This window comes from Arachis hypogaea, chromosome 1 (genome assembly GCF_003086295.3).
Source record: "Arachis hypogaea cultivar Tifrunner chromosome 1, arahy.Tifrunner.gnm2.J5K5, whole genome shotgun sequence".
Taxonomy (NCBI): Eukaryota; Viridiplantae; Streptophyta; class Magnoliopsida; order Fabales; family Fabaceae; genus Arachis; species Arachis hypogaea.
The window spans coordinates 98,117,466-98,178,909 of NC_092036.1; the positions used below are offsets into that span (position 1 = coordinate 98,117,466).

General features: G+C 30.5%; 3 protein-coding genes, 1 long non-coding RNA gene and 1 other non-coding gene across 5 annotated transcripts; 3 read left to right on the plus strand and 2 right to left on the minus strand.

The window, feature by feature from the left end:
* Nucleotides 1-4,410: 4,410 nt before the first annotated feature.
* LOC112754188 (uncharacterized) lies at nt 4,411-4,836 on the minus strand. Its single transcript, XM_025801782.1, has one exon. It carries the CDS (start codon nt 4,834-4,836, stop codon nt 4,411-4,413), a length of 426 nt encoding a protein of 141 aa, XP_025657567.1.
* A 3,298-nt stretch (nt 4,837-8,134) lies between these two features.
* LOC112701162 (beta-amyrin 28-monooxygenase-like) lies at nt 8,135-16,150 on the plus strand. Its single transcript, XM_025751961.3, has 4 exons — nt 8,135-8,688; nt 10,109-10,533; nt 10,610-10,797; nt 15,770-16,150. Exons 1-4 carry the CDS (start codon nt 8,147-8,149, stop codon nt 16,067-16,069), a joined length of 1,455 nt encoding a protein of 484 aa, XP_025607746.1. The 5' UTR covers nt 8,135-8,146; the 3' UTR covers nt 16,070-16,150.
* Nucleotides 16,151-16,844: 694 nt separating this feature from the next.
* On the plus strand, nt 16,845-18,659 carry LOC112754275 (increased DNA methylation 1-like). The gene has a single exon (XM_025801890.1). It carries the CDS (start codon nt 16,845-16,847, stop codon nt 18,657-18,659), a length of 1,815 nt encoding a protein of 604 aa, XP_025657675.1.
* A 653-nt stretch (nt 18,660-19,312) lies between these two features.
* Nucleotides 19,313-20,296, plus strand: LOC112701172 (uncharacterized). The gene is made up of 2 exons (XR_003153833.3): nt 19,313-19,675; nt 19,762-20,296. It is a non-coding gene; the product is annotated as an uncharacterized lncRNA (long non-coding RNA).
* A 21,435-nt stretch (nt 20,297-41,731) lies between these two features.
* Nucleotides 41,732-41,835, minus strand: LOC112712141 (small nucleolar RNA R71). Its single transcript, XR_003157693.1, has one exon. It is a non-coding gene; the product is annotated as a small nucleolar RNA R71 (small nucleolar RNA).
* Nucleotides 41,836-61,444: the final 19,609 nt, after the last annotated feature.

Consider the following 61,444-nt stretch of genomic DNA (forward strand, 5'->3'; position numbering starts at 1 on the left):
GATCGGGGCGAAGGAGAACGAAGAGAAAAAGTAGAAGAAGAAGATACTATAATAGGACGGGAGGAGGTCCCCAAGTTATGAGGAGGAGGAGGCAGAGTGCCAGCGGCCCTGGCAGCGTCAACTCGGGCCCGAGACCTCTTCTTGGCGTCTTGTACTTTCTGGTAGGAGGAGCTGGAATTTTTCTTCCCCATCTCTTAAAAGAAAACAGATAAGTCATCAAGTCGGAAAGAAGCAAAAATCTTCAAATAACTAAAATCTCAAAGTCAGAATCAACAAAATAAAGTCAGAAAGCAACAGTAAAACTACCTATTTGGGTCCGAACAAAATTCGGAGACCCTTGGAGAAATTTCTTTGTATCCAAATAAGGGGCCCTCCCCCAAACTTCTCAGAGGAACTCCACAACAGCCTCTTCGACCTTATCTAAGTCGTCCAAACCATACTTCTCCACAGGAGAAGCCTCCAACCAGTGTAAAGGAAAGCGAAGAGCAGAATTTTCATCCAGAAAAAAGGGGTGGTGACCCTCTACGGCTTGAACTTTAAAAAAGAAGTTTTTAAAGTCATGAAAAGATTCATAAAAAAGGGTAATGACTCTCTGACCTTGGATGGCCCGAAAAGATACCCACTGTTGTTTATTATTTTTTCCACTGAATAGCTTGGTTATATGAAAAAGAAAGAAGAAAATATTTAAAGAAGTCGGAAAATCTAATTTGCGGCTAATAAGTTAATAAATTTTCATAAAACCCCAAGAATTGTGGTGAAGTTGGGTGGAAGCATCTTGACAATGCGACAACACGGAGATTTCAAAATCAAAAAATGGCAAAAGAACCCCAAACAGGTAAACAGACAATCGTACATAAAAAAAGAAAGGAGGGTCAGTATCAGTGGCTTTCCCAAAACAAACCCGTATTCGGGATCCGGGACAATCAATTCATACTTGGGTTCGTCCTCATCAAGAACACAAATTTTATGGTGAGTACGAAGATCAGTGATATAATCGGTGTCTACAAGGGGTTCCTCCCAAGGACTGTGACATCCACCCATTAGGAAAGAGACTCTAAGAAAGACATCTTTTTTCTAAAAAAGGTGACAAAACCTACAAAGAAAAAAGGAAACGGATCAAAAATAGGGTCTCTAAAAAGTCTAAAGCAGGTATTACAATAAACAGAAGCACTAGGCTTACAGTCAGACGCATCATAAACACTCCTCTAAAACAAAATATGCAAAACAAAAGCATTTCATAAAAGAGATGGAAAAGAACTAACCTTTACTTCTGGAGAGAATCAAGCGCGACAGCAAACACTCGAAAAAGGAAGAAGCTTTCTTTCGAACGAAGAGTGTAAGTGCAAAAATTTTCAGAAACAAAACAAAAAAAGAGAGAAAAAGTATTTATAAACACGACAGGGGCATAATGGTAAAGTCAAAACGGTCATTAAAGAGATGCGCCATTACCAATGTAACTGCTCCCCGCGTGTGAATACGCAAACTCCTAACGGATGCGACATTTGATTAGACGCAACTGTTGATAAACTTTAAATCACGTCGGTTTCGAAAAATCACGTCGGTTCCTCATCATGTCGGCTACAAGCTCGAGTTAAAATACTCGAACCCAACTCTTGAAGAAAAGAGATTGTACTCGAGTAGGTGCATTGTTCATACCCTTTCCCAACATTAAGGCCTAGGTCCAAATGAAAGACCCAATCCAAAGATTGGCCCTCATTTGACACCAACCTTCTCTCAAGAAGTTGGATCTAACCACGACTTGCCTAAGGAAGTCGGGGGTAAAGATTAGCTGACAGATAACACTTATTCAAATAAGTAACTACTCCTAAAATCTCTCAACCCACTTCCAGGAGCCATATCCCAACTTTTATCCTCCTTAAAAGGTGGAACTACTTCAACGGTAGTTATTGGTTCACCACTATAAATACACTGACACCCCTCAAGTATCACTAAGTTCCAATACTCTTTAAACTTGCTTAGACCATTGCTGACTTAGGCATTGGAGTGTCTTTGCGGGTACCCTCCCATTCTCTCTCATACACAAGTCGGAAGGAGGCTCCCAAGAATGAACTTGTTCGAAGGCTTCCTCCACTAAACGATTGGACCAACCTAACGAGTCCAGCCCATTAATTTTCGGTTACCTACCGTAACAATTATTATAATTTTTGTTTATTATTTCCGGTTACCTACTCATGTGTTCATTTTTTATTAAATCATTCTTTAACTATTCTCTCTTTCTTTCCATTTGTGTGTCGGGTGGTAGGAAAAAGTTTATGTATTTTAAGTGGATTGGATTTTCCCCTATCAGCCTATGTGGCTGTGGCTGTGGCTGTTATATTCACCTTTATAATATTCGAAGTTAGCAATGGTTCACTTTATACTTTAATGAAAAGCTATTGACTAAAGGACAAGCTGTCCATGCCTTTTTGCCTGATTGATTTGAACTTTGAATGGTTAGAGTTATTTCAAGGGTACCTATATATAATAAAAAGCTACTTTTATGGTGTTTTTTGTTTATTGTTTAATTTTTGTTTAAATTATATTTTATAATAATTTTTAAATATTTAAATTTTTTTAATTTTTTAATTTTTAAATTTTAAATTAATTATTTAATTTATTTTAGTAATTAGACGATATCTTTTAAGCATCATAATAAATATTATAATAGAAAGATTTTAGTATATTTTTTCTAAAATAAACTTTCGACATTTTTATTGTTAAAGATTCCATCAATTCAATTCAACCTAATTAAAATTGTAATAAAAAATAGAAGTCTTCCAATAATATATTCTTTTGCACTCCTATAACTCAAACTAAAAACAATTAATTAACAGATAAAAGTACTACTACTTTAGGATAATTTTATGATATCTGAGTTGATATTTTTTTATAATAAATTTTAAACAATTAAAAAATATTTATTTATATATTTTTAAATTAAATATTAATTTTAATATTTTTTTTATAAATTTTTTATCAAATAAATTGAATAACTTCAATTTTTAATCTTAGACATTACATCATAAACTCACACACACTATTTATATTATTCACACATCTAATATTACATGCTAATGTGTCTTTTCAACTAAACTTCAGCTACATATTTTTTTTAACAAGTTAAATACCATTTTTTTTAAATACTATAACAATCATTACTATTTTGTGTATTTAAATAGGAATGACAATGGGTAGGATGGAGTAGAATTTGAGGCAAATTCTAATTTTACTTACAAATTAAGAATATTCCAAAATCTGCGAATAAGACTCTACAGATTACAAAAAAATACAATATTATTATATATTTTGATGATAATTTAAAATAAAACTAATTTTTATATAAAAAAAAATAAATTATCAATTAATAATCTTATTTTAATAGTTAAGAATTTTTTATATTTAGTAAAGTTTTTTATTTAATATCTACTGAAAATATATTTTTATATAACTATATATATATATATATATATATATATATATATATTACAAGTTGGTTGGATAGAGTCGAGATTTAATCTGCACCTTACCCAACTCACACGAAAACTCTACCTAAATCCTATCCTATTCACTGTGAATCAGGTTAATAAATAATAATCCTATCCGACTAGGTTGAGCGTTATAATATTCGCGGATAAAGTGCATATTGTCACCTATGTACCCAAACCATCCCTATAAAATTAGGGTGCTCAATCAATTCTTATTTTTCTGTTATAACGGGCCGAAGCCCAGGTCCTCAAACAAATATATATTGTTTAATCCACTGATTACACCCTTAAATTTATAAATGCCTAAAGACCGAAAAATTTAATTTTATAAACGTCTAAATAAAGTAAACAGTTAAATAAATGAAATGAACAACTTATAATAAACAACCATTTTTATATTTTGTGCAAATAACATTACTAAGTTTGAGTGAAAATGTAATACTATTAAAGTATCCTTCTAATCATTGCTACAAGAGAATGACGATACAAGAATAGCGTCGTCATTTACCAGAGTTTCAGCTATCTGTCCGGTATTGTCTCCATTTCAATATTTGCATTTACATACAAAGTTCTACGCATCATCCAATAGTAACAAAACAAAGCAGTTGAGGGAAAAAAAAAATGGTACCAACACATAGCATCATCAACTTCGCACTTTCAGCCTTTTATCCTTTCACTTTTATGCTTTTTATCTAATCCCTGTTTACGTTTTTCATTCCGCTGGTGGATCTCACAATGACGTTATATACAACATTTATGGAATCTAATAATAAAAACGGAAGAAAAGAAAATAAAACCTACTTTAAAAAGCTTCTTGCGGCGGCGATTTGGTTTTGAACCGGTACTACTGCGGCTGCTTCAGCTGCACTGAACTGCAACCAGAAATTATCTTCGGCGTTTTCAGATCTGGATACTACATTATAGATCAACTAAGAGCGGCGATTTCCACGGTTGCGGATGCGGTCTTGGCCGGGACCGGAGATTCTTTCGGAGGCGGAGACTGCGGTAGCCTCGCTGAGAAACTCCTGAGATCATCGACGGACCTGTCATCGCTTGCTTCATCCTCGAAATTCAAGGCGTAACTGAAAGCGTCGTAGTGAAAATCGGCGGAGTGGCGGCGATGATGGTGATGGTGGCGGCCGATGCGTGCGATGAAGTTGCAGCACTTTTCCTTGATTTGCGGGAAATCGTTGGAGCGGGACTTGCTGTGAAGCGAGGCACTCCGAACAATCCTTGGCTGCACGCGGTGGTGGTGGAGGATTTGAGGGAAGCAACATGATAAACAAAGGGAGGATCTGAGCTTGTGTTTGAGAGAGTGAGGCGATCCTGGACTGGAATCTTCTGCCGCCATGAACGAGAGAGAAATAGAGAGAGAAAGAGAGAATGAATTGTAGTAAATAAGTGAGAGGGAAACTGAAATGACGAGAAAGGGCACGGAGGTTGCGGTGGGTGGTCACGAAAAGGAACGGCCGAAAATGAAACGGGCCTCTGTTAGAAAAGGAGGAGACTAGTTTCGGGGGTATCGCATTATAAGGAAGGGTGTTTGCGTCAATTCAGGGTGGTAAATATCATAGCAGTTTGTTGCCACTAGTGTGAGTCAGTGCGTACATTGAAAGAGTTGGTGGGAGGTGCATTTGCATAACTGTACTGCTAATGCTAATCAAAAACCAATTATTACTTGGTCCATCTAGCTTTGGTTTTACTTTCCATTTTCATATTTACCCTTTATACTTACCGGCATGTTATATTAGTTAAAATTTAGGGTAAATCACATGTATAAACCAAATGCAAACAGATATTACATAATTTTACCAAAAAAAATATTATAAGATTCTGCTAGAAAGACATTTTTTAATTCGAATTACAAAATTCGAACTACAAAATCCATAATAATTTGAATTACATAAATTCAAATTAGTTAATATCAACCTAATTTAAATTAACTTGGTTTGAACTACAAAAGAATATCTTTTTGATAGAATTTTGTAATTTTTTTTGGATAGAATTGTGTAATATCTGCTTACATTTGATTTATACACGTGATTTAACCTAAAATTTATTATTTTTAATTTTTTTAAATTTAATAGTTTTATATAATTTTATTCTTTGCATATATACTTAATTCCAGCATTACTATGATAATAAAGTCACACAAATAATATTTAATATTGTTATATGCGGTTACATTAATAAAAAGGTAGAAACTCACGCCATTTAATTCTTATATTGTTACATACGAATTTTGTTTTGTTTTGTTTTTTTTTAATATATATAATAGTAACATACGATTTGTTATTATTATAAAAATAATAGTTTAAATATTTTAAATATATATATATATATATGAGGCCTGCTACACATATAACTCTTTTTAGCTTACAAGTTTTACAAATTGGTACAAGCCCAACAAAACACACCCACATTCAAGAGTAAATAAAACGCACGTTATTCAACCACTTCATGTTTCAAAGCGCGCTACTCACCATGCATTATAAACGACTCTTCTTCTTCCATGAAAACGAGTTTCTTGCCAAATTTAAAGATAATGGAATTTCAAAAATACACCTAAACGATTACAGAAATACACAAAAAAGATTACAGAAATACACCCAAACGGTTACAGGAATTCACTCAAACGATTATAGAAATACACCCACATGATTACAAAAATACACCCAAAGGATTACAAAATTACACCCATAGAAATACACCCACATGATTACAAAAATACACCCAAAGGATTACAAAATTACACCCAGAGGATTTAAGAAATACACTAAAAATTCGTTGAAGTATACCTTATGCATAATTCAGAACTCTTTCTCTTTCTCCTCCTCAGAAATCGAAAATAACGAAGAAAGAAAATAGAGAGAAAACACGTAAACGAAGAAGGAGAAAGAGAAGACAAGAAACGAAAGAAAAGAAGAAGAAGAGGAGGAAGAAGAAGAAAAAGAACGTGCAGCAAGAAAAAAATGTGCAATCTGCAGTAATTTTTTGAAATTCGTTAATATAAATTAAATAACTTGTAAAGAATCGTATAAAAAAATATTTATATATATATATAGGGGCACATTACATTTTATATTTGTTGAATAAACGTATAAAATAGCAAGGTTGACCGCCGATAAGAATTATCTTTCCATACTTGCATCTACGTATGTATGTTCGAGTGTTTATCTTTCCATGTATGGTTAATCTTCAATGTTCATCGTCATATATAAGCGATGCTGACTAAATTATTCCAGGTCAACCAATAGTCATCATGTGCTAGTAATTTAAACTTTAAAGTGAAGCAGTATCACGTACATTTGAATAAAAATTAAATTGAGTAACAACATTCCCCTAAAATCATGGTACGAGGAGCAGCCGCGTAAGATAAAGAGTTAGGTTGCCAGATGCTTGAGTTGCAGACTTGCATATGCATGGATCGGTTTTGCTTTTATTATGACCGTGACTCAGTATTAATCTTCATCGCATTTAATTAGAAATGATATCGGTTCACGCGCCAGAATAATGATGATTTCTCACAAGGTACCTGCAGATCATGACTCCTGCTAATTCTTCTGTTTGAGGGACTCGAAAAAGTATCCTTTCTTATGTGAAAAATAAAATTAAAAGAAATTTTATAATAGCTTGATTTTCCAGTAAATATGAAAGCAATTTATAATGGTTTGTCCAATTTTCCAGTAAATTGTATACACGTACGTGCATACAATGATGATGATTGCTTATATCAACCCTGGCCTATAGCAGGTGGAGGTTTCAGGGAAGCCATCCATGACTTTACATTCCAAAAGGATGGAAGGTAGTGATGATTTGAATTGGTGGTTATTGTTACTGGTTGTTTTGGAACGCACATTCAACACATAAGAGAAAAGTAGTTCCCAGAGCCAGAGAAATTCGAAGGAAATGGACTAGCTCCTTACACATTTGGCCAGGAAACGAGTATGCGAGGCTAGTAATAATGGTGTTCCTGCACAATTTGGTGAAACGCTTCAAATGGCAAGCTTTGATTATTCCTCATGAGAAGATCGTTGTTGATCCTTTCCCTGTGCCTCAAATCATCCACCACTTCGTCTTTTTCCTCACAGATCAGACCACCTACTTCTTATAAACAACAAAACATCATGCAATAAATAATGGCCTTAATTTCTTTTGGTGTTTAATTTCTCTACCTAGAATTGAAGTCGCGTGTGTTTTTGTTTTCTTTTAGTTTTATGAAGGTGGTGGTTGTAATGATACACAACATTTTGTCATGCATTTACGTGGTGGTTCCACAATGCCTTATTATTATCGCTTAAAAATTCATATGCAGTTATCTTGGAATAAAATTGATAGTTTATAATTGTTAGATAATAATTTAGTCAAATTCATTAAATTATATTGTTTTTGTGAGTAATATTATTATTGTCTTTTTACAAATTCTAATTTATTTTCTTCCCTTGCATCCATCTCTTGCATATATTGTTCTCTTGTTTGGTTTTGGAAATTTGCCCAAAGAGGACCACAAAGTTTGATATATGGTGCTTAATTTGCCGGAATCAACAAGCTGTGGTGGTTGCAGGTGGCCCCGCACAAGAGCCATAGCAACACTGCAAGTATATAAAAAGCCATGGTGACCAAAATACATTGCAACAACATACCTCCGATCCTCTTAAAATATGTACTTGATCATAATGAACATCCTTCTCTGGGTTTGTTTACTTTCCCTATTCCTCTTCCTATTCCTCGTGTTCCGTCACGTGTTTCCATTTATCGCTCCGAAATTACCACCAGGGACAATGGGGTACCCCATTATGGGGGAGACCTTGGAGTTCTTGTCGACCGGGTGGAAAGGACAGCCGGAGAAGTTTGTGTTCGACCGGACGGCAAAGTATTCATCAGAATTGTTCAAGACATCGCTGTTAGGGGAACCAACGGTTGTGATGGGCGGAGCCGAGGGTAACAAGTTGTTATTCTCCAATGAGAACAAGCTGGTGAGGCTGTGGATGCCCGACAATGTGCACAAGTTGTTTCCCTCTTCGTTTCATGACACCAGCTCCAATGGAGATGCTGCCAAGAAGGTCAGAAGCATGCTCCCTCAGTTCATAAAGCCTCAAGCACTCCAACGTTACGTTTCCGTCGTCGACTCCATGGCACACACCCACTTTGCTTCCCTATGGGAACACAACTTTCAAGTCTCTGTATACCCTTTAGTCAAGAGGTGAAACCCTAATCAACATACTTCAATTTTTAGAAATTTCACTTTCGTTTATAGTCACTACTACTCACGTGAATTTGTCTTTATATAAAGATAATATTTGGTTGGAAAAATGGATACAAATACATATAAATTTTTACACAGGGAATAGATGTATTCTTTAATTTTTGAATGAGTCATTGATATACATTAATATTAAGTTTTATTGTCATTTTTATCTTTTCATCATCTGAATAACTTTTGTAGAGGTAGTGACAAATAAGGGTGGAAACAGGTCAGACCAGACCAGACTTTATTCTTAACAAACCTGTCATGTAGTTATTTAGTCTGAGTCTGGTCTACCAGTCTGCTATAGGCTCTTTATAAAGTATTAGGCTTGACTTATTATTTAGTCTGGTCTGGCCTAAAACTTGTTAAAAGGCTTGATAATTTCTTTTTTTTTTAAATAAAAATATTATTTAAAAAATTATTTTTTAATAAAAATATTTATATGTAATGTGTCATATTTAATATTTGCAAGAATTTTTAATTTTTTAAAGTATTTAAAATATCTCATAATTTTGTTAATAATAAAAAATTATTTATATATTTAATTATGTTTTAACCGGTTCAGAAAGGTATGACAGACCAATAAAGCTAATTAGTAAGCTTGAACTTAACCTATTAACATATTAAGACTTTTAATAGAATCTGAGTCTGTGTCTCTTTTATAACAGGCCAGGTCAGACTAGGCCAAATAGAGGCCATGCCACAGGTTCCTGACAGGCCGTCTGACCTTTTTCCATTCTTATTAGTGCCAGATGATAACTTTGTGTGCATTGTGTAATGTGACCCTTTTGATGACATAGGACGTGAAAACTAAATGATAATTATTGAATTTGTTAAATTTGAATAAAAAAATTTATAAGCTACATTTTTATTTCTGAGTTGGGAGTCTTTGATCCACATTCACTTTTTGGAAAAAAAAAAAGAAAATAAAAATTCTAAGTCATTTGTAATTTTTTTAATTTAAATTTAACAAATTCAATAATTTATCATTTAGTTTTCGGTGTGTGTTACAAAAAAGAGCCACGTTATACAATGCACAAAGTCATCAAATAGTTACTACTACTGATAAAGTTACTTAAGCAAAAAGGTAGAAATGACAATAAAATTTAATATATTAATATGTACAGATAACTCATTAAAAAATTAAAATATATATCTGTCTATCATATAAAAATTCATGTATACTTTTGTCTAATATTTTTATTTTGTCAAGTTAGATGATAATTTTGTCTATCGTCTTTATACGAAAATAAGTTAGTATGAGTAGTTACTTTTATTTATTCAATATTTAATAAGGAAAAGTGAAATTTGTACTAATAGAAACGAGTTAATTGAATTTGAAAATGGGGTATGCATATTGAGGAGTGTAATATAGGTACACGTTGTTGTTGTCATATCGTTTGTTGGTAAGCATTGAGGACGAGAAGCACGTAACAAAGCTGGCAAAGCATTTTAAGCATGTGGGTGCAGGGTTGATATCGTTGCCTATTGACTTTCCCGGAACTAACTTCAACAAAGCAATCAAAGCAAGCAAATCGATAAGGAAGGATCTTATAGGAATCATAAGGCAAAGGAAGGTGGATCTAAGTGAAGGGAATGCGTCCCCAACACAAGACATATTGTCTCACATGTTGTTCATGTGCGGTAATAAAAATGGAGACTATATGATTGATGAATGGTTAATTGCTGATCAGATGCTTGGACTTTTGTTTGGAAGCTATGACACTGTTAGTTCTACCTGCACTTTAATTGTCAAATACCTTGCTGAGTTCCCTCACATATATGATAGAGTCTATCAAGGTAGTGGTTTCCCTTGTATATATGGCAATTATTCTTATTTGTATATAAGATTGTGATGTATGTGGAATTTGTTCAGAGCAAATGGAAATAGGAAAATCAAAATTAGAAGGAGATTTGTTGAATTGGAATGACATCAACAAGATGAGATACTCATGGAACGTAGCTTGTGAAGCTATGAGAATGACTCCTATAGCTCCTGGAGGTTTCAGGGAAGCCCTTCATGACTTTACCTTCAATGGTTTCTCAATTCCAAAAGGATGGAAGGTAACTAGCTAATATCTATCTATATACTTTCCATTTTCCTATATTATAAGGTTGATGTGATTTATGTATGTAGTTGTTTTTGTGAAAATTAGTAAAGCTAATTTTAGAAAATAAATAAATAAATAAATAATAACTAAATAAAATGAAAGGTAATAAACAATCCTAGTTTATAACCTTAGGATTTTAATGGTTGAAAAAGAAAAGAATTATATACCTCTAATTGATGGATGGTTCATATTGAAGAGACTCACCTATAAATTGAGTTTTTCTTTAATTCATTTCAATCAAGTCGTCCAAAGAGAATAACATAATATTTCTTTGAGTAGTTTTCTTCTATATATATAGAGAGAAGTGTGTTCTCCTTTTGTCAAGAGAGAGTGTTATTGTAGTCTCCTTGTGAGAGAGAGAAGTAGTAATTCTCAAAGAAAGTTATTCAATTGTTTCCATATTTTATACAAATTTCTAATTTTTCATCTCTATATTTTGCTGTGTCATTTGTCTGGTACCTAACAGTGGTATCAGAGCCAAAGGTTGCTGATTAAGATTTTTTTTTCCGCTGCGAGTTACCGTCTAAAAAAAAAAATGGCAGCAAAATATGAAATTCCAAAATTCAGTGGGAGTAATTTTTCCATATGGAAATTGAAGATAAAAGCCATTATGAGAAAAGACAATTGCGTGACAGCAATTGAAGGTAGACCCACTGGAATTACAGATGAAAAATGGAAGGAGATGGACAACAATGCTGTTGCAAACTTACACTTGGCACTAGCTGACTCAGTTTTATCAAGTGTAGCAGAGAAAAAGACAGCAAAGGAAATTTGGGATGCTCTCACAAAATTATATGAAGTCAAGTCACTTCACAACAAGATATTCTTGAAGAGAAGACTTTATACTCTTCGAATGAGTGAGTCCACATCGGCAACGGATCACATCAACAATCTAAATACGCTATTTTCCCAACTCTCATCGTTGGAATATACCATAGTGGAAAATGAACGTGCAGAGCTCTTACTTCAAAGTCTACCAGATTCATATGATCAGCTAATCATTAACTTAACTAATAATGTTTTGACTGATTATCTTTCTTTTGATGACATGGCTGCTACGGTTCTTGAAGAAGAATCTAGGCGCAAGAATAAGGAAGATAGATTAGAGAGCTCAAAACAAGCAGAGGCTTTGTTGATGACAAGAGGAAGATCAATGGAGCGTGGTTCCAGTGGGAGTCAAAGTAGACCAAAGTCACAAAGTAAGAAGCAGATCAAATGCTACAATTGTGGTAAGAGAGGGCACTTCAAGAAAGATTGTTGGAATAAGAAGAGTATAGAGAAGGTTACAGAAGGATCAAGTTCTCAAGGATGTGTTGCAAGTACCTCTGATGATGGAGAAATCCTGTATGGCGAAGCAACAATTGGTTCTAAAGGCAGCAAACAGCTCACTGATGTTTGGATTGTTGATTCAGGAGCAACATGGCACATGACTCCTCATCGTGATTGGTTTTGTACATATGAACCTGTCTTAGAAGGATCTGTGTTTATGGGAAACGATCATGCCTTAGAAATTGTTGGAATAGGTACTGTCAAAATAAAAATGTTTGATGGTTCTATTCGTTCACTTCAAGGGGTAAGACATGTGAAGGGCTTGAAGAAGAACTTGTTGTCGATTGGGCAACTGGATGAACTTGGCTGCAAGACCCATATTGAAGGTGGGATCTTGAAAGTTGTTAAAGGAGCTCTTGTGGTAATAAAAGCAGAAAAGATTGCAGCAAATCTATATATGCTTGTGGGAGATACTTTGCAAGAAGCAGAGGCATCAGTTGCTTCAACAAGCCAAGAAGAAATGACGATGATATGGCATTGCAAACTAGGCCACATGTCAGAACGAGGTTTGAAGATTCTTGTAGAACGTAATCTCATTCCCGGGCTCAAATCGGTAAACTTACCGTTTTGTAAGCACTGCGTTACAAGCAAACAACATAGATTGACGTTTGGTAGATCAACTGCTCGGAGCAAGCACATATTGGAGTTGATTCATTCTGATGTGTGGGAATCGCCGGAGATGTCCCTAGGAGGAGCAAAATATCTTGTATCATTTATTGATGATTACTCTAGGAGGCTATGGGTGTTCCCGATCAAGAAGAAGTCAGACGTGTTTGCGATGTTCAAAGAGTTTAAAGCAAAGTTAGAACTTGAATCTGGAAAGAAGATCAAGTGTTTAAGGACAGATAATGGAGGAGAATATGTCGATGGCGATTTTCTAACATTTTGCAAGCAAGCAGGTATTCAACGACAATTCACAGTTGCATATACGCCTCAGCAAAATGGTGTAGCAGAGCGAATGAATAGGACTCTCCTAGAAAGAGCACGAGCTATGTTGCAAACTGCAGGTTTAGCCAAGTCTTTTTGGGCAGAAGCTGTTAAAACTGCCTGTTATGTGATAAATCGGTCACCATCAACTGCAATTGGGTTAAAGACACCAATGGAGATGTGGCAAGGTAAGCCACCTAATTATTCTTCTTTACATATATTTGGTTGTCCTGTGTACGTGATGTACAATTCCCAAGAAAGAACAAAGCTAGACCCAAAGTCTAGAAAATGTATATTCTTGGGTTATGCTGACGGTGTTAAGGGGTATCGCCTGTGGGATCCCACTGCCCGCAAGGTAGTTGTCAGTAGAGATGTGATATTTGCAGAAGATGAATTGCAAAAAGAACAAGAAAATGACAGCACTATTAAAGAGATAACCACTGTTCAAATAGATGAAAAATGCAGAGAAGGTGATCTTTCTGAAGCAGAACCACAGCACGAAGAACAAGAAGCAGAGGCTAATGACATAGAAGTTCGTCGATCCACTCGACAAAGAAGAACACCATCATGGCACTCAAATTATGTTTTGACAAACCATGATGCATATTGTCTTTTGACAGAAGATGGAGAGCCAACAACTTTTATGGAGGCTATGCGCAATCCAGACGCTTCTATGTGGATGACAGCAATGCAAGAAGAAATTGAGGCATTATATAGGAACCATACCTGGAAACTTGTTGAACTTCCAGCAGGTCGGAAAGCCATTGGTAACAAATGGGTTTACAAGATCAAACGAGATAGTAATGATCAGGTGGAACGATATCGTGCGAGATTGGTTGTCAAGGGATATGCTCAGAAAGAAGGTATTGACTTCAATGAAATATTTTCTCCGGTGGTGAGACTAACTACTATTAGAGTAGTTTTGGCTATGTGTGCTGCATTTGATTTACATCTAGAGCAATTAGATGTAAAGACTGCTTTTCTTCATGGAGAACTTGAAGAAGAGATATATATGCTCCAACCAGAAGGTTTTGAAGAACAAGGAAAAGAAAACTTGGTTTGCAGGTTAACTAAATCTCTGTACGGTCTAAAGCAGGCGCCAAGGTGTTGGTACAAGAGATTTGATTCTTTCATTATTAGCCTTGGATACAACAGACTTAGTTCAGATCATTGTACTTATTACAAGAGGTCTGGTGATAATGATTTCATCATTCTGCTGTTGTATGTGGATGACATGTTGGTGGTAGGTCCCAACAAAGATCAAATCCAAGAATTGAAGGCACAGTTGGCTAGGGAGTTTGATATGAAAGACTTGGGACCAGCAAACAAGATTTTAGGGATGCAAATTCACCGAGACAAAAAAGATAGGAAGATTTGGCTATCGCAAAAGAATTATTTGAAGAAAATATTGCAACGCTTCAATATGCAAGAATGTAAGCCAATTTCAACCCCACTTCCTATGAATTTCAAATTATCCTCAAGTATGTGCCCTAGTAGTGAAGCAGAGAGGATGGAAATGTCTCGAGTACCGTATGCATCAGCGGTGGGAAGCCTTATGTATGCCATGATCTGTACAAGACCAGATATTGCTCAAGCAGTTGCGGTAGTAAGTCAATTTATGGCAGATCCAGGTAAAGAGCATTGGAATGTTGTTAAGAGGATCTTGAGATACATCAAAGGAACCTCGAATGTTGCATTATGTTTTGGAGGATCAGAATTCATTGTCAATGGATATGTCGATTCAGACTTTGCAGGTGATCTTGATAAACGAAAATCTACTACAGGCTATGTGTTTACACTTGCAGGAGGAGCTGTAAGCTGGCTATCTAAATTACAGACTGTTGTGGCTTTATCTACTACAGAAGCTGAATATATGGCAGCTACACAAGCATGCAAGGAAGCTATTTGGATCCAAAGGTTGATAGACGAACTCGGGCACAAACAACAGAAGATTTCTGTGTATTGTGACAGTCAGAGTGCCTTGCACATTGCAAGGAATCCTGCCTTTCATTCAAGAACAAAACACATTGGAGTACAATATCACTTTGTTCGGGAAGTAGTAGAAGAAGGAAGTATTGATATGCAGAAGATTCACACTAAAGACAACCTAGCAGATGCCATGACAAAACCAATCAACACAGAAAAGTTTGAATGGTGTAGATCCTCATACGGCCTATGGAATACATAAGCAACATGAATTTTGAAAATTTATCAAAATTAGCTTTAAGTGGGAGATTGTGAAAATTAGTAAAGCTAATTTTAGAAAATAAATAAATAAATAAATAATAACTAAATAAAATGAAAGGTAATAAACAATCCTAGTTTATAACCTTAGGATTTTAATGGTTGAAAAAGAAAAGAATTATATACCTCTAATTGATGGATGGTTCATATTGAAGAGACTCACCTATAAATTGAGTTTTTCTTTAATTCATTTCAATCAAGTCATCCAAAGAGAATAACATAATATTTCTTTGAGTAGTTTTCTTCTATATATATAGAGAGAAGTGTGTTCTCCTTTTGTCAAGAGAGAGTGTTATTGTAGTCTCCTTGTGAGAGAGAGAAGTAGTAATTCTCAAAGAAAGTTATTCAATTGTTTCCATATTTTATACAAATTTCTAATTTTTCATCTCTATATTTTGCTGTGTCATTTGTCTGGTACCTAATAGTTTTGGAGTGCAAATTCAACACATAAGAGTGTAAAGTATTTTCCGGAGCCAGAGAAATTTGATCCAAGTAGATTCGAAGGAAATGGACCAGCTCCCTACACATTTGTGCCATTCGGTGGAGGACCAAGAATGTGCCCAGGAAACGAGTATGCACGCCTAGTCATAATGGTTTTCCTCCACAATTTGGTGAAACGCTTCAAATGGCAAATGTTGATTCCTCATGAGAAAATTGTCATGGATCCATTCCCCATGCCTACAAACAACCTCCCAGTTCGCCTTTATCCTCACAATCCCTACTAAATTAATTATTAGATATAAGTAAACCTTTTGTTTTTTCATATTTAGTACAATAAAACAAGAACCTGCTACTGTTATTGGTCATCCTCATACTCTGTAATAATGCAGTTCGGGCCAATGTGAACAAATACCATTGGGCTATAAAGTTAGACCGATTCAAACATTTGGGCTTAAATACAATAAAGCAATTCATGGAGTCCGAATGAATAAACTGAAAACGAGAAAAAAAAAGCATGACAACATGACCAAAACAAAAAATCACGGTGTAAACAAAAGAGAGAATTTCGAGTGTCTCGTCTGGGTCCACGGACAGGAATCAATTGTTTTTAAAAAAACTTAATATTAACTAATTTCTTTATTGAAAAAAAAACAACTGATTTTACTGATTTACTTTTTGTTTATTAATTTTATCAGTTTCTTTAACTAACTTTTTGTTTGAATTGATCCAAAAATTGGCGACTTTAATTTTGTAAAAACTGAATTGAACTCGATTTAAGAAACGATCCAAATAGAATAAGCTAGAAGAAAATATAAAAATATATTTTATAATTCACAAATTTAATCTAATAGAATATACAAATTTAATTATAATTTTTATTTTTATTTTATCTTATTTTTATCTTTATCTTATTTTTATTTATTTTTATTTTTCATAAACCAATACTCTATATATACTTAATTTTAACTTTATAATTTACAATTTTCAATCGACCAATAATCAATAAAATTTCTTCGATCTTACTCTTTATATACTCTTTCCCTTTTATTACTTGGAACAATGTCACTGACTGGTAAACCCCCTCCTGAGATCAGAATTGAAGGAGAGAATTGCCCTCGTGCGGTGGTGGAATGGTACCAATGTTCTGCGCCAAAGGATCGAAGACACGATTTTGACCTGAGCTTGAAGGCGAAGAAACACCTCGTTTCGTTGGGTTGGACCTTTTCTTATTGCGACAAGAAAACTCGCTGGGAACTTCGTTACAAATCCCCTTCTGGTAAGACCTATACTTCTCTCAGAACTGCATGCAAAGCCTGCATTGGAGAGAAAAAGAAAGATTCTTCATCTAGTTCCAATTCATTGCAAGGATCACAGCAATCTCAATCCCAATCTCTACCTGCTCAACAACCAACGAGTTCCAAGGTAACCGGTGGTAGGCCTCGGAAACGCAAGAAACCGAGTGACGATGAAGATTGGACTCTTCCGGAGACGCAAGTATCCAATTTAGTAAGTCCTCGTTCTGGTTCTCGTGCACGTGGCGGTGGCAGTGGCCGTCGTCGTCGTGATTCTGGTGAAAGTCCTAATGCCGCAAGAAAAGTAAGGAGGGCACGGAGTTCTTCTGATGATCCAAGAACGATTCTTTCTTGGCTGATTGACAACAATGTGGTGGCGCAGGAGGCGTGGGTTTTCTGCCGTGGAGGGAAAGATAATGAATTGGTGAAGAGAGGGAAGCTGTTTCGTTCTGGTATTTTCTGCCATTGTTGTGATTCTTTATGCACACTCTCTCAATTCCAGGGTCATGCCGGTTGCAAAGGTCAACCTCCCTCTGCTAGTATCTTCTTGGAACAAGATAAAAGGTCTTTGTTGGATTGCCAGAAACAAGCATTGATGATGATCAAGGCTAACAACAATGGGGATAATGATCATCATCATGAAAATGATTCCATTTGTTCAATTTGTCTCCAGGGGGGTTTCATTCTTCTCTGTGATCGCTGTCCGGCGTCATTCCACGCCGAATGTATTGGCCTTGATCATGTTCCCCCTGGTGATTGGTTCTGCCCTTCATGCTCTTGCAGAATTTGCAACCGTCCCAAATGCATAGAAGATTCTTGTAGAGAGGAAAGTCATTTGGCTAACAATTTTATAGCTTGTTATCAGTGTCAACGCAGATTCCACATTGGATGTTTAGCTTCTAGAGGCTTTGCTTTTCTGAACATGGAAACCGATTGGTTTTGCAATGAAGATTGTCAGAAGATATTTTTGACACTGAATAACATGTTGGGAAAACCAATTCCTGTGGGTGATGGTAATCTAACTTGGACATTGTTGACGAGCCTCAAGAAAAGCACTAATGACAATGATGACGATGGAACCATTACTGAAATGGAGAGCAAGCTAAATGTCGCACTTGGAATAATTCATGAGTGTTTTGAGCCCATCATAGATCCTGTATTTGGAAGAGACATTGCTGCAGATATTATGTTCAGCAGATATTCATGGCTGCCACGTATGAACTTTACAGGGTTCTACACTGTGATTCTAGAGAGGAATGATGAGGTGATCTCTGTTGCAAACACAAGGATTTATGGCCAAAAGGTTGCAGAAGTGCCGCTTGTCGCGACGAGTGAGCAGTATCGAAAGCAGGGAATGTGTCGAATTCTGATGGATCAGCTTGAGAAGCTGTTGGATAAGTTGGGTGTTGAGAGGTTGCTATTGCCTGCTGCTCCTTATTTAGTAGAAACTTGGACAAACTCATTTGGATTTGCAAAAATGACACACTCAGATCAGTATTACTGTGTAGGTTATCCTCTTGCAAATTTTCCAGACACAACATTGTGCCACAAATCATTGAAGCAACCTTTGATGCTGTATTGAGGTCTAAAACGATACCATGGTGTATGTTTAGTATTGAGATTTGTATGTTATGCAATGTAAGTTAAAACAGTTTGTTTATGACAAAAAAAAGTGTAAACAAAAGACCAACTGATTTTACCGATTTACTTTTTGTTTATTAATTTTATCAGTTTCTTTTACCTATATTTCATAACTAACTTTTTGTTTGAATTCATCGGCCGACTTTAATTTTGTAAAAACTGAATTGAACTCCATTTAAGAAACAACCCAAATAAAATAAGATAGAAGAAAATACAAGAAAGAAAAGATCTAGATATCTTAATGTAATCTAATACAAATGGCTGACAATAATGAAAAGTTGTTAAATATTTTAATAAATTTAATTAAAATATTATTAATTAAGGTAAAAAAAAAAGTTAATATCTTATTTATTATTTTTTACATAAAATATTTTAAAAAATTTACGTACCTTTCTTTCGTTTTCCATGATGTCCTGGAATTAGTTTGTTAATTGATGTTTGCTAGGATATCTAAAAACATTAAATAATTAATTTTAAATTAAAAAAATTAGATATTTAAAAATTATTAAAAAAATAAATTAAAAAAAATTAAACACAATAAATTTGACTGGCCCCATGTTTAACAGAATTTGAATCCGAAATTTCGAGGATGGTTCTTAATTGGTAGCCTTCGGCGAATCTTCACCAGTTTTCGTGTATTTTAATTAAAAAAAAAAAAAAGAAGAATCCTTTTCTGTGGGCTATGCTGTATTTTGACAATACAACAGTCAAAGTAAGGGATTAAATACACACAGATTCTTGTTAGCTTGGCTTCATTCTCAGGTTCTGTATCAATCTCCTGTAATGGCTGGAATGCTTCCTGGAGTTGAATGTGCTCGAAGGAGACGCTTGCATAGTAACCCAACCTCAAGCAGCGCTATTGAAGATAATTATTCAACAAGGCACTCTTTCTCTTTGTATTACACAACCAATTTCAAATCTCTCATGTTACCTTCATCACTCCCCTCAATTTCACCGGTACTTGCTCTTTCTTTAATTGATTATACTTTTTGATAATGGAAATCGATGCATTCTAATATATATATATATATTTTTTCCTATAGACAGAAAATAAAAGAAAAGCGTTAAAGCATGAGGATCTAGATGAGGATATGGGAGGAGCTGCTAGAGAAGCTAAACAAAAATTGGATGACAAGTTCAGACAACAACGAAAACTAGAAACACCAAAGAATAAGAGGAAGAGACCCTTTTGGTGGTTCCTTATAGCTTATGTCTCCTGCAAACTCCAACACACTTCTTCCATCTTGCAACCCAATCACTGATCACACCACATGCTCAGACTGCACCTCCCGTCACTTTTATATTTTTGAAATCTCTATATACAACTATTTTAAATTTTTGTATATATAGATCTTGTACAATTTATTTTTTAGTATTAACTTTTTTTTTAATTTTATTTTCTTTCAAATGATAAATTAGATAAATATTCTAGTATCCATTCCTTGATGTACTTGTCTTCTCAGTTGTGTATATAGAGTTTTTGTCAATTAGAAGAGTTGATCATGGAAGTTCACAACAATGCTATAACTTTTATTGAATTTTTAGTATTCAATGGTAGGATTACCAGTTTTAGATTGAGGTTGGGATGTTTGAATTTGCTATTGATGACTCTGTCAAAATACAACTCGCAAAATTAAATTACTAATGAAATTAATTTAAAGATTAACTCCTTTTTTCATATATATATATATTATATTTAATATTATAAAAAATTTAAATGGTAAATATTCTATTAGAGATCTTTATTTTTGTACTACTAGACTACTAGTAACATTATAGGGATTAATTTTTTGTTAAGCAAAAATAATGCATGTGCTTATGGTATGCATGCTTAAGTGGAACAGTGGAAGACTGAATCAAAACCCCAATAGTACAAGGAAGTTGTTCCCTTTCTCCCTGTTTCTGTTATTACAGAAATTATTTTAAATATGAAAAGAGAAATGGTGTTTTGGTTGAATATTGATATTTGAAATGTATTATAGTATTTTGGAAATTATTCAACACGTTTCCCACGTAATGCAATACTGCCATGTGTCCAACACACCCCACGTGTTGACTTCTCTTCTACAAAATCTATCAATCTGTAATTACACCAAATAATCTCATTTTCCAAAAAAACACCAAAATTTTTTTCACACCAAAAAAAATCAGCCCTGTTATTATTCCTATCATCATGCAAATTAAAATTCCACCTCTATTTTATTTTTTTGCAGGTTGTTACAACTACTTACAACATACAATAATTTTCCTTAATTCTCAACTAAACTGCCAAAGAAAATAAAAGTTGATTCTATCATAATTACTATTTTATTATCTTTAAGATATTTTACTACACAGATTGAAATAATATAAAAAGAATATAAATATTTTTTATAATTATTTTTTATTATTTTATTAATGTTCTTTTATTTCATAAAAAAAATCTATAAACTTACGTTTTTATGGTATAATTCACCTACTACCTTACCTTGTTTAGAGACATTTGCATAATAATAATAATGAGACGTCTTCAACTAGTATGTATGCATTCCCATAATTAGGAAAGAAATATGTTAAAAGCATGCATACCTAGATTATGAGGATATGGGAGTAGCAGCTATAGAAGCCAAAGCCAAGCAGAGATTGAATCAAAGTTCAAAACACAGGACCACACATTAGAAAATCCAAAACGAAAATGCTTTTTTTTTTGTGTTTATATCGCATCACTCTTAGATCTCAAGTTTAATTGTATTATATACTTTGGCGTTGTATATACCATACTACCATAGGGCAGATACATTATTGATCCTTACCATTACAAGGATAAATACTAATAAACTATTTATAGATAATTTCTTTAATTCTAACTATTATTTAAAAAAAATGACTGTAATTTTAGCAGTCTATTGAGTTATGTTTAGTCTAAGTTCATCTATCTGTGGTCAAATTACAGAAGCAGACCAATTCATTGACGCCTCAATATATTAACGGAACCTACTCTTCATTGTTAAGCTTCAAAAATTATATATATATATATATTATTGGTAAGAAGTGTAATTTTTTTGGTCTCATTTATATTTTTTTAATTAAAAAAAAATCTTAAACGGCTGGTGATAATTATTTTAAAAAATAAATTTACATAACATAACTATTGATTTATCTGTAAGAGTTAATTAGAATAATTATTAATTTTTATTTTTATTTTTAGTTATTCTTTTAAATATATTAATTAAATTGATTGTGTAAAACTATGAAATATTAGTGAATTTTAAATTATTTTTATTTATAAAAATTAAATGAAGGATGCAGTAGTGATTAACGAGTCAAACACAACAATGCTAGAACCAAAAGGGTATTAGTCAAAAATAAGACAAATACCTCTGGGTGAATTCAAAATCTCTACGAGTTAATATATATGGATGTTTCTTTTGCTAAGTATCATAATGTTTCTTTTTCATATTAAACGGATGTTCTTTTATATATTTTTCGAATTTTTTTTGTATTGCAAATGTAAATGTCTCTATTTCTTTAAGAATTTTATATTTTTTTAAATTTTATAGATATTTAATTATTTTTGCTAAAATATAACTGGATATTTCTTTTGTTAAGGATTACGATATTTTTTTTTTCATATTAAATGAATATTTTTTTCATATTAAATGAATGTTTTTTTATATTTCTGTAATTGTTTAGTTTACAATTTCTTTAATCATCAAAATGGCACCTAATATCCCAAAACGCAAACAGCAATATCGTGATGATTTCATATAAATTTGGAATGATTAGCTTAGTGTATCCAATTTTTAACCAAAAAAATTTAAAAATAAAAAAGATATAGGCATAGAGAGTATGGTGGAACATAGACCACAGGCCACAACCTGACCTCATTGACCTCGAACTTGAACTCGAACCCTCTCTTCGTCTCACCGCCCCAAACAAGACCCAACCCATTCGATTCATTCTTGCCTATCGCACCCTTCTCTATTCTCTTCTTATTCTGTTATTCATCAAAGCAACACCAACACCACACAAATCTCTCATATTTTTCAGCTATTTTTCACTGCGCAATCATCACAACAACATCAATATGGCTCTGGTAACACATTTGGTTCACGAAAGGAAAGCAGTTCTTGTCGACGGTGGCGAATTCAACGAGTCAAATGTCGATGATATAAGAGGAGTGGATCACGGTTGGAAGGCGGAGAGGGCCTGACGGTGAGAGAGAGGGGTTTGTGTGTATGATTGTTGGAGGTGGGTAGGTTAATGTTAGAGAGAAGAGGAAGGTTTTTATAAGTTTCAATTAGGTTTACTTAATCAATTTTAAATTTTGAATTTAAAAATTTTAAAAATAATTATTAATATAAATTAATGTGATTTTGTTCAGTTTTTGGCTGATAACCTCTTGGTTCCATAAACTTTTTCAGTCAAATAAACATGTTTTAGAAAGAGATCAGTTTCATAAAGTTAATTATAGAGAGCCGAAATTAAAATTTTTTGGAGGCCTCCTCAATAAGAACCGAAATGGGTATTCACTTGAAGTTTTAATATTTAATTTTATTTAATTTTATTTTTAATATTTTTATTTCGGTTAAAATTATTCTTGAACATTAATTTCATCTAAAATACTAAAACAAAATTTAAAATATATAAGAATAATTTGTATACAAATACAAATATTAAGGACAAAGTTAAAATATTACGGATAAAATTGAATAAAATTATAAATATTTTGTATAATAAATTATAAGTATTAAAAACAAAAATATATTTTATCCAAAATTTTAAAAATAATTTATCATTATCTCCAAAACTTCAATCTATAATATGTAAATTAAGGTTACTAGCTTGGAAACGTTAAAGATCCAAATATTTGATATATCTCATATAACTATATTGGAATATGATACAGATTTGACCATTAAAATACCTAAGTATTTATCAAAGAGTAAGATTTTAACTATTTGAAAATAATGCATTTAAAAAGTGTTTTATGAATTAAAGTTTTTTTTAGTCATTAAATAGAAAAGAAAGAAAAAAAAAGAGACAAAATCAAATTAATTGGCTAGGGTCATATCTAAATATATTAAATGTTGAAGCTTACTCCATGGTTGGCTTCAGAAATAGTTGCTTTAGCCATACAATCTGCAACACTATTTGCAGTTCTCTGAATTAAAAGAATAGAGACTCTCCAATTCCAATTCATAACCTCCTGTATATACTTTGTCAAATCCCATTTCGAAATATCCTTACCAAGCATTCTTTGGTTTACCAAAAAAAGAGCTTCTAAACAGTCTGTTTCGCAAATAACCTCACGAAATCCACTCTCCCAAGCAAGAAGTAAACCTCTCCAAATTGCATACAATTCAACAAAAAGAACACTGCACACTTCGACTTTTCCAGTGCAACCTTTCAACCAACATCCATCAGGATTGCGAATGATACAACCAAAATTAGCATATCCAGAAAGAGCAAACCAACTAGCATCACAATTCAATTTAACAGAATGAACTGGAGATGGAACTCAATGCAAACAAAGTGAAGGAGGAGATAGAGATTGATGCATAGCAAAAATAGTGTGAAACTCCCTTACTGAACTACGAATCAAACTCACCACTTTACTAGCACTCCATGAATCATCTATATTAAATAAGTCATACTTTCTGCTTCTCCAAATCCACCAGATGGTCGAAAAGAAAAGAAAAACATCTCCACTCCTTGCACCTCTGTAGAGCCAATCATGTAAATTCGAGTTATCTGAATACAGGCCTAAAAGGTTCCAGACCTCCTTGGCACTAGGGCACTCCCGAAGACAATGAAGAATGGATTCAGAACCATTCTGACACCGATGACAGGTGCTAGATAAAGCTAAACCACGACTCAAACGAAACACTGCCGTAGGAATAGCATTATAAAGACTGAGCCAAATCAAGAACTTGTACTTCTCAAGAATATGTCGTCGCCGTACCCACAACCAATTATCATGCTCATTCCAGTCAAACTTTCTTTTGGCTAGCCAACTGTACCTACTCCTAGCTGAGTAGAGTCTAGAAGATGACACACCCCACAACCAACCCGAACTGTCTCCAGCATTCAAATCCGGATTATAAGCATTCAAACGCTGTTTGACATCTTCTGAAATGATAGAGAAAATATCATGGAGATTCCATTGACCATCTTTCCAAACGTCTCTAATAATTAAATCAGAGTAAGATATATGTACAAAAGAGACATCTTGAGCAATTGGACCCTCAAAACTCCAATTGTTAAACCAAAAAGATTAATCAAGTGACCCAACGCACCAAGAGAAGGCATCCTTAAGGTAGCGTTTGTTTTTGGGGGCAGGACACGGAGACATGGACAATATTTGTTTAAAAAGTGTTTGGAAGCAGAGACATGGACAGTGGACATATTGTCTCCGAGACAGTTTTTTATATTTTTATGTCCACTCTTTCACGAAGGACAATGATGGACACGGGATTTAGAAGAGTGGACACGGACAATTTTATAAATTTTGTTTTCCTTTTTTTCCACTATTACCCCTTCTTATTTTTTCTATTGCGTTGTTCAGAGATACTTTATATGCAAAAACTAATTGTTTTTCATGTAAAAATGGATTTTTTTAAATTAATTTTTTATTTAAAATTAATTTGACTTATTAACTTAAACAAAATTTTTTATTAATCAAACTCAAATTTATTTTTTTTGTTAATCTTAACCATATGTATTCCTACATATTAATAATAAATTTTAAAATAAAATAATTATATTTATAAATTTTATTTTAATATAAATACTAATATATTTTTTTATTAAAATTTTTTGTCTCTTCAAATATTTTTTCAAGTTTCGTCTGTACTCCTACGTACTCTATTTTTTATTAAATTAATTTATATTGATGTAGAAAATTTGGAATCACAGGGTTATTTTAGTCATTTCATATAATATTTTAGTCTTATCCATGTGTATCCAAATATAATACTAGACATTACATTAGTGTCTTGTCCATCGTATCCAAACACAATACACAAAAGATAATTTTTAGTGTCTCCATCTTATTGTCTCCATTTTAATGTCATGTTCTGTCCTGTCTCTAAAAACAAACGCAGCCTAAGAGCACCAAAAGCCTTTGCAATACTCTTCCAAACATAAGAAGCATTGCAAGGGACAGGACCATCTAACACTCCCTCATTCCTCAGGACCATCTAACACTCCCTCGTTCCTCAGATATTTCGTCCTCAATAGAGCAACCCAAGGCTTGTCCTGACAATGAAAAAGTTGTCATACCAATTTACCAAGTAAATATATATTAACACACGTAAGATTTCTAACACCCAGACTACCAAATTTTTTTGAGGTGATCACGGTTCTCTAATAAATTAAACTTTTGATTAGTCATAAAGTTTTTGAATAATTTTTTTAAATTCTTGTCTAAATAAATTTGTTAACTGTATTTTTTTTTAAATGTATAAATAATCTTAAATTATTTGTTTTGCGTATGGTTAAAGTTCTTGTATTTTGTAAAATGAATTAATCTTGTATTCTTATAATATCTCTTTTTTGTTTTTTTTAACCAAAGATGGATTAATTTCCTTTCTTTAGAAAAACAACAGTATCTAAAGAGGGACAAAAAATAACAATTGGGAATTTCCTACTAGGTATGACTCAAATGAAAAAAAAGTCAAAAAGTAAAAACACGTGACTAAAGAGATGAAGGAAACATGAAGATATATGCATAATCCATAGCTTTATCTCAACGGTATTGCACACTGTTTCAGCTCTCTTCTTTACTGTTGAATTTTTTCCTTCAAAAACTTCTCTATTTGGAGCTTTTCAGAATTTCAAGCAAACGACCACAAATTCGAGCAAGCTCGCGACGCCGTCCTGGTTACTGGTGGTGACCCGCAGCCACCACCGCGCAAAATCAAAAGACCCATTTCGAGCAACAGTTCCAACAGTAAAGAAGGAGTTTCAGACCGCTACAGCAAGGCCAGGACAATGGAGATAGTGAATGATTATTTCATTTTTCAGTTTGCATCTTGAGAATGGGGGCGAGGTATAAATCTGCAGTGGATAAGATTTAACAAAGGTAACCTTTCTTAAATAGCTCTCCATATAAATAATTCTAGCTTGATTTGAATTTTTAATCTCCAAATCTGCGTCTAAATTTCCTGATTTTGTAACAAAGGGAGAAGTTGCTTTGTTAGAACATGATAGAGACCAGGGACGGTCTTATATTGGTCTGGGGACAAAAAGGTTACATGTATAATAAAATTCAGTTTTTAATATTATTTAATTAAAATATATTCTTATTTTTTAGGATATATATTTATAATTAAAATTAATTTGAATTTTAAAAACTAAAATTTCTCTAACTTTTTATTTACATCATAGTTAGTTATTATTTTTTTTACGTTTTTTTTTAAGTTGGTTTTCTTCTTTCTTCTATTTTGCTATAATATTTCAATTTATATATGTAGAAGAAAAAGAATTCAAAGTTAGTGCATTTAGAAAAAAATTAATTTCTTACTTATTGTAGCTTTAATAAAATGCAGGTTCGTTTTACGATTTGATAGTAATGAATGGTCGAATATAATTATATACACAAATTAAAATTGTAATTTATTTTTCAATTGTAACACATCTAAAATTATTAAGTTATACAAAAAATATTTTTAAAACACATCTAAAATCATAAATCTAAAATTTAAATTTAAATATTAAAAAATAATTGTAACACGTCTAAAATTATGAAGTTATATAGAAAATATTTTTGAAATACTTCCAAAATCCAAAAATTGTACATACAAAAATAATTTAACATTGCAATATATATTAAAATCTCTTCAAGCCATTTTATTCGATTTTTTATTTTTTTAAAATAAAAAATCTATACAGAATAATAAAAAAAATAATGGTGTCAGAGACCCATCCAAACCTTAAGTAAGTTTTCGGCGTGGACGAACGGTGACGTTGATGCAGACGAACGGCGTCGAAGAGGAGGAAGGTGGCGAGAAGATGAGTGTTAACGAAGGGGAATGTGGCATTGTGAATAAGCACCGAAAAGGAGGAAAGGAGCGTCGAAGATGAGCGCGGAAGAGAAAGGTGGCGCGGATGAACTACGGCGGATGATGACTTCTCGATGTGCGCTTCTGAGTTTTCGATGAACGTGACTTTTCTGCTTCATTGAGTGTTTTGTACGGATTTAGTTAATAATTAGATAGTTTAAAATTTATTTTATAATTTTAAAATTAAAATTTTGAATTTGAATAATTTTATTTTTAGATATTAATTTAAATTATAATATATTAATAATTAAATATATTAAATCTGAAACAGAAATTTAAAATTTAAATTTTAAATTTCAGTTTTATTTAGTTTATATTTTAAATGCGTATTTAATTTTAAAAAGACATTAAATCTATTGATAATTTTTAGATGTGTTTGTTTTATTTTTTTTAAAATTATTGTAATAAAAGGCTAAATATTGTACCATTGTTAAAGGATATCTAGTTAAATTGTAATAATATTTATTTGCTCCTATTAGATTATTAAATTGATCCCATAATAATTTTTTACTCAACTTTTGGTACTTAATCGTCAATTTAAAAATTTTATATTAGATATTCGTTAGAATGATCAATTCTCAGATTTAAACGAAATTAGGGTTCTTTTTTAAAAATCTAACTCAAAAAAATATTATTTATCTTCTTTTCAAATTAGCTTTAATTTTTGCATAACAACTATATTAATTGAAAGAACTTTTTTAACTATGAATATCAATAAGAATCGGCTTCTAATTGTGTTGGGAAGTAAATTTTTAAATAATTATTTTAGTAATATATATTGAAAGAGAGAAAATTTGATTAGTGTTAAGAGAAAAATTACTTAATTTTTAAAAAATATAAAACCTAAAAAAATAAAATTTTAAATTATATATTATTATTTAAATTACTATTTTAGTGTTTTAATTTGTATATTAGATATTTTGAAGGCTAATCATATCTTACAATAACAAAATATAATCATAATAATAATAAGGGATAAGTACTTTTTTCGTCCCCGGGTCGAAATCAAAATCGTCCCAACCTTTTTTTCTTATTAAAATCATGGAAAAGTATAGGGTACCAACAGCATATCTGCCAACTTCTGCCAACTCTTATTTATATTTGTGTTTTATGAAAGTGTGTATATTTGTGTTTTATGAAAGTGTGTTCGTAGATGTGTCTAATAATTAATATATTTTAAATACATATATAAAGAGACGCATCCATAAAATATATCTATAAAGACACTTCTATTAAATACAGTTATAAAAAAGACATTTTTATTAGACACATCTACAAACACACTCCCATAAAACACAATTATAAATAAGAGTTGGCAGAAATTGGCAGATATGCTGTTGGTAACGTAGCGGAACCGTAAAATCATCCACAACATTCAAAAACACTTTAAAATCATCATTTTCCGAATTTTTTAACTAAAATACCCTCGTCATCATCATTCTCCTCTTCACCTTCCTCACCCCACTACCACCACCACCACCAACACAACTCCTTCACCCCACTCCGGTAAAACCCCCCCCCCCACCCCCTCACACCCCACCCCTCACCGCCTCCCTTTCACCCCTCACCGTAACCCCTCACTCCTCACCCCACGCTCTCACCCCCTCACCGTAATCCCCTCACTCCCTCATCCCCTCACCGTATCCCCTACCTCTCACCTCACTCCCTCACCCCCTCACTCTCTCACTGTAATCCTCCACCCCTCACCCCCTCACCATAACTCCCACCCCCTCACTGTAAACAAAATTCAAATTTTCAGTCAAACTCGTGCTAAATTATCATAATACTAAGATGTCAATTCACCAGGAATGAAAATTATTGAAAAAAAAAAATCAAAAGCTGCAAGACACCAAATTATCATGAAAAAATGTTGTCCTTAACCATGATTAATCGAAATCAAAGAACCCTCTTTAGCAAAAAAAATCACAAAAAAAAAGCAATCACTTGCAACAGATCCTCATGGAAATTCAAAACCCAAGCACAAGTTCTTTTTCTCAATTGAATCCAAAGCAACAATCAAAACCGACTTAAAGCCACAGAAAAATTATTGAACAATAATCCAAAAAAACACTGTTCATGATCATCATCATCATCATCAACAGAAAATTCAAGCAACAATCACTTAAAGAAGAAGAAGAAAAAGAAGAAGAAGAAACGGTGGTGCGGTGCAGTGGTGTGGCAATATGAAGAGGAAGAAGAAGATGGTCCTACAGTAGTGCGGTAGTGCGGTGCGATACGGCAGGACAACAAGACGGCGGTGCGGCAGAACGGCAAGACGGCGGTGCGGTGCGGCGGTCCCCTTCTCTTCCCCCTCCTCCCCCCTCCTCTCCCCCCCTTTCTCACAACCCCCCTTTTGTTTCTCTCCCCACCCCATTTTTCTTCTTTTATTTATTTATTTTATATTTATTTTATTTTATAATTTTTTAATAATGAAGGGTAATTTGGTAAAAACAATAAAATTAAAGTAAAAAAAGACGATTTTATAACGTTTTGTAACGTTGAGGATGATTTTAATAACAAAAAAAGGTCGAAGACATTTTGATTTTGACCCAGACTTTCGAGACGAAAAAAGTATTTATTCCTAATAATAATCATGCTATATGTACATAAAAATTAATTATTTATATAAAATATATATTAAAATATAAAATACACATTAAAAATAAATTAAATAATATATATATTTATATACAAATATACAGTAATTAATAAATGATTTAATATTTAATTTTTTATATATAAATATTATTTTTATTATTAAAATTATTATCATATTATATCAATTTTGTCTCCATTATTAAAATTTTATGGGTCACTCATAGAGACATTATATTGTTTTCGTTTATTCCAAATTTATCGGAGCTTTTCAACACCATCAGCATTTAGAGGGTGGAGAGAATACGAGTTTCTGTCTCCAGAAATTTTTTTTTATATATTTTTATTTGTATTGACGATCCACTGTAAATAAATATTTGAACCAGTAATGTTGCTGCAACTAGGAATAAATGAGTAAGGGAAAGTAACCAGGGTCATGTCATATTCGAACATTCGAATAAAAGTGACCTTTTAGATATTAATAAAGTTGATTAAAATTTTTTTATAAAAAAAATCACAAACAAAAAATAATCCGTTTTAACTTTTTAACAATAAAAGTATAAAACCGTCTCATTTTTTTAATTATATTTGTAAAATATTAAAATAAAATATGATTTTTAAAGTATTTTTTAAAAATATATATTTAATATTAGATATTATTATTGTGTTTCATAATATTTTAAAGATATTTTAATTGTTATAAAAAACGAAGTTGTTTTTAACAACATTTCAAAAAAATTCATTAGAATTCTAATAGTTTATCTTATTTTAGAGAATTAAATGTTTGTTTAGACGTCATTAAATCGATAAAAAAATATTTTTTTAATAAATTTTTTTTAGTATGTTTCATAATTTTCTAATAATAAAATTAAAAATATTAGAAAAAATATCTTTTGTGAGAAGCTATCATTTACATTTTTTAAAAATTTTTTTTACTTAAAAAATGATATTTTTTACATAATAAATGAACAAAAAAATACTTTTATCTTATTTTATCTAAATATAATTGATAAATAAAAAAAAATTTTATATAAAATATATAAACATAAAATTATATTTATTTTTTTATAAAAATATTATTAAAAATATATTTTTTAAAAATGACCCCAAACAAGTTCTAAATATATTTTATAGTGGAGTACAATATGACTACTTTATTTATCTGTTTTTTTTTTTTACTAAAAATAAAAAAGCTCAAACTCACAATTTTTAAATGAATATATAGAGACTATAATATTTGAGTTATAATTTATTAACAACATATTAATATAGTTAAAAGATAGCAATTATTAACCAATTTTTTTACAAAAACAAATCGATTTTACTGATTTACTTTCTCTATTAATTTTATCTGTTCTTTTTACCGATATTTTATAACTAACTTTTTGTTTGAATCCATCAAAAAATTGGGCGACTTTAATTTTGTAAAAACTGAATTGAACTCTATTTAAGAAACAATGCAAATAAAATAAGAAATAAGAAAATACAAGAAAGAAAAGATTAGAACAAGAAAGAATAGAGGAGAAAACAACTCATTAACAAAGAATATTAATGGCTTTTGAGTTTTGGCATATACTGATATACCTTAATGTAATCTAGTCCAAATGGATGACTATCCACTTAAAAAAGCTAACAATAATGAAAAATTATTAAATATTTTAATAAATTTAATTAAATTATTTAATTAAAATAATTAATATATTAAAATATTTATTAATTAAGCTATTATTTAGTCGATAGTCCTAAGTTTTTTTTTTCAAGCACAGATATTTTTTTTCAGCATCAGAAATGGTAGGATTTATTCTCATATTTTAATATATCTTTTTTTAATTTAGTTAAATTAAAAGATTTTTAATAAATAAATTTAATATTTTATTTATTATTTTTACATAAAATATTTTAAAAAATTAAGTACCTTTGTTTCGTTTCCATGATGCTCAGGAATAAATATATAAAAATAATGGTTAATTTTAAATTTAAAAATATAAAAATAAAAATTTTACATATTTAAATTATTTTATAAAGAGTAAATTAAAAAAATAAATATTAAATCAAAGACACTATACAATTCGCCTCGTTAATTTGACTGGGCCCCACATGTTGAACAGGGAATGCGCAATTTCGAGGATGGTTCCTAATTTGTAGCCTTTGCCGAATCTTCACGCGGTTTCATGTATTTTAATTAGAAAAACAAAAAAGAAGAATCATTTTCTATGGGCTATACTATATTCTGACAACACAACACTCAAGCAAGGGATTAAATACAGAGAGTTTTTTGTTAGCTTGGTTTCATTCTCAGGTTCTGTAACAATTTCCTAATGGCTGGAATGCTTCCTGGAGTTGAATGTGCTCGGAGGAGACGCTTGCATAGTAACACAACCTCAAGCAGCGCTGTTGAAGATAATTATTCAACAAGGCACTCTTTCTCTTTGTATTACCCAACCAATTTCGAATCTCTTATGTTATCTTCATCACTCCCCTCAATTTCACTGGTACTTGCTTTTTGTTGACTTAATTATAGCTTTTGATAATGGAGATGATGCATTCTGATATATTCTTTTCCTACAGAAGGAGAATAAAAGAATAGTGTTGAAGCATGAAGATCTAGATGAGGATATGGGAGGAGCAGCCAGAGAAGCTAAACAAAAATTGGATAACAAGTTTAGAGAACAACAAAAACTAAAAACCCCAAAGAATAAGAGAAAGAGACCCTTTTGGTGGTTCCTTGTAGCTTATGCCCCCTGCAAACTCCAAAATACCTCTTCTATCTTACAACCCAATCACTAATCACCACGTACCAGACTATACCTCCAGTCACTTTTATATTTTTGAAACCTTTATATACAACTGTTTTTATTTTCCATATATAGATTTTTTTATATAGCATCAACTTTTTTTTTGTTATTTTCTTTCACAGGTATACTAGATAAATATTCTAGTATGTATTTGTCTTTGCTCAGTTGTGTATACAGAGTTTTGTCAATTAGAAGAGTTGATCATGAAACTTTTATTGAATTTTTAGTATTCAATAGTCGGATTATTGAGGTTGGGATGTGTGATTTTGCTATTGACTCTTTCAAAATCTAACTCACAAAATTAAATTACTAATAAAATTAATTTAAAGATTAACTCCTTATTTTTTCATATATATTTGTATGTATTTAATATTATAAAAAATTTAAATATTAAAGATTTTATCAGTGATCTTTATTTTTTTACGACTAGTAACATTATCGGGATTAATTTTTTGTGAACCAATAATAATGCACGCGGGTATGATATGCATGCCTAGAAAGAAAAATTTTATATTAAAGACAAAAATATAATAAAATTTAGATATATATTTTTTAATTTTTTACAATCTTTAACAAATTAAAAATTAATTCGTCATAAATTTGAGTTTTATTTTTAAGAATTTGCAATTACATTTACAACATTTGTTTATTCGACTAACTCAAATTGATTTAGATATATTTAAAATTTTAAATTAGAACTATATATATATATATATATATATATATATTAATAAAAACTAAAAATATATGAACAATCACTTATTATAATATTAAAAATAATAAAAAATAATTTCACACATACAGTATAATATTTAAAATAATAAAAATAATAATTTATAATAACAATTTTTTTATTTTTAACATGATAATATTATTTTTTATATATATTTTTAAATAATTATTTTATTTTTTATTATCTCATATTTAATTGTTAAGTCTACTTATTATATATAAATTATAGTATAAACAAAATTTTTAACCAAAATAATTACTATAACCAAGACTATTTTAATAATGAATATTAATATAATATATTAATATGTAAGTAATATATTTTTTATCTTAAATAATTTTTAAAAAATTACGTATTTAATTAGAAGATTAAATTTTAATTTAATTATTAATTAATTAATTAATATAATAAAAATATCACTATTTTTTTAATTTATTTATTTTTTATTTTGTACTAAGTCAAATTTAATAATATAATTATTATTATATGTTAAGTTTAACAAAAAAAATTTAATAAAAAATACGAAAAATTATTTATATTTTATTTAAAAATAAATATAACAAAATAAAAGATAAATATATATATAAGTATTAGTATTTTTTTTTTTTTACTTTTTGGGACAAATGTTCATTCTTTATTACATGTGGGTTCATCCCTATATCCAAATTAAAACTCCACTTCTCTCTGTTTTTTGAGCTTGTTACAACTACTTACAACATACAATAATTTTCCTTAATTCTCAACTAAACGGCCAAAGAAAATAAAAGTTGATTCTATCATAGTTACTACCTTACCTTGTTTAATTGTATTATTTACTTTGGCCTTGTATATACCCTAGAGCAGATACATTATTGACCCTTGCTATTACAAGGATAAGCACTAATAAACCATTTATAGAAAAAAAATTAACCCTAACGATTATTAAAAAAAACATGACTGCAATCTTAACTAGTCTATTAAGTTATATTTAGTCTAAGTTCATCCATATTACAGAAGCAGACCAATTCCTTGATCCCCCAATGTATTAAGGAAATCTATTCTTCATTAATCCACCGGTTTGTTAAGCTTCAAAAATTATATATATATATATATATATATATATATATATATATATATATATATAATTGGTAAAGTGTATTTTTTTCCTCTATAATTTTTTATAAAAAAAATTTAAACGCTACTTGACAATTGCTTCAAAATTTAAGTATTTAATGAATTTGAAAAGTGTTTTATGAATTGAACTTTTGATTAATCATAAAATTTTTTAATAAATTTTTTAACAGACCTGCTACAGATCTATATAAATATGTAATTATGTAATTAAGTTGGCCCAAATCTAAAACAACTAATGTACTTCTCAATCTCATTAAATAAACGTGACTTCCATGCGTACCATAAAAACGAAACGACTACTTCATTCGCATTTTATTATGAAAAAATGTTCCTTCTTTTTCAACACACACGAAAACGCTCCGTCTCTTCGAATCTCTCAAAATCACTCAAACTTCAATTACATTCTCTGCGAAAACCACTACTGAAAAGGAATCGGAAGAAGATTTCGCAAGCAACAACCAGAAACAAACGAAAATAGCAACAAAGACTACCAAAGCATCTGAAATCTTGCAATGTAGCATTTTGCTTAGTTGCATTTAGTTTTACTGGTTTGATTTGGTTCGTTTAGTAGATTGAGCTATTGTAAATGATTTTTACAGTATAACTAGGTCTTGGAATGAAATTTATTGTTATTTTCATTCAATTCAGTGTAACTAGGGCTTTAAGATATACGTGGTTGTTCTTATTGGTGTGGATATTTAACTAGAGCTTTGTTACTATCTTCAGTACTTCTTTTGCATGGAAGAATACTATTCTTGTTGATTGAAAGTTGATTATCATTTATTAACCACATGAACGTTTTTCAGTTCGGTGGCTTTTGTGATTTTGGTTCTATGCATGAATGAGTTTCGGTTTGGTAGGTTGTGGCATTTTAATTAACTTGATTAAGATATACATGCTTCTGCTTGTTGATGTAATCATTGAAGTATTGACCAAAATTTTTATTACAGCAAAACACAAGAAAATGGCAACAATGAAGAAGAAGGCACATTATAATGTAAGCAGATTAAATATATTTATCCGCTTTCATTCGAATAATATCTATTTTGTATTATAAATATATCCTCACATTCTTTTTTAAAACTTGCAGAAAACTCACTATTATTGCAGATGGCAAACAAAAGCAATATCAACAGTGTACAGGAAAATGAGTCAAGAAAAGAAAAATATTGTGGAAGATATGAGATTTGGTGTCCTGACAAATGTCATAGAAATGAATGTCTCTAATACACTGTTGAAAGAATTGCTTGATCGGTTTGATGAAGAAAAAGGATGCCTAAAAACTCTCCAGGAAAAAATATACATAACTTCTCAAAAAGTAGCAGCTGCCCTCGGCATAACTAATGGAGGTAATACATTTTTCACTTACTACTTATTTTTAGTTCATCGGTGTCCAAAAAATTAAACTGACCGTTTTTTACTGATTTTTGCTATTAAAATATTGTAGGAAATCGTTTTTCTAAAAAGGTTGATTACAACAACCTGAATCCATCAGACAAGAAATGTGCTGGATATGAGTGTAGAAGGGGAGAAGAACCGAAAAAAATTCAAGAGGACTTTTGTTGTCTTCATAGAAAAGTGCTTCTTAATCCCCACAACGGTAAGTGTGGCCTCCCCAATCCATAAGCCACCAATCTTTCATGTGGACAACATTTAAGAATGGGATTGGGCAAAACATGTGCTCAACTTCTTCATGAAAGGAGTTAAAAACAAGAGAAAGGAGAAGAAACAGTCTGTTGATGGCTGTGTTTTTGTATTAATGTTGATATATTTTCACGAAACTAAGTTCCCCCGCCCGTTTGCACCTGATGCTCCCCTGCACCATGGGTGGCCCATTGGACAAGGCAAATGATGCTTGAACGGATTTCATCCGAAACAACAGAACCATTGGTAAATACTCTACTAAAATTCTCCCAAAAATTTGCTTTCAAATGCTTTTAAAATACTCTACTAACTAAATAAACTTCTGTTTTAGGTTATAATTAATTTATTTGTCCTACTTGCAATTGTTAGTTTGTTCATTTGAATGTTTCTGCATTAAGAAATATTTTTATTGATGATTAAATAGTTGTCATGTACTATTCACCAAATAAACATTTTTCGATTCAGTGGGATTGTTTCATTTGGTTCACCGGATTGTTAATGTGTTTTCTTGATGATTAAATAATTGAGTCCTTATTTCTGTTTTAGGGACTTCTGTATAGAAAGGAAAAAGAAAGTAAGAAAAAACAAGTAATTTGGACAATAAAGAAAAAGAAAAGAAAATAAAACAGAAAATTGTTGAGACGGATTCTTCTTCGGAAGAGGAAAGACTTTCTGAATCTGAATCCGAAATCCAGTAAGTGTAATTTTTATATTGATTTTCATTTAACTTGTATTTGCTTAAATATGTTCTTATGCGCTTGTTCTTATGTGTTGCAGAGAAGAAGAAATAAAAAAAACAGAACAAAAAAAGAAACAACCACCGAAGGTGGTTAAAAAAAAAACAAAAAAAAAACAAAGCCTGTACCGATAGATTCAGAGAGCAGAAGCGAATCTGAAAGCGACTAAGTATTGCATAATTTCTGTGAGATGTTTTTTGATTGCATATATATCACGTTTTGTTCAGCAAATAATTTATTTTGGGTTCGGTGGGCTTCTAATTTTCGTTTTAGCACTTTAATTTAGTTCGGTTCGGTGGTGTCTGTCAGTTTGGTTGACTTCATTGTTAGTGTTTTGTCTCCGGTATAAATTTGATGTGTTTATCTATTTTCCAGAGAAACTGAAATCGAGAAAACACCCATAACAAAAAGAAAACAACCGGAAAGGGTGACAAAAACACCAGCCCAACCTAATAAGGAGTAAGTTTTTCGAATCATATTTTTTTTATTGATACTTACGTTCTAGATTTCTTGATACTTATTTTGTGAACTTTCAAAACTGAACAAGCAAAAGACAATGCTACGGAAAGAAGAAAACGAGCATTGGAAATGATAAGAGAAAAAAGATCAAAGAAAAGAAATGATGGAGCTCAGTCAGTAAACATTGCTCCGGATCAGTTTGACTCTCCAAAGACACAAAATGAATTCTCACAGACGTAAGATTCAGTTTATTATTCTCGAGTTCTTTTTCTTTCTTTGCTTACTTTTGCTACAACCTTTTCTAATTCCTTTAGATTTAATTACTAATATTTATTTAAACTTGTTTCGAGTGCTGACTGTAAATATGGGTAGCGAGCAGCTCTTACAGACTCAAGGACGCTCTACACCTTCTGTAAATGCCGCAAGTAATACCAGGTAAATTGGTTCACTGGAGATTCTAATTTTGGTTCGGTGGTTGCCCAAAAATGAATTTAATGTGTTTCTAGACCTCTGCTTTTAATCCTGGTTTCTAATTTTAATTTGTTATCTTTTTTTTAGGAAAACAACCCTAGAAAGCACGGTTAAATATTTTAGAAAAAAGAAAATCTTCCCAAGAAAGACTTTTAAAACTCCAATTGTGTAAGTTAAAAATATTTATATTACTCTTTTAGATTTAGGTAATAATTTTTGTTTAATTAATCACAAGGTAAATGTGTTTAATTGTCACTAGAGCTACACCTGATTCTGAGCTACAAATCGTTGAGTTTCGACAAGAAACTCGTTCTCAACCTTTGGAAGTGTGAGTTTTTCAATGTGCAAATCCCTATTTTTTAAAACAAATTCTAATTATTCAACATTAACTTTATCCTTGTTTACATTCCTTAGACATCCCCTTGCATTGTCTCTTCCAAGTTCTGTCCAGGAAGAGTTGATCAGAAATGATTTCATCTATGTCCCTCTACAAAATAAAACACAACAAACTTCTAATAATGAGTAAGTTAATAAATATTTATTCACCACATGAATCTTGTTCAATGTTTACTGCTTACACATGGTTTAATTAGGGTTCAATTGAAACCAGAAATAAATTCAATGGTTCTTATCTTTGGACTCTCTTTTGTTTATTACAGCTGTCCTCCAGAACCCGAAAAGTAGGGTGTTACGGTGTCTCTTACAAGTTCTGTAATTAAAGAATTAATCAAAGATGACTATATCTATGAAGTTTCTAATAAAGAGTAAGTTTCACATAAAAATTCTTTTTATTAATTTTAAGTGTATAGGATAATAATTCTGGGTTGTTATTGAACTATTTTCTATTTAATGCAACAACCTTGCCAAAGAATAACAACAACAATCCAAAGAACCTTTGGGGGCACAGGAATCAGAACAAGAAGCACCTGTTGATGTGTAAGCTTAAAATTCTTTAATATCACTTTTGTTTAATATAATTCAGGTTCACTATAAATTTAGATTTAGGTTCACTATGATGATTAATGTCAGTTGATTATGGTTTAATTATGGTTCAGTTGAAACCAGAAATTAATTCAATGTGTTGACTCTCTTCTGTTTCCTATAGCTGCCTGATGCGTGAGCATCTTCTCTATCTTTTTTCTTTTGAATTTGCACTTGAATTGCTATGTTTAATCAAGATTTAATATATTTTCGCCACTATGAATGCCACTTTGAGTCGTGTGCAATTCTGTTTATTTCAGGTGGCATTTTGGACGAATTTCGCAGAGTTTAAGCCAAGGCTAGAGAATAGAAAAAATGAAGAATTGATGCTGTCCACTCCACGTTGAACTTGAAATTTTCCAACTTCAACGTGGAGCACTAACCCTCCATCCAGTCAAGTTCGGCCTTGTCCACGCTGAACTTGGAAAATCCCAAGTTCAACGTGGAATCCACGCACACAAGGGAGGAAGTACGTACACCACCACGCTGAACTTGAGAATTTCCAAGTTCAGCGTGGATTCAAAAGAAACGCATGGAAGCGATACGGCCTCTTCCACGCTGAACTTGGAATTTTCTAAGTTCAGCATGGATCCTGATAATGTAAGTGGTCCCCAATCTTCTTCCAAAGGCTGCACGCATAGTTTAATTAATTTTGATTAAATTTTTATTTTATTTTAAAATAGGAAAATATATTATTTTAATTTTAGAAATTAGATTTTAAATTAATTATGATTAGATATAAAAGAGAAAAGAAACTTCTCTTCTGGGGATTATTCCACCTCAACCCAATTTACAGTTTACCAGAATCCTAGTTTTCACTATTTTCCATGAACAACTAAACCTTCACTGTTAAGGTTAGGAGCTCTGTCTATTTGTACGGATTGATTCTATTGTTTTTGTATTTTAATTCATGTCCTAATTTATAATTCAAGAATTATTTTTGTTCTTTATCTTATGAATTTGGGTGGAACGGAAGTATGACCTTCTTTTTAATTGAGTTCTTGTATAACTTGGAAAAGCTCTTTACTTGAACAATAGCTTGAAAACAATTTCTCCTAAATTCTAATTATCTGGACTTAACGGGATACGTGACATATAATCCTCTTATATTTGGATAATTAGGATTTTTGTGGCATATAAACTAGAATTGAACTTCACCCTCTAATTTGAATTAATTGACTAAGGAATTGGCGGCCGATGAATTTTAGAGGAGACTAAAAAGGTCTAAGGAATTAGGGTTTAGTCATATATAGTTTTCCAAGAATTAAATCTTGTATGATTAAAATAGTTAGTAAGAAAAAACAATCAGAAAAATAGATAACTTTGAAGCCTTAACTGTTTCTCCATATATTATTTCCAACTTATTTACTGCCTGTCTTCTGATATTCTGAATTTACTGTTAATGCTTTGAACTCTTAACACTCTTTTCTGTTTGTCTAACTAAGTAAATCATTTAACTATTGTTGCTTAGTCCATCAATCCTCGTGGGATCGACCCTCATTCACTTGAGGTACTACTTGGTACGACCCGGTGCACTTGCCGGTTAGTTTGTGGTTAGAAATTTCGCACCAAGTTTTTAGCGCCGTTGCCGGAGATTGATAGTGATTAACAACTATTAGTTGTTTGATTGCTTAGATTAGGTGTTTTAGTTTTAATTTCATTTAAAATTTGCTTCAGTACTTTCGAAAAATAAATAAATAAATAAATAAATAGCACTAATATTTTTCTTAATTTCTGAAATTAAGTTTGGTGTTCCCTAGTTAGTCTTATTTTAATTTTTCTTATTTAATTTGCCTAATAATTTCGAAATTTTTTGTCTTAATTTTAATAGTAATTTTTTAATTTTTGGTCTCTGAACTCTGACGTAGAGAGTTCTATCTTTTCTTGTTTTCTATCTGTTTATGCGCAAGAATAGAGACAAGGAACCTCTCTTAGACTTTGATCCTGAACCTGAAAGAACTTTCAGGCAACGTTTGCAACAAGCAAGACTTTACAAGGCTGCAGAATCCACTATAGATCCTAATAATGCTGGTAATGCCAACATGGCTAATCCGAATGGGAATGAGCAACAAAGGAAAGTGCTTCGCTCTTACTCTGCTCCTACTGCAGATCTTTATGGAAAAAGTATTGTGGTGCCTCCTATAGCTGCGAACAACTCTGAGTTGAAGTCACAATTGGTCACCTTGGTGCAACAAAACTGCCAGTATCATGGTCTTCCCCAAGAAGACCTAAATCAATTTATTTCTAATTTTCTGTAGATTTGTGATACTGTAAAGACAAATGGAGTGACCCCTGAGGTGTACAAACTCATGCTCTTCCCGTTTGCTCTGAGTGATAGAGTAAAGCTATGGCTAGATTTCCAACCCAAGGAGAGTTTAGATACTTGGGACAAGGTTTTTACTGAGTTTCTTACTAAATTTTTTCCACCAAAGAAGCTGACTAAGCTTAAGGTGGAGGTTCAAACCTTTAGGCAGAAGGATGATGAAACTCTTTTTGAAGCTTGGGAGAGATACAAGCTACTGACTAGGCAATGCCATCCTGACATGTTCTCCAAATGGACCCAACTAGATATCTTTTATGAAGGCTTGGGTGAAATGTCTAAGATGTTCTTAGATAATTCTGCAGGTGGTTCATTGCACAAGAAGAAGACACCAGAGGAGACTATTGAGCTTATTGAATTGGTTGCTAGTAACCAATATTTATACTTATCTAACAGGAATCCTGTGAACTCTGAAAGTCCTTAGAAGAAGGGTGTTATCGAAGTAGAAGCTCTTAATGCTATTCTTGCTCAGAACAAGTTTATGTCCCAGCAAATAAATCTACGTACCCAGTAGATGGGTGGCATGCAAGTCTCAACTATCAACACCCAAAATCCACCTCAAGAGGTCCCTAATGACATGACAGGTAATTTTATACAAAATGAGAATTATGATTGTGCTCAATCCTCTTTTGAATAGGTCAACTACATGGGGAGTGGTCCTAGAAATCCCAATAATGATCCATATTCTAAGACATACAATCAGGGGTGGAGAAATCACCCAAAATTTGAGTGGAGGGACCAACCTCAGAGACCTCAGAATTTCAACAATCATTCTCAGGGTGGCTTCCAACAGAACAATCACAATAACCACCAGTTTCAGTCATCTCAGCAAGCAACTTCTCAGTTCTAGCAGAACAATGATTTAGAAGCAATACTGGCAAGTTTTAGATAGGAAACCAGAGCATCAATCAAGAATTTGGAGATTCAGATGGGTCAATTAGCCACAAAAGTTAATAAAATTGATCAGAGGACCACTAATAGCCTTCCTAGTAACACAATTCCAAATTCAAGAGAGGAATGCAATGCTATCACCTTGATAAGTGGACAAGTGACAAGTACGGAAGCACAAGTTAATGAGGAGCCAATTGAAAAAGAAGTTCCAGAGGAGAAGAAGGAAGAAGTAGAGCACGTCCCTCCAAAGCGTGCGGACAACCCATTCCTAGAGCTCCTGAGTGCAAGCCTAAAATGCCATATCCTCAGAGACTTCAAAAGGAGATCAAGGACAAGCAGTTTTCAAAGTTTTTAGAAGTTTTCAAAAAGTTGTAAATCAATAATCTTTTTGCTAAAATTTTGGAGCAAATGCCTCTCTATGTCAAGTTTATGAAGGAGCTATTATCAAAGAAGAAGACATTAAAGGGAGATGAGACAGTGGTCCTGACTAAGGAATGCAGTGCCATAATTCAGAATAACTTGCCAAGGAAGATGCCAGATCCAGAGAGCTTTCAAATTTCATGCACCATTGGGAGTACAACCTTTGAGGAAGCGTTATGTGATCTGGGAGCAAGCATCAATTTAATGCCCTTGTCTATGATGAAGAAGTTGCAAATCCAAGAGGCACAACCCACAAGGATAGCATTACAAATGGTAGACAAATCTTTAAAGCCTGCATATGAATTAGTGGAGAATATCTTAGTCAAAGAGGGTAAGTTCTTCCTCCCAGCAGATTTTGTGATTCTTGACACAGGGGAGGATGAGAATGCCTCTATAATTCTAGGAAGACCGTTCCTAGCCACTGGAATAGCTCTGATTGATGTGGAAGAAGGTGAATTAGTGCTTAGAGTGCATAATGAGCAACTAGTATTTCATGTTTTTAAAGATATACATTTAGCAGGTGAAGAAGAGAGGTGCATGCAGACTGAGCTTATTGATCCAAACATTCAAGAACACCCTGATGATACACAACAGAAATTGCAGTTCAAACTTTCTTTGGTGACAAACAATAAAATTCCTCCTGACATCAAACCTAAGTTTGGTGTCGGGAATGCATCATCCACCAAGGCGGAGGTTCCCAAAAAGAAGAAAGTACCCAGGGGATGGAGGAACAAAAAGATTTCCACTGAAGACTTCTCCCCAGGAATGAAGGTGGTGTTGACTAGCAATCTAGTGTTCACTTATACAGTAAATAGAATCCTCTCTCTGGAGCATATTGAACTACTTTATGAGGACACAGAGAGAAGATTCACAGTGAGGAGAGAAGAGCTAATCCCATATGATCCTCCTCTTTAGAGGAGCTGACTGTCAAGCTAGTAACGGTATAGAAGCGCTTGTCGGGAGGCAATCCGATAATTTTGTATTCTTAGTTAATTTTTCCATTGCGTTGATTTTATTATTTATTTGATTTTTATTGAGTTTTACTATTTTTCCTTTGTTTTATGTATGCTTGATCATGTAGAATTTTTTAGAACAGGAACTGGACACTTAAAAATTTTTTTGAACACTCTGTAGAAGATTGAGTCTGCCAGTTTCACGCTGAACTTGAAATTTTTCAAATTCAACGTGGCATGTGCGTGTAATTTGGAAGGAAGTCTCTGCCAAGTCCACATTAAACTTGAAAAAATTTCAAGTTCAACGTGACAAACGATGTATATAGCGTGAGCTTGTTGAAGACCCACGTTAAACTTAAAGTTTCCAAATTCAACGTAGAGAATAACGTGAAAAAGAGCAAAGAGGCTAAAAGTCCATGCTGAACTTGAAAAATCTCAAGTTGAACTAGGATTAAAAAAAAAATTCTGGTTTCACGCCGTTGATATACACCAAGTTCAGCATAGTCACACATATGCTCGCTGATATATACGCCCCCCATTTATATAACATACAAGTTTAATCACCCGTGCCATGCACGTGATAAGATTAAAATTATAATTTTAAGTTGTTATGTTAAATTTCATTTTAATTATAATAATTTAATTAATAAAAAAATAACTTGTATGCGTTGTTTTTTTTTTCTTAATATAGTGTTAATTGTATTAACTATAAAATAGTTATTTAATCTACTTTTTTCAATAAATCAGGCATATATACTCAACATGACCATAAATAATTTAGTAATACTTAAATCTATCAACAAAGTTTTATATGTTGGTATACTGTGAAGTAAAAAAATATCAAAATCAGCTCAAAATGAAGAACAAATTAATAGAGAATCCTAATACAGAAAGTTTTGTAATAAACAATAAATAATTTAAACCTCCTGAATAACAATTCAATGCTATCCTTTGATACCTGCAAAATATATACGTGAAACAACACTATATCAATGTTTGTATATAAAATTATATGATTAACGTAATTATAAAATTGTTTGTCAAGAGAATAAAATTATACGAATTTTTATGATAATTTTAATATTCTCAAACTATTAATGTACAATAAGAATTCATCTATTAGTTCCTAGAATTTCTAAATTTTTTTAAGTGATAGTAATAAATTTTAATAAATAAATAGATTTAGTAAGACATTTTGTTATTACCTTTTTATTATAGGCCTCTCAAAAATTTCTCTATATACCACATTCATCGTGCAGTAATTTCCAAGTGTATTAACCCGTGCCATGCATGTGATAAGATTAATTTAAATTATAATTATTTGATTAATAAAAATATAACATGTTATGTATTATTTGTTTTTTCTTAAGCTAGTGTTAAATATATTAACTCTAAATAGTTATTAATTGGTTTTAGTAATCTACTTTCTTCAATAAATCAACCATATATACTCCATGTGACCATAAATAACTTAATAATACTTAGACCCACCAACAAATTTTTATATGTTATTTTACTGTCAAATAAGAACATATCAAAATTAGCTCAAAATAAATAATAAATTATTAGAGAATTCTAATGCACAAAATTCTCTAATAAACAATGAATAATTTAAATCTACTAAAAAACAACTCAACACTTTTCTTTGATACTTGCAAAACATATACCTAAAATAATATTATATCAATGTTAGTATACAGTTTTACAATCATCGACCGTATTTACTATACATGACTCCTTCTTAAAAGTTATTATATACACGTGTGCAGTCGGAAGATAAATTACTGGATTTTATTTTATTTTTCTAAATTATTATAATTATGCATTATTCATTAAATGCTAATTGTAATATTGTAATATAACTATAATAAAGATATTTTTTTTAATAAATTTAGAAGAGAGAATAGTACTTTCATTTTGGAGGGAAAATGAATTCATGAGAAATTGACACCTCAATTTTATTAGTTGATAATGTATTAAATATTGATTTTATATAATTATAATAAAAATATTTCTCTAAATTAGTATAATCATGCATTATTCGTTAAATGTAAATTGTAATATAACTATAATAAATATATTTTTTTAAAATAAATTTAGAAAAAATAGTGATTTCATTTTAGAGAAAAAATAAATTCATGAAGAATTAACACCTCACTTTTATTAGTTGGAAAAAAATCCAGTTTTAGTATATTTTGTCATTATTATACATTTTTCTCTAATCATATATCCACTATTTTCTTTTCTTTGTTTCAGCATTTTGAACCTGGGTTTAACTTCTCGTAGTTCTCACTTCTCAGTCATTCTATTAGATGTAGTTGATAACTATTGAAATTCTTTGATTAATATAGGAGAAAAATATATTATTATATGATAGAATTAATATGAGTATATTTTATTATTAAATAAACAAAATTAATATAAAATAAAATTATACATAAAAAAACAAAGAAAATAAAATTAAAATAGCAAAAGTGATAAAAAGATTATTTTTATAATTTTGTTTTGTCATTTTTATGTATAGAAGATTAGAAAATAGTAAATTTTTAACTAAATTAATTTATATTTGTTGTATTCAATTTAAATAAGTAATAAATTATCTTATTTTAATTTATTCCTTAAATTTATATATCATAAAAATTAAATCAAATAATTAATATACATAATTTTAAATTATGTGATACTTAAATATCTATTCAAATCAATTAGTTGATATAATTAATTCATCATAATGAATTGACTTTAATGAGTTAAACAAAATAATACAGAAGCATGCTACGTTGATTCTATCATTAAAGATAAAAATTCGATTTTTATATGATAGGATAGATAATATAATAGACGGCGAGAAAGAGAAAGATAAACATTTTAGATCCTAAGTTGTTTCATTTGAATGTTGCAATGTGGATATCACATTATTTTACTTATTCTACCCTATGGACCCTTTTGTAACTTTATTTCAATATCAATAGAATTTCACTACCTTTGAGTACTAAATTAAAATTCAAAATGAAACTAAAAAAAAGTAAAGAGTATAAAATTATTAATTGAAAAACACTCTAAATAATAAAAAGCCAAATTAACTTTAATATTAAATTCATTAATACGATTTTAATTTTATATAATAGTTAGAAAATATATTAGTAAAAGCAAATGGAAGAATAACTTTAATTAGTATTTGATAAAATATTCATTTAAAATAATTAAAAAATATAAAATTATGATATTATTAAAAATAATACATTTTCATGTTAAAAAAATTATATTTAAATAAAATATTTATAAAATATAAAATTTAGAGTAACATAGCTTTATAAACATTAATCACTAATCAATTATGAACTAACATAAAAATATAATATAATTTATTTATGAAAAAAATTAATAATTAATATTAATAAATATAAAAATCATCCAAACACTTTAATTAAAAGTATGAATGGTTAATTATTATTCATTATTAATAATATTTTGTTCATAAAAAAACTGAAAATATAATTATTCAGATTTAGATTTTAGAAAAATAAACATATAAGTAACAAATGATCTATCTTATCATGTATATTATAAATTAATGAATTAAACTAACTGATATAACGAATTATAATTAATTAATTGGTATAAATTATAATAAATTATATGATATTTAAAAAGAAATATAAAATGAATAAAAGAATAAAAAAAATAGAAGAATAGAAGACTACAATAAAATAAATTGAATGTAAGTTTTTTTTCTTTTTACAAATTTTATATCACATCTGCTTCAATAATAATAAATAAAAATACATCAACTTAATATCTAAGAAAAAAAGATGAGATAAAATCATAACACAATTCTAAAATAAAAGTTTAAATTAAACCATAATATCATTGCACAACACAAATTAAAAGTAATTTCACACTACAAAATACCACACAAATAGATAAATGACTTAAGCTTAATTATGGATTTTTTATTTATTTATGCAAACATGATAACACCATGGTCTATAAATGCTTAATGGATAACATATCATATATTGCTCTAAATGATGAGTACGGGAGTTGAAGAGTGTGTGCTTATTTGTGTTCATGATAGTTGCCTTCTTGTGACGGCGCCTCATAGGAAGAAAAAGAATTATTGTAAAAGCTACCCAATGAAAGAGTAATTGGTAAATGAATGATATTTTCTTCTAGCATATATGGTCTTTTATAGCAATAAAATAAAAATGGAATGATTAAAATTTTGTATTTTTATATTAGAAATAGAATTTGATATTTATCCTAATAAAATTAAATAATTAATTAGTTATATTTAAATAAATAAAATAAATTAAATAAAAATATTTTTAAGAATTAATCAAATCAATTAGTCAATACAAATAATTAGTATAATTAATTTTATTTGATTTATTGAATTCAAAAAATAAATTAGAAAATAATTGATTGAACTAATTAGTTGATATAATTAATTTATTATAATTGATTGAATTTAATAAATTAAAAAATAAATAGAAAAACATAGGAGACAGTGATTTTTTTTAACTAAATTAATATGTATTTATTGTATTTAATCAGTATAAGTAACAAATCATCTATGTTATTATATATCTTATTTAATCTTGCATGGCACAGGTAATTATAAGTTATATTTTGATTTCTAATTATTTACGTACATTAATGATTAAAATATATAACATAAATATCGTAATTATTATAATTCTATAATATAATTATAATTAACATATTTTATCATAATTAAATATTGATTTGATATAATTATAATGAAAACACTTTCCCAAAATAATATAATTTACTATTATTCATCCACTAATTATTTGGCAATAAACCTTAATATGATTTTTTACATCTCCGTTATGGGAAATAACTACTTAGATATAATATGTAATATATTACTACCTTAATAAGTTAAGGCACAAACACAGGATTTAATTAAGGTGATTGAAACTTTCACCAAACAGAATATGACCTCAATGAAATAAAAAAGGGTATTCGATTTTGCATTAATTAGCTATTCGAAAAAATAACATACTCATTCATTATTCATGTTTCATTATATTTTTTAAATAATATATAGAAAACATATATCCTGTGTATAAAAATGTGACTATTAGTAATTTTATTAATAAACCTTTTTTTTAAACTATTACTAATTTCAATTTTAATAGAAAATATGAGAAAATAATTTTGCTTGCCATAAATAATATACTAAAACTGTTAGTATATTATCTTCTATATGGTTAATTGAATTTATCAATGATTTTCCTGTGTAAATCGTTATTATCCAGTTTTTAATAACTACTTAATATATAAAATTTGAAATTGAAAATTGTTATTACTAATTCAATTAATTGATTAATTGAGTAATAATTGTCAAATTATTAAGATACAAATCATATATTATTTATATTTCAATTACCCGTACCATGCAATTTTTGTAAAATTAATATGCAATTTTTTATGTCAGTTAATTAAATTAATTGGTAATTTGTCAAATTAACATTATTTACCTAGTTAATAATACTATTATTAATAATTATTTTTTGCATTGATTTTTAAATCAATTATTAAATAATTATTTTTGTTAAGATAATTATTTATAAATTATTTCAAATTATATTTTGTTAAGATATAATTATTTAGATTATTACTCATGGCACGAGTATAATTTCATTTTATACTAATTAATCAATTATAATTATATGACACGGGTGTAATTTCAATTTTATCCACTGATTATTGACAAATAAATTTTATTCCAATTATAAATAAAATCTGTTTTTATTGGCAAATAAATTATCTTTAGGTCAATGATTTAATATATGTGTAGGTTCATTTTTTTGTCAAATATAATGAAAATACAAATAAAAAAATAAAGGATAAAAATAAACTTAATAATATCTGACACTTCTTCATTTTATTAAATTATTTAAAAATACCAAATCCACAAAAAATAATCGTAATATATAAATTGAGGCAATAATTTAAAATTCTATAATTATAATTTAATCAAATACTAATAGTAAAACCAAATTACCTAAACAATATTGAACATATTCTAGTCCTTAGTCACGTATAGTATAGAATCATTCTTGTAATGACAACCAACTGAAATAACATCGTAAGTTTCAATATTTTTAGAATTCGTGCAAAATCAGACCATCCTCTTATTAGATAAACTTCATCATCCGCTATCCATGCAATGCAGCAAGGTATAGAATTGTCACACCGAGAAACCAAACTAACTCTTATTCCCCTCAATGGCATTGCATGCATGCATGCAAAAGAAAGTTGGTAATTTCTAAAAAAAATTAAAATATGTTAAAAAATTATTCTAATAATGAACAACTTAAACTAAGAAAATTTAAATATATTACCAATAGTTGAAATTGCATATCTGAATTTGTCACGAATTTAGCAAAACTGAACTGAAACTGAGAGAATTCAATTTCATTATGTGCTCCACTTCGAAGATTTTTGAGCAGACGTAAAAAGCATGGAGGGGATGGAACTTGAACTTGCCCTATAAAATTTCGTGGATGCAATTCCTCAATCAAAAATCGAACTCCTCCTAAGAAATCTAACTTTAACCACATTCCATTGGGTTAGTCATAGTAGGTGAATAGATCCAACCATCCTTCGGTAAAATAGAGACTATTGCCTCTTCTTTAAACGCTTATATCCATGTAGTTGGAACCCGAATCAGTAAAGACAACTCGATGAGGTATTTCATGGATGTGATGCATTGTAAATGATTGTGGCAAAAGACAATCGAACTGGAACATTAGACGATAAGAATAACTTAGAGTAACAACAAATAAAAAATTATCAAAAAATAATATAATAGAATGAGTATATGAAAAATATTATAAAAAATTATAAATTGTACCTTAAAATGATCAACTTCAATAAAAAACGAAGAATACATTCTTATTCTATGAAGTAGTAAGAAAACACTAAATATAAAATTATGAATTGACTCTCAAATTTAGATTCATGTATCACAGGAAAACACTATATATAGACTTTAGTAAAACAAAAATAAATATGTAAATTACCTATTATTAAGGTAATTTTTTAATAATGCATTAAATTTTGATTTGATACCATTATAATGAAGATATGTTTCTAAATTAGTATAATTATATATTATTCATTAAATATTAATTACAATATAATTATATTAAAGATATTTTTTATAAAATAATTTAAAAAAATTATTTGATATACGTGAATCAGGTAACAAAGATTTTTTATTATTATTATTATTACTATTATTGATATTATTATTATCATTAAAATTATTAAAAGTATTTTTAATTGATAATTGATAAGTAATTTAATAGTGTATTAAATATTGATTTGATATAATTATAATGAAGATATGTTGCTAAATTAGTATAATTATATATTATTCATTTAGTATTAATTATAATATAATTACAATAAAATAATTTAGAATAGAAAAAAAATTTTATTCGTTTTGGAGGGAAAATAGAGGCATGAGAGATCGACACGTCACCTTTAGTAGTCGGGGGAAAACCCAGTTTTAGTATATTAAGTAGATATATATATATATATATATATATATATATATATATATATATATATATAATTATATTACCTAACGCCCCCCTCTATACATATATTAAATAACTATATATATAAAATAATAATAATAAAAAATAAAAAATAAAAAATAAAAAAACAAAAAATAATATATATATTTTAATTATTTTAATCTCTTTTATTCTTTTATCCTTTTATTCTTCTTTTATCATAATATTTATTTTTACTCCTTTGAACATTTTTTTCTGTTTTTTCTTGTTTTCATTTTTTCTTTGCTTGAGGACAAGCAAACTTTTAAGTTTGGTGTTGTCGCTTCGCCTGTGGCTTTTCTGTTTATTTTAATGGCACCAAAGGAAGACGAATTATCTTCACGGAGGAGCACAGCCTGAAGAATGAGACGGCCACTAGGATAACTAAGGTGGTTGAGTTCCTTTCATTCTATATTTTCTCCCGTTCTTATTATGTTATATCCCTGTTTTTGTTTATTTTGTTATTGCATGATCAGTTATATTTTCAATTCCTAGGTTCTAATTTAATTTACTGTCTATTTTGTTATTTGATTTCCTCTTATGCTGAAAAAGAGTGTCTCATGTATTGCTCACTGAGTTTGAAATCAAAAGAAAAGAAAGAAGTGATGTAATGCATGAAAAGAGTGAGTTTATATTTAAGATTAATCTTATTTGCTTAAATGTGGTGGTATTATTTGTAATTCTGAATCAATGACATGAACAGTTCATAGTTGAAATTGAAAAAAGGGATGTTGATGTATGAGGAACAGGGATTTAGAGAATTATTATGATTTCTCTGAAATAAACAAAAATTTAATCCTTGAAGCAAAAGAGACAACAAAATAAGCATAAAAGTAAGGTCCAAGGCTCTGAGCATCAATGACTAGGGAGTCTAAAATAATCAAAAGCTCAAAGAGTTGTTTTCCTAGTCATATGCTTGTGGTATTCTTATTTCAAGTAACCTTTGAGACAGAATATTTAGAGTCGTGACCAATTGCATTCAGTAGAGTATGCCAAAGGCTTTGAACACCACTGTCTGGGAGTAACTAAAAGAAAAATCAAAATTTAGAAAGAGTTCCCCAGTCAAGTGCTTGTGGTATTTTTGTATCAAGTAAAGTTTGAGACAAAACATTTAAAGTCACGGCTAAGCTCAAGTTGCAAAGCACCAAAGAAAAGAGAATTAAAGTAAATTTTGTTGTGTTCAAGGATTAAACTAGAGTATAAAGATCAGAGAATTCATAATATGATCCGGATTCTAATTCTGAATGACACTGACATTCCTCTGATTCAAAGGAGAGTGAGATGCCAAAACTGTTCAGAATTGCAACAGATAAACCCCACTTAAGAATAGACTTGAGAATAACTAAACTCTCACTTCTCATGCAAATTCACATCTTGATCATGTACTAATTTAAGAATCTTGAGGATAAGCAACAATTCAAGTTTGGTGTTATGACGCGTGAGCATCTTCTTTATCTTTTTCCTTTTGAATTTGCACTTGAATTGCTAAGTTTAATCAAGATTTAATATATTTAAGCCACTATGAATGCCACTTTGAGTCGTGTGCAATTCTGCTTATTTCAGGTGGCATTTTGGATGAATTTCGCAGAGTTTAAGCCAAGGCTAAAGAATGGAGAAAACGAAGAATTGATGCTGTCCACTCCACGCTGAACTTGGAATTCCCTTGTGTGCGTGGACAAGGCCGAACTTGACTGGATGGAGGGTTAGTGCTCCACGCTGAACTTGGATTCCATCCAGTCAAGTTCGGCCTTGTCCACGCACACAAGGGAGGAAGTACGTACACCACCACGCTGAACTTGAAAATTTTCAAGTTCAGCGTGGATTCAAAAGAAACGCATGGAAGTAATACGACCTCTTCCACGCTGAACTTGGAATTTTCCAAGTTCATCGTGGATCCTGATAATGCAAGTGGTCCCCAATCTTCTTCCAAAGGCTGCACGCATAGTTTAATTAATTTTGATTAAATTTTGATTTTATTTGAAAATAGGAAAAGATATTATATTAATTTTAGAAATTATATTTTAAATTAATTAGGATTAGATATAAAAGAGAAAAGAAACTTCTCTTCTGGTGATTATTCCACCTCAGCCCAATTTACAGTTTACCAGAATCCTAATTTTCACTCTTTTTCATGAGCAACTAAACCTCCACTGTTAAGGTTAGGAGCTCTGTCTATTTGTATGGATTCATTCTATTGTTTTTGTATTTTAATTCATATCCTGATTTATAATTCAAGAATTGTTTTTGTTCTTTATCTTATGAATTTGGGTGGAACGGAAGTATGACCCTCTTTCTAAGTGAGTTTTTGTATAACTTGGAAAAGCTCTTTACTTGAACAACAGCTTGAAAACAATTTCTCCTAAATTCTAATTATCTGGACTTAACGGGATACGTGACATATAATCCTCTTATATTTGGATATTAGAATTTTTGTGGCATATAAACTAGAATTGAACTTCACCCTCTAATTGTAATTAATTGACCAAGGAATTGGCGGTTGATGAATTTTAGAGGAGACTAAAAAGGTCTAAGGGATTAGGGTTTAGTCATACATAGTTTTCCAGGAATTAAATCTTGCATGATTAAAATAGTTAGTAAGAAAAATCAATCAGGAAAATAGATAACTCTGAAGCCTTAATTGTCTCTCCATATATTATTTCCAACTTATTTACTGTCTACCTTCTGATATTCTAAATTTACTGTTAATGCTTTGAACTCTTAACACTCTTTTCTGTTTGTCTAACTAAGTAAATCATTCAACCATTGTTGCTTAGTCCATCAATCCTCGTGGGGTCGACCCTCGTTCACTTAAGATACTACTTGGTACGACCCGGTGCACTTGCCAGTTAGTTTGTGGTTAGAAATTCTGCACCACTGCCCTCCATAACCCAAAAAGCAGAATGTTACGGTGTCACTTACAAGTTCAATTATTGAAGAGTTTTTCAAAGATGACGATATCTATGAAATTTCTGATGAAGAAGAATAGCAACAATCCCAAGAACCTCTGGTGGCATGAAAATCAGAACAAGAAACTCTAATCTTATCATCATTTGATAGGTATGTTACTTGCTTTTCTTTAATATCATTTTTCTCTAATATGATTTCGGTTCACTATAAGTTTGGATTTAGGTTCACTATTTGTTTATATTTTGGTTCACTACAATGATTAAATATCATTTTTTAATATCTTTGTTAAATATATATCATCTTGCAGTGCTGCTCAACCTAGAGAAAGGGAAGATGAAAGGCCTTTCTTTAATCTTGGGATAAATCCACCAGCATCTCTACCAAGTCAGCCCTCTCAACTGAGTGTTTCATAGCTTAAAATCCTGGAAGACGCGGTGGTAGATGCTGGAGTGACAACAGCATTAAACTTTGCTGAAGCAACAACTTCAGAACCAACCTTACCAGCTTCTGAAGTTTACAAAACCCCAGAGAAAAAGAAAAAAAATTCCAAATGAGTTGATTGAAAAGTGTTATCATTGGATGACACGTGTGAAACAGACAAAAGATGGTAGCAATTAATATGATACAATATTTGTCTTGAAACACGAGGTACTTTACGAGAGATTAAGAGAATATTTCATGTCCCTAATGCCCAAAGAACAAGTGCATACCACGGTAAATCCTTTGCCAATTGCGTTAACGTTAATGATTTTTCTAAACAATCTTATATTGTATATCTCATAAATTTTTATCATGCAGGTGGTTTGTATATACAGCATGATTCTTAACGAAATAATAGTTTGGCAGTATCAAGAACTAATATACATTGTGCCGCTGGATATTGTGGTTTGTATATATAGCACATGAACTGTTTTTGGTTCGGTGCACGAATTGTGTTGGGTTTAGTGCAAATGTGATTTAACTGATATTCTTTTTGCAGAATTTTATGTTGGGAACACATGGCAAGTCCTACATTGATAAAAGTACAAACAAGGCCTACCGATTCGATATTAAACAGTATGCCCACCACCGCCAATTTCTTGACAAAAGAAAACTTGCATCGCATCTATTTGTAAGTTGTAATTTCTAAAAATTCTTCGATAATTCTCTTGTTTGCTATTGTTTTGACTAAAATATTTTATTATTTTCCCAAACTTCAGCTATATGTGCTAATTTGCAATGGAGCGCATTGGTGGTTGTGGATTACCGATGTGAACAAAAAGTAATTTTTTGTGCTTGACCCTATCAATAAGCTGCCAGAAAATATACCTAATTCGAGGAAGAAACTGAACAAATTTGTTGTAAGTTATTTTCTTGTAAATTATTCAAATTATTCAGTAAATGAAATGAGTTCGGTTGAGTGTTGTTGATTTATTTTTTTCAATTTTTGCATACCTTTCAGGGATTAATAATTTCTCAGATGAGGGTTTATGCTGGGGGAGAACCATTAATGGAGGATTGACTGAGAGTAGAATCAGAGTATATCTTTCTAAATGGTCAACGTATAGAGTAAGGATCGTTCTCTTCTATAGTGCTATTTTTAATATATTTTATTTTGTACACTATTAATCGTATTATACTCAATTCTTGCTTAGCTATGATTGTGGGATATACGTCATGAAATGGCTTGAAAAAATTCAACCACAAAAGATCAGAAGCAGAAAGAGATATATAAATATAGAGTTTGGACACAAGTTAGTACTTTCTAAATTTATAAACTTCTTTCTTTTCTGATTTCAGTTGGGTTCATTTCTTATGTAACTAATTCCTTTCAATTGAAATGTAGGAAGAGATTGATAGCTTCAGGTACCAATATGGTCTGCACATTCTGTTGCATGAAATGAACAAAATTAGAGACCAAGTGATTTGAAAATCTGAAGCAATAAGACTCTCGAAGCCATCTGCTGCCCTCTCCAGCCCTTATTGTAAATTCACATCTGGGGATTTAGATAGTAAATAACATATACTAGGATTGGCTTTTTGCAATTAACAATATTTTGTTTAACTTGTTTAAAAAGCAAAAAAATGCTTACTTCAAATGTATATATGTGAATATTAATCTAAATGTTAATGTTAATATTTATATTTGATTCAACATGGATTACTCATCTGAGATGTTAATTTATATATTTGTTGGAACTATCTGGCTGCTATTTTATTTCAGGTTCTCAGTGATTGCACTGTATTTACCAATACATTATGAACTCCAAAATAACACAATGAACCAAAATTAATACACTGGACAAACTGAAAGATAGAAACACACTGAACCCCTAAACCCTAAACAGTAAAACTAGAACCCTGAACATCGAATCCTGAACTGATACACCATAAACCCCCAAAACCCTAAAACTCTAAACCCTAAGACCCTAAACCCTAAACCCCTAAAACCCTAAACCATAAACCCTAAACCCTGAACCCTAAGCCCTAAACCCTAATCCCTGAACCCATAAACCCCTAAAACCCTAAACCCTGAACCCCTAAACCTTAAATCCCTAACCTTAAACCATAAACCCTAAACCCTGAACCCTGAACACGGTGAACTGAAATTGATGTACTTGACAAACCGAAAGTTGGAAACACACTGAACCTCTAAACCCTGAATCCTGAACCCTAAACTCTAAACCCTAAAGCCTGAACCACTAAACTCTAAACTCTAAACCCAAAATCCTAATCTCTAAACCCTAAATCCTGAACCACTAAACCCTAAACCCTAAACATTAAACCCTAAACCCTAAACCCAGAACCCTGAACACTAAACACTGAACCCTGAAATCATAAACCCTAAACCCCTAAAATCCTAAAACATTAAACCCTAAATCCTAAACCGTGAACCCCTAAACCCTAAACCCTGAAGCCTAAACCCTAAACCCTAAACTCTAAACAATATATTCGTCTAATTATTTTTAGACTCCTTTCTGCATACCGAACCGAACACATGCACATGGTGAATAAACTCTTTCGTAATTACCGAACCAAAAAGTTACTCACATTTACTCACAATTACTCACAATTACATATTATCAATTCAGATATAGATCACCTCAGTCCATTCAATTCACTTCAGATAAAATTAGCAATTTCATTCTATTGAATTCAATTCAAAATTCAATAATCCAAACCTCATCAAATTGATGTGTTTCAGAAGAATTATCCAAATCGTACTCATTCAATTGATTTGAAGTTGATTCATTAATTGTTTCAATTCAGAAAAGCATATCGAAGAAGAAAATGATCAAAGCAGCTAATTACGTTGAATTTAATCCAGATCCATAATGTAGAGAAGAATTACGCGAATAGAGGAGAAGAACAAATTTAATTAGGTTGGAGGAGGAGGAGGAGGAGGAGGAGGAGGAGGAGGAGGAGGAGGAGGAGGAGGAGGAGGAGAAGAAGAAGAGAAAGGTTTATATTGAGAAAGATTGATCACGCAAAATAAGAATTACGTTATATATGTTATATGAGACGCGTGTAAAACAAACGAGTATGTGAATTGAACGCGTGGAGTAAAAGATACTTAGATGCCATCATGTAATTTTTATATGGATATAGAACTTTTTCAATTTTTTTAAATTCTTATTTGAATAAAATTGTTAACGGTTTTTTTTTAATGTATAAATCATCATCTTAAATTATTTGTTTTGCGTATTGTTAAAGTTCTTGTATTTTGTAAAATGAATTAATCGTGTATTCTTATAATACTTTTATTTATGAAAATGACTTTTTAGGTATTAATAAAGTTGGTTAAAATTTTTTGATTAAAAAAAGTTAAAAACAAAAAAAAATCAGTTTTTAATTTTTAACATAAAATTGTCTTATTTTTATAATTATATTTATAAAAAGTTAGAATAATCTACAATTTCTAAAGTATTTTTTAAAAATATCCATTATATATATATATATATATATATATATATATATATATATATATAATTTTGAAACAAAAAATTATCACATGACATCTTTTTAGTGTATCTAAATTATACATGTTTTTTTTGTCTTTTTATTCTAAGTGCAAATACCTTCTCGCTTTTTTATTCCAATTGCAAATCTTTAATTGCAAATCTATTATTTATCTATCTCTAATTTTACAATTAAATATACCATATGTTATTTTTTTATTACAATTAGAATCAAATTTTTTTCTCAAAAATTAAAAAATTTTCCTTTCCTCCTCACTAATTTTACAACAAAAATGTGTCCCATATCACTCTCTCATTATAATTGAAATTAAATCTTTTCCTCTAAAATTAAAGAATTCTTTCCTCCTCCTTACTAATTTTACAACAAAAATGTGCCACATGTCACTTTCTCATTGCAATTGAAATCAAATCTTTCTCTCCAAAATTAAAGAGTTCTCCTCCTCCTCTATTTTCCTTTCTCTATTTCTCTCATTCCTTCAACTACTCTATCTATTTTATATCATTATCAATATCAATAACTAATTACTAATTTGACCATCAAAATGTGCAACATGACATTCTTTAATTGCATTAAAATTAAAATTAAAATTAAAATATACCTATATTATGTATCATATATTACTATCTAATTTAATAATCAAATGTGTCACATGACATTCTCTTATTAAAATTGAAAGAAATTTTTTTTTTCAAAATTAATAAACTCACTTCTTAAATTCTCTCATCTACCTCTCTCAATTTTTCAATTTCTCTCTACTATTTTTGTCATCCGATATTTTTTTACAATTAAAATAAAAAATTTTCTTCCAAAATTAACAAACTCTCACTCTCATTCTTCATCTTTATCTTTCTCTCTCTTTTCTCTTATTCCCTAATTTTTTATATCTTTCTCTTTTATAGAAAATAAAATTAACAAAATAATATAATTTAAATAAAAAATAATATTATTAATATTATTATATACATGGTCTTTTAGTTTTTTATTTAGTTTTAAATTTTCACCACTTATCTTTCTAATCTATATTTTCATTTTTCTTCTTTCAAATATTTATTACATATAATTTAGAGAGAAGACTAATGTTATAATTAAAAGTTAGAATCAAAGATTTAATTGTTTAAAAAAATTAATTTTGAGTTAATTTTATAAATATCAATATAATTTTTTATACTAATATCTAATTATATTTTTATATGCAGAATGAGAAAGAATATTATTTTTAAATAGCAAGTATAAAAATTAATTATTTCTATTTGTATAACTAGGACCGGATATTCTAGCTTATCCTTCCTATAATAACATGTAATTTACCCTCTGTGACATGTCATCTTTTAATTGGTTGCTATGTTAACTATGGTTAAACTATTGGTAATTAAATTATAGTCCAAAGTGGGTGATTATATAATTTACTAAAATATTAAAAATTCAGTCTTTCATTCTTCCCCCAAATCATCCTCCCACACAATGATGTCAGAAGGTAGACTTCTGTGTTCAATCATCTCTTGAGATAACTTGTCAACATTAGTTTTATGAGAAATGGAGATAACAGATGAACCTTCATGTTTTTCAATTCGAAAAACTTCATAAGGTACAACCTGTTGAGAAAATAAATAAATAATAATTTACTAACTTACTCATTAAACTAAAGCATATGAATACAGATAATTGTAGGACATACCTTGGTTGTGAAACCATTAGCCCAATTCACCTCCATGTTACCATCTTCAAAACCAGTAACATTCCCAACACATTACAGGAAAGAATTATTAGGGAACTCATCTACACAATGAACTTGGATCCCATCTTCAAGAGAGGCCTCCGCCTTCAAGTGACTTGCCATTATCTTACACAAGAAATTAAGTAAGTATTTCATGAATCAGTTTAACATGAAGCCAACCCTTGAAACTATCTAACTAATACAAGGTTAGCATTGGCTGACGGCTCTAGGAATTATGGTTAACAGATTGGCTTAGAGCATGAGAGAGATTTGCTCTCGGTATAGTTAAGAATTTCTCTGATCATGCTCACTATATCAGATTTTAGAACTATATCAGATTGAAGAAACAAAAAATCATGAAAATTTTCAGAACAATATCAAATCAATAACAAAATTTCCAAACAATATTAAATCAATAACAAATAAATTCAGAACTTTATCATAATTTAGGAAAATCAAATTCATGAAAAATAAGTTATCTAAAAAAACTTCAGGAGGGCAGTTCCAGAACTGTTTTGCTAGAAAAGGAGAGTTGAGGGAAGGGCGAAAGCGAGTCGGCTGCTTGAGGGTGAGAACGACGGCGAGTGTACGGCTTCTTTGACGGTGAGAACAAAGGTTGGGGACTGGGGGCACTAGTGAGTAAAGCCCGCCTTCTTGGTGTTATCATCGTTCTGCTTCTTCGTAGCCATTGAAGCTCAAGCTCTGGGGATGATTGATAAAAATATAACTTTACTTTTTAATGTTTATAGAAATTATATATTTATTCCTCTTATAAAAATATTTAATTACAAAATTATCCTACTTTAGTTAACATATTAACTCTTATTGAGTTAAATTAACTCAAATAAAACTAAGCATCCAATTAAAACATACCACGTCACGAGGGATAATTTACATGTTGAAATAGAGAGGGTTAGGTAGAACTCACCAAAATTTTAATATAGTGGGACCGAATTTTAGATAATATTTTTTATTCCATAAAAATAATTAACATATAGTTATTAGAGTTAGTTTTTTAAAAGATTTATCAATATATATATATAATTATAAATTTTTTCATAATTTTATTTTTAATATGATAATTACATAAAAAATATAACAATATCAATAGTGTATTATAAAATTATAAAATACCAATAATTTATAGCGTGTTTAGTTAAAAATTATCACATATCTTATTAATTAAAATTAATTGTTTAAATTTGAAAATAAATTATAAATTATTAATCATTTAAAAGACACATACCCTTATAGAATACAAGATATAAGATATCTTTATAAATTTTTTTTAAGAACATAAATTTAAAAGAAAAATGAGTATTTTTTACAAGAAAATAATATCTAAAGTACATAATGTGATTACCAAAATATAACTACATAAGTCATTATTA

What these genes read in the sequence shown, in the direction of transcription:
- LOC112701162 (XM_025751961.3), top strand. Translation starts at nt 8,147, where the DNA reads ATGTACTTGATCATAATGAACATCCTTCTCTGGGTTTGTTTACTTTCC. An exon ending in GTATACCCTTTAGTCAAGAG is followed by an intron (nt 8,689 to 10,108) that starts GTGAAACCCTAA and finishes AGTGTAATATAG; the next exon opens with GTACACGTTGTTGTTGTCAT. An exon ending in CAATTCCAAAAGGATGGAAG is followed by an intron (nt 10,798 to 15,769) that starts GTAACTAGCTAA and finishes GGTACCTAATAG; the next exon opens with TTTTGGAGTGCAAATTCAAC.
- LOC112754188 (XM_025801782.1), bottom strand. Translation starts at nt 4,836, where the DNA reads ATGGCGGCAGAAGATTCCAGTCCAGGATCGCCTCACTCTCTCAAACAC.
- LOC112754275 (XM_025801890.1), top strand. Translation starts at nt 16,845, where the DNA reads ATGTCACTGACTGGTAAACCCCCTCCTGAGATCAGAATTGAAGGAGAG.